Source organism: Lepisosteus oculatus, chromosome 14 (assembly GCF_040954835.1).
Source record: "Lepisosteus oculatus isolate fLepOcu1 chromosome 14, fLepOcu1.hap2, whole genome shotgun sequence".
Taxonomy (NCBI): domain Eukaryota; kingdom Metazoa; phylum Chordata; class Actinopteri; order Semionotiformes; family Lepisosteidae; genus Lepisosteus; species Lepisosteus oculatus.
The window spans coordinates 48987430-49058251 of record NC_090709.1 but is presented as its reverse complement, the minus strand read 5'-3'; the positions used below and the strand labels follow the sequence as shown (position 1 = coordinate 49058251).

The window sequence follows — 70822 nt, the reverse complement described above, 5'->3', positions numbered from 1 at the left end:
TTAGTATAAATTACACTTTTATAAAATGTATTTAAAAAATAAAAACGATTACAATCTAATCTTTCCACGTTTGATCCCAAGATCCCAAGAAAAATAAATCTAAACGGGGAAATCTAAGCGTTTGCGATTTAATTCAAAACGAGATTTAAATCAATATAAATGTTGATATTGTAACGCATAGGTGACTATTCATTGTTATTAAAATAACTTAATTCAATCATGTTGTGATATTTAGAAATATAAATTTGTTTGCAAGTGAAGTTTTTTTTATTTATCTGACCCAGGGAAACGTTTTATTTTTTCAAAGAAATGTTTGTTAAAAAATAAAGTTATGGCTCCGGCTGGATTCCGGCTTGTGTTGCGATACATGAATATAATTATATCGTTATTAATTTCTTTAGATACGTGATTCTATATTATATTCCCTTTTAATCAAATTCTAAAAGTATGCTTGTTGACTCCGGTATCACGTTAGTTAAAGACTTCGATGCTTAAAATGTTTAGGGAGAAATGGAATACTGGTGTGTATTTTTTCATTAAAGTAATGAGACCAGCCATATAAATATTCAATACTAAAACGGGCACAGTAAAGACATTTAAATCTTTCTACAACCTACCAACGCACCACGAGTGCCCTGTCTGTCAACCAATCACGTACCGCGGTATTTTGCGTCATCGCGCGTCACAATGCGCGAGGCCGTAGCCAATAACCTCCAGTACGTGTCTGTGCCGCGCACTTTGAATGGCTGCATCTGTATGTATTGTACTATTTTTATTGTATCATTCGTTACACTGTGGCTGTGTTGTCTGTGTTAAGCTGCGGTTGCACTGCAATTTCCCTCATGGGATCCATAAAGTATCTATCCAAAAAAATGTATATGCATTAGTTCATCAGATTGTGATATTGTTTGATGCTGTTTGTAGGCTTTAAATTCTTTTACAAGACATAATGACACAGGCTTCCTGTTTGACATGTCTACAGAGGCTTGAGACCTGATACACATGGACCCTAACAGAATAATACTTCACAGTGCAGAGTGATACCACATCCATACAAATAAAGAGAATCACACCAGCATGACAGTATGAATAGAGGAGCAATGGATTATCACTCATACCCATACAAAATGTACAATTCTACTCTGGGCAGTAGAAACACAAAAAAGTGAGTGATTCTAAAACAATATTTCCCAGAAGAGTATGGTATTGCATGGGGTCTATTTAGGGTTGAATCAGTGCACAGCTAAACATGAATTCTACAGTATGTGTACATTATATTAGTAATAGAACATAAATCTTACTTCACACTGTCAGTAACAGGCCCTACAAGTTGTGTGTCAGTGCCTGTGGGATAATACTCCTGTCCTGTTTTCCAGGAGACAATTTCCCTGCTCCTCTGGATGGATGGTGGCTCTCTTCCTAACAGCAGCTGTTACTGTAGCAGCATCAGTACTTCTGGTGATCCAGTGGAGAATAATGGACAGTATGTGCTCATTTATATAGACACGTGTGTGTGTTTGAATGTCTGTGTCAGGAAGGATTTAAAATTCCTCTGTGTATGAGCAGATCAGGACATTCCTCTTGATAACAACTGACTGCCAGTGGGAACTGAAAAACTAAAACATTTAGCTCAAGAGCCAGAGCATGTTCTAGTCTTTATAGAGAACTACACCCCAGCAGAGCTACTGATGCAGCTATCTATAATACAAACATCTATAATACACATCAAACCCTGAGATAAACTCAATGCATTATACCAGTGAGCCACAATCAGCCCTTTGTTGCTCAAAACAGATCAACAGGTGACACTTGTGAAAGAAGATTCATTTAATCTGTTCTTTCTCCTTAGCCTAATGATCACATGTCTTGAAAAAAAAAATGTTGTAGCGATTCTCTGTAGTTTCCCTCTGCACAGGAGGACGAGAGAGGCAAGAGACTGGGAGTGCAGTGAACTGGCCTCTTGTCCTTGTTTGGGACACAGGCGTGCTGGTCACTCAGAGAGGACAGGAAGGAAGAAGGTAGAGGGAGAGAGTGATGGCCAGAGAGACAGAGAAAGGAAACTGGACTCTGTTTATAGAGAGAGGAGAGGGCAAGCTGGATGATGAAGGTCAGGTGTTCAGGCTTCAGGATTGTTACAATTGATATAAATTACAGTACAATATGTTCTTAAAGCCTCTGAGTATAGTATATTTTTAATAAGCAAAAGTAAAATAAAATTAACTTTTCTCTAATTATTATTTATACACAATTTCTAATATTTCTGTGTACTATATGAAATAAAAATATTTCTGTTTGTGTTACACAATATTGTACAATACAATATTTGTGCAGAGTTGTGTGTAATCATTGTATTTCATTAGATTGTTTATCGCTACTGTACAGTATGATTAATGCAGAAAGGCACAAACAGGTATATACATTTTTACATTTCAATATTAGAATAAGATTTGACAACCACACACAGCTGCAGTAGTTTAAGGATTCACTTCAGAGTAGTGCAGTCCTCTGATTCCGGAGTATCTATCTTTGTCACCATAGTCAAGCCCATTCAAAGACCCCCTAACCCTTCCTGTCTATTTCAGCCCCTGATGGCAGTGAATTTCCCTCAGTCTGGAACAGTGTATTCATGAGCTCTGTGTTCATTGGTCAAACATGATCACGTGACAGGAGGGGGTGGGGACCTTTAAAGGGGAAACCACAGATGAATGGTAGAGAGTGTCAGACCTGCTAATCTCTCACAGAAATCACAGATGACCTGGAGAGAGACAGACCTTCTCATCTATCAGAGAGAACAGGGATAAGAGGGGTCAGTTCTTTGGAAGTTCACAGCAGAAAGGGTTGAATAAGATCTGTGGATCAATTACTGTCAAACGTATGGCTAGAGGAGCAGAACGACCTGCAAGGATTCTCTCTCTTATGTTATTTTGTGCAGTGAAATATAGAATATTTGTAACAGAAAACATGGCTGATGTATTTTTTCAGCTTCTGCAGCCCTGATGCTGTGTCACTCACTGTTCTGTCTGTGTTTCTTTACAGGGCAGGAGAAACTCAATGGTGAGTAAATCAGTCAGACTCTCTGTGCTGTGTCCTGTAGTGATTTCAGCAGGAGCTCCTCTGTAAATGATCCTGCACCAGTTTTCTAACTGAATTGTCTGTTATTATGATAAAAGGTCCACGTAGAACAACTTGTTTATTAACACTTTTCTTATAATTGACAGTTTATTTATGGAAGGAGCTATTAACTGCCAATTTGAAATTGAAAACTTAAACCAAGTTGAGTGTCATCAGACACCGGAGCTCTGATGGTCTAAATCATGTCTTATTATTTCCAGCCATCCCTGTCATCCTCACAGAACTGGCTAAGTGATCTTCTGTGTCTCTGAGATCACAGATCCACCAATACAAACACTAATGAATTATATTTGAGTGCACTGTTGTTCTGCAGTTTACTGTACTCTACTGTAATGAACTATATTGCACTGAAGTGTATCCTTCTTGTGTATTATCCGTCAGTAATACTGTTACGTCCCAGTGTGTGTGTTTTTTCTGTTATGTCCACACTGCTGACCCTTGATTGTTCTCCCTTCCCCATTGGCCCACCATCACACCACATTTTCAGTATGATGTCATCATTAATTAACTCTCAGCCAATCAGAACACATTTTATTCACTATATAACATGGAGGCTTTCAGGAAAAAGAGGCCTTTTGTTTGACTTCGGTCCCGTTTGGTTTTGGTTATCGCTTCGCTTCGCTTCTGGTTATTGCTTCGGCTTCGTTTGTTGGTTTGTTTTGCTTTGTATGTGTGTGTATTTTCATATAGCTTTGGCTTTGTTGTTTTGTTGGTTTGTTGTTAGTTTCTTTGTACTTTCGTTTGTTTGTGTGTTCATCCTTGTTTTGTCATTACCTTGCCCCAGTGGTACATGTTCAACTTGTGTTCTTTTGTACCCTGCTCCTGTTGATTACTCTTGTTTTCCCTTATTTGTATTCCTGGTTCACTTGTGTTTTTGTGTGAACTTTTGTATATAAGGTTAGTTTAGGTTGTTGGGTACACTTACACACTTAGTTGATTTTGTATTAGTACACTAGTTTAGTACGGGTGAGTGCCGTTTGTCTTGTATGGTTTTGGGTAGTCAGTGCAGGTTAGTTAGGGTGTTGAAGACGCCGAAGACCGTGTGTTTCGGGTTTTCTTTTGTAGTCAGATTAGCTTTCCCTCACTGTCCTAGCCAGCTCTATTTTGTTTTTTTGTTTTTTTCTTTGGCACCACTCTAGTTCCTTAACCTTATCACGCTTCCTAGTCCCTCACCAAAACACCCCCTGCTTTCAAAAGAATTATCCTAAATGTTACACCCCTTTTCCCCTAGACACTTGGGGTCGTTACAAATACACACAGGTGTTTGATCAGTTGTGAAGATTTAAAAAAGCAATAGAAGCTACAGAGAAATAGAGACATTCCTGTACCACAATGTAAATAAGGAGATCTTACTCAGTTTTGACTCTGTTTGGTCCCAATGCACATTTTCAAAGTTAATATTTTAATGAAAACTTTAGTTTTAGACCATTTGCATGGGTGAAGAAACTAACTGGCAGCACAAACTATAAAGTAAGAAATGCTGCTTGTATGAATATCAGTACTCTTTGCTCTCTTCTAATGTGTCAAAGACACATTTTCTTCACTCTTGTCTGAAAAGACAAAGACTGACAACAGCCCATCAGCCCCCTGTCCTGAGTGAACAGTCTGTATCTTGACACTGTGGGGGTCCTGCCTGTGTCTTGCTGTCACACACAGTGTCTGTAGTGCTGGAACAACACAGCTGCTCTGACTGCTTGTGTTCAGCCAGCTGGGCCCCTGTCTGTGTCAGACTGATACTGTCTCTGTCAGTCTTCCTGGATCAGGCCTGGTGTGGAGATGTGCTCACCATGGTGTGTGACTGGTCATCTCTCACTGTCCAGCTGATGTCCAGAGATCAGGCAGTGTGACCAGTGAGAAGGACATCTCTGTATCTCAGTCAGTGATACTGGTCACTCTTGGTACCGGACCCTTAGTCTGTGTGAGAGCAGCCCACACTTTCACTCATCTGACTGAACAGTGAACAGAATTCAGTATTAATGGATGGTTATTTAAATATGAAATATCCCTCAGTGCTGGAGACTGCAGACTGTATTTATTTCTTATCTCTCTCAGTGGTTCAAGCACCAGACTCCAGGGTGTCCTGTGATGTGTCTGTGTGTCTTATTGCATTATGCTGCTCAGTCTTATTGAGTGAGACTCCAGTCTTACAGCCACTGCTGCTCACACTCACTGACACTCTGATCCACACTGCAGTGGAGACTGGGGATCCTGAAATGAACTGACTGCAGACTGTAGTATAAACTCTGGTATAATAACAGGTAAGAAGCAATAAAGGTCTTTAATACAATAAAGACTTATTCTCTTTCTGCAGATGCTGTATGTACAATGTGTGAAACTCTGCTGACTGACAGCACTGACTGTACTGACATTTTCTTACCAGTGTGTGACTGTGATTCACAGTGTCTGTATCTCTGTGGTCCAGTGGGTGACTGGGATTAACAGTGTCCGCATCTCTGTGTTTCAAAATGGCAGTGGCTGTGCAGTGCTGCAGGTAGGTCTGTTTCCTGTTGAAGATTCAGACACAGTACTGCTATTGAGCACCAATATTAAAGAGTATTGATTCCTGGTGAGAAATGCACTGATAAAAGGTTAAGGAGAATGAGAATCAGTGTAAAGTGAGATTCCCTGCAGGTTCACATCATATTCCTTTGGAAAACCTCATCTCCTTTCACAGTGATCATGTTGTCATTCAGCCAGTAGAGTCATGTCTGTGCTGGACTGACTGAGCTATAAAATCACACAACCTAAATCAAAACCTTTTTACTATGAAAAGTTCACAGCCTGTAGCAGACTACATGTCATGGGTACAAATCATGAATCCTACACAGTGGAGCATTTTAATAAACATAGTGGAGATGACAAAATCCATTATTACAATATTTACACAACTGACGGTAAGAACACTATTTCACTGCTGACCTCGTGATCCTACATAATAAGGATATGTGTCCCCGTCACTGTACTGGAGCATTCAGGGTGAGCGCCCCCTACTGGCCCCACTAACACCTCTTCCTGCAGCAGCCTCAGCTCTCCCAAGAGTCTCCCCTCCAGGTACTGGCCAGGCCCACACTGCTGGGTCTCAGTGGGCAGCTGGTTGTGAGCAGTTTTCACGCTGGTGCTTGATCTCCTTCAGAGATATTAGACATAAAGCCAGCGAGCAGCACAGCCTGATAACCCACACACTGTCACACTATAAACTATATCTTTACATTACCTTTGCCCCGTTCACCTGTCTGGGGTATAACCTCAGTATTGTCTGTGCTGGACACAGACACTACAGCTCAGTACTGACCATCTCCTTTCTTCTGTACAGGTGAAGGCACCCCATCCCTGACCTGCGTAAGTCCACTGTGTGTAAAATCACAGCTCCTGCTGGGCTCAAGTTCTCTCCCTGTCAGTGTGCTGCGGAAGAGTGTGTGTGGAGGACAGAGCGGTATTTAAACTGGGGGGCAGAGAGCTCCCAAAAGGGCAATTCTGTTGGATTTTTCAATTCTTAGAACATGAGCAATAAAGAGGAGGTTTCACACCGGTTTCAGTGTGAATGAAGCTGAGCTCCAGATTTTTTTTTAATACTGATACTGTATGTCTGAAGTTGTCTTGTAATTTTAACGTTTAGTCTCTTGAAAGAAACCAGTTCAAGAAAGCATTACTGGTCTCCAGTGAATTTCATTACCCCTGACCCCTTACTTTTTGTACTATGAGATTTATAATGAAAACTGTTGTGACATCTTTGTTTCAATATGGAGCCCAGTGTGTGTCTGTGATTAACAGTGTCTGTGTCTCTGTGATCCAGTGTGTGACTGTGATTAACAGTGTCTGTATCTCTGTGTTCCAGTGTGTGACTGTGATTAACAGTGTCTGTATCTCTGTGTTCCAGTGTGTGACTGTGATTAACAGTGTCTGTATCTCTGTGTTCCAGTGTGTGACTGTGATTAACAGTGTCTGTATCTCTGTGTTCCAGTGTGTGACTGTGATTAACAGTGTCCGTATCTCTGTGTTCCAGTGTGTGACTGTGATTAACAGTGTCCGTATCTCTGTGTTCCAGTGTGTGTCTGTGATTAACCGTATCTGTATCTCTGTGTTCCAGTGTGTGTCTGTGATTAACAGTGTCTCTTTATCGCTGTGTTTCTGAATGGCAGTGGCTGTGCAGTGCTGCAGGTAGGTCTGTCTCTTCTTGATGGTAGAGATTCTGTTTTAAGCCCTAGTGTCTGGGGTTATTGTGTTCTTGAGTCCAGAAGGTCTCTTTAGTGTGAGATGGTCAGTATGTAAACTGTGAGAGGCAGCAGTGGGACTCTGGTACAGGGGCTCCTCTGGAGCCTGTAGGCCTCTCTCTTGTCTGGGAAATGGCTGCTTCTCTTCACATGTCAACCAGGCTGATGGGTCAGCAGGAAGAAACATTATAAAATCACCTTTTCTTCTTCTGTTTCCCTCTTTCCTCTGTCTGTGTTAATATTCCAGTTTTCAGAGCTGAACCTCTCTCTCAGCCCCTCAAAGGTCATTTCCACCTGGAGTGTTTGTGTCCTGAACATCTTGCAATATCTTGGACGGGATAGAGAGTACAGGCCTAGTTCGTGGTCTGAATTCAAGGAACCACCTGGACATCAAGTCTAAAACATCAGATTTATATATATATATTACTCAGTACACACACTAGGAAGAAATATCCACCCCCCCGAAAAAAAAAAATCTTCGAAAGTGATTTTTCAAAATGTAGCACATGTAGATACCTATTTTTCCAGGCTATGTCCAATATATTTCTACTATTTGTACTGGATAGGCTTTTTTTTACAGCCTTTATATTCTCCAGGAATAAAACAATAAGAACTGAAAAGAATCTCTTTGATCTTCACTAGATTGTGTCACGATATTAGTTCCCCCTCCTTAAGGGTGCTCCAGCCCTTTCACTCAAGACTTTATTCTGTTCACCTGTTTCCCATTCCCAGCCCACCTTAAAAGCCAGGCGCTGACGCTCATCCGGGCTCTGCATCTGATTTCCATATCGTGCCAGTCCGGGACCTGGAAGCGCCTGGTCCCGTTAAGGCTTTAACCTCCGTTCCCGTTCCCGTTCCCCGTCCGCCGGTTCCGACCCGGCCTTCGTGGTTTTAATTCCGAGTTCTGATGGATCTTCTGGTTTTGGACTAACTCGTGTGTTTTGGATATTCCCTAAGGACTACTCTCTCGGATTGTTCGCCTCGGCCACACCTCCCCCGTGCACCAGCGCACCGTGGACACGCCCCCCTGTCTTCTGCCCCGTATTCCTGCATGACGTTTCCCCACTCCGTCGGACTATGTCGTCCGCATAGGGTCCGGAAAGAACTGTTTGTTACAGATTGACCTGCAGACGAAAGAAGGGTAGTATTTATTAAGTATTGAGAGTTCATACTTAAGTATTTAGTATCAGGAGAGTATTAAGTCAGTATTCACTGGTCATGCGAATAAAGCTTCTTGAATTTAATTGATTAAAACCTCCATTCACTCTGATCATGTATGAGCCCCGCCCCTGTCTCTCAATGGATAGAGATCACTGATTGACAGCTGGTGTCTCCTGTCAGAGATGCGGACAGCTAAGCGCGAGCAGTCTGAAGTCAGTATGAGCGCCTCTGTTTCTCTCAGGGTTTTATGGATGTGTTATTTCTGGTTTAAATTGAATACTTTGGATATTTCCTCACATTTTCAAAGTGTGAAAGCTTTCTTATATTTTTTTCTGTAACAAACGGGCATTATGCAGTCTTTGAATTCTGCACTTTTTTATTTTGCATCATCAGGAAAATGGTCTTAGAGAAGATGAACGACCTGCTGAACTGAGATTTGAAATAAACTGGTTTAACAGACAGGCTGTCCAGTTTCTTACAGTATACAGGTCGTTGTGGTGAGTTTTGAAGTGTATGAAAGCGAGTGGTCGAGCTGTAGTTTCTCTTGCAGTCTGGTTGGTCCTGTGTTCATTAATAATGTCGTTTAAAAAAATAAAGTTTCATCGCTGTGAAAACTAATGTTTAATGTTTGTATTTAGAGGACATTGGGGATCACTTCCATGTGTAATACTCAGTGAAACAATGACAGAAGATGTTGTTTCTCTGGAAGGGAAGAGAAGTCATTAGTAATTGACTTGTGTTTCTCTCTCAGTGTGTTTGGGGACAAAGACATTTCACAGTCTAATGGAGTTGAATTGGACTGTAATCGGCAGAAGCCTGTTGTGATGTTTGCTGTTTTATTCCCCAGCTGCTGTGACTCTGGACCCTGATACAGCTCACTGTGGGCTCAGCCTGTCTGAGGATGGGAAGAGAGTGAAACTGGGACAGAGGAAGAGTCTCTCTGACAATCCTCACAGATTTGATTACATTAAATGTGTCGTGAGCAGGGAGGCCTTCACCTCAGGGAGACACTACTGGGAGGTGGAGGTGAATGAGTGGTGGAGAACAGGAGTGACCAGAGAGTCTGCAGAGAGGAAAGGAGATTTCAGCTTCTCTCCCCAGCAGGGTTACTGGTGTCTGGAGTCTTACCCTGGTTTCTGTGCTCTCACTGACCCTGAGACTGATCTCCCCAGCCGTCTGTGGCCCAGGAAGCTGGGGGTGTGTGTGGATATTGAGGAGAGGAAGGTCTCCTTTTACACAGTGGAGTCCAGAGCTCATCTCTACACTTTCACTGACATGGTCTTAACTCAGGGGGAGAAGATCTATCCTGACTTCTGGACTGTTGATTCAGTTAAGGACCTTGAGCTGCTGCCTGCTGTCAGTGTGGAGATTAACCCCATCACTGACTTATGAACACAGGCTGACTCTCTTCCAGCTCTCTGTCCTCTGAGATGATGTCATAAATATAATAGTAATTTTAGAAATGATGATGTTGTGTCGTGTTTATACTAAATAAAAAAAAATAAACAGGGAAAAATAACATGTACCAGAGAGGGCGAGATAACTCGCTACCAGCCTGCTGTACTCCTGACTTGTAAATATCTCTGGAAACCCTCCCATGTTTTTTTTTTCTAATTTTAAGAAAATAAACTTTTAAAAATGAAATCCTGTATGAGTCTCTCCTGCGCATACCGGAGGTTGTGAAGCTGCCAGAACGGGAAGGGACCCACTGATGTCACCACAGCCAGGAGGAATAGGGACTGTGATGCAGACAGGAAGTGGCTCAGGGTGTTTATGGGAGTTGTAGTTTGTAGCCAGCACTGTGTCTGTGAGCAGCTACAGCCAGTCTAATCCTTAGACAGGGTCACATCAGCATATTCTGTATTGTGTATTTTATTTCTTATTGGGTTTATTTTTCCTATGGTGGTTTTGTTAGTGTGAGAGCAGTTTTTTTATCTCTGTCTCAGGGGGAAGTACGGTGTGGACGCGCTGTGTCTGTTACTCTTTTCTTTTTTCTTTATTTCAGTTCCCAATCAAGTGTGATAATCAGCCAGTGAAAGCTCTGTTTTTCTTCATATGAAAGCCCAAAACCCTAAACCCAGCCCAGGGTTTTACATCTGTTTGGTGGCTGCGGCTTGCTAGGTCTTCATTGACAGAAACGTGGACTTGTAAAAAGCAATGAAGAAGTATGAAGAAATGTCGACCCACATCCAGTTCTTTCTGAAAAGAAGTCTGTATATCAGCTTCAAGAACATGGCCGGGCTGCTTGCTACACACTCCCACCACCCTCTGTGTAAGGATGTGCTCCTGTTCTCAGTTTTAGATGCACTTCCAGCTAGTTTCCACTCTTGTGCTCCAGATGAAAGCCCTGAATCTAAAGGCTGTGGATGAAGTCACGAGGAAGACTCCCTGTCAGAGGCACTAGGATGAACCCAGTAATGGCTGGACAGTGACACCGAGGAGGTGGAAATTTCATCTGCGTGACAGGTGAGGTTGTCATCAGTAGGTGAGAATGAGACAGGGCCAGTCCTGGGGAGAGATCTGGGGGTCCTGGCAGCCTCTAAACGGGGATTGTCGGGTCTCTGCACAAGCAGGTAGCTGAACTGTAACTTCAGCTTGAGGCAGTGACTCGCGTGCTAATGTGTTGAAGTCCTGTCGCAGGACAGGGGAGGGTGAGTGTGAGCTTGGGTTCGATGCAGAGAGAAGGTGCTGGCGTCTCTTCTCAGGCAGGACTGCCCAGCATTTATTAAATATTTCAAACAGATTCTCAAGCAGTAATAATTATTAAAACACAGAATAAGCAGGATGTGATACAGACAGAGCAGTGCCACCATGACATCACAAAGTCCTGATATGATTTCATGTGCTTCCAATATTACATCACATTTTCCAGAATTGACATCATACAATCCCCAAATGTCTTCACAGCCCTTGTAACTTACTGCGGGGATGTTATGTTTATGAGTAGGAGCCATGCAGCTGCACCCAAAGGAGAGAGCGATGAGTGGTCCTGACTCAGGAAGAGAGAGAGGAAAGATGTCTCAAATGCAGATGTAGAGTGAAAACAATGACTTTCTCAAAAAGGGCCCCCTGTTCCCTTAGCCAGACAGAACGTTCAGCTCCTCTTCAGCTCCAGTGAGGAGCTGGTCAGGGCTGCTTCCATCCCTGGCACCCAGGGCCAGCCTGACAGCAGGGGAGGAGAAGATACTGCGGCCATTCAGAGGCAAGACAGGGCGATAAACATCAGCCAAGTGCAGGACTGTAGTGAACTGGTCAATCTGGAGAGAGAGAGGGGTTAATACAGACACACTGACTGGACATTCCAGGACATTAACACTGCACTGAGAGAGAGGGGTTCATACAGACACACTGACTGGACACTCCAGTACATGAACACTGCACTGAGAGAGAGAGGGGTTCATACAGACACACTGACTGGACACTCCAGTACATGAACACTGCACTGAGAGAGAGAGGGGGGTTCAGACAGACACACTGACTGGACACTCCAATACATTAACACTGCACTGAAAGAGAGGGGTTCATACAGACACACTGACTGGACACTCCAGTACATTAACACTGCACTGAGAGAGAGAGGTTAATACAGACACACTGACTGGACACTAACAGCTCAATACAAACATGTTTAAGACAAACACACACGTCCGCCTGTCTCTCACCAGATCTCTGCTGACCCTCACAGGCTCCTGGAACACGGTCCATACCACAGCCTCATTACAGTCAGGGGTGGTCAAGGACCCCCTGTAGCGAAAGAACTTGGAGTGGTCCACCCCCCTCAGCAGCTCGTCCAGGGAGAGGGATAGAGCCAGAGTCTTAGTGGAGCCTATGGGGGAACGAGAGAGAGATGCATCCTTAACCGAGAGCGCTCGCTGATGGACCCTCACTGGCTGGACACTCCTCTCCTGTCACCTCACCTGTCCCAGCGACCTCCTTCAGGAGTGACGTCAGTGTCTTCCAGCCCTCAGGAGTGCCACCTGCCTCTGTCGCCTAGCAACCCAAAGAGAGGCTGTCTGTGTCCCAGTCTGTGGTCTTCATCTCCACATGTCTGAGATCAGCTGGTCTCTGGACTGGACAGCGCCACTGGACACACACAGTGACCCCAGGGGACCGCAGGAGCTGAGAGCCTGCACACTCATCTTCCTGCAGGAACACTGCCCTCTGCTGGACACTGGGGCTCAACCAGACAGCTTTGCTGGCGCGACAGATGAACCCCATGTCATTTCAGACGTTCACTATCACATATCACTTCTCTGTTATCATGCCTGTCCTCTCTCTGTCCTCTCTCACTTTGTTCTGTCTTTCTGTGTCTCTCAGTGTTCTCCTTCTTTCTGTGTCCTGTCTCTCTCTCTGTGTGTCATTTCTCTCTCTGTGTATTCTCTCTCTCTGTGTGTCCTGTCTCTCTGTGTGTGTGTCCTGTCTCTCTCTCTCTGTGTCCTGTCTCTCTCTCAGTGTCCTGTCTCTCTCTCTCTCTCTCAGTACTGACCTCTATGAAGAAGCCCAGGACAGCAATGCCCTCAGGATCAGCCAGAGCTGCAGGCAAACTCTTCCCCTTCTTCACATGGACGATGTGCAGCTGATAACACAACAGTAACACAACACAGCAGTTACACAACACTGTGACACAGCATTGAAAACACTGTCACACAGCCCTGGAAACAGTGACACAAGCCTGGAAACAGTAACACAGCCCTGGACACAGTCGCACAACCCTGGACACAGTCACACAGCCCTGGACACAGTCACACAGCCCCGCACTGTCCCCTCACCTCCATGGGGAAGCGCTGTCCGTCCAGCAGGTGCTCGGAGCCGGGGAAGTCTGCGGAGTTTCCCCAGTGGAAGTGGAACTGGACAGCGGAGTACCAGCCAGAGAGCCCCCCGCCACTGACCCCTGCCCCTGGCCTTAGGGTCACCTGCACTGAGACACACAGCCAGAGAGAGCCAGGGTGTCTCCCATCACTGCTCCCGTCACTGTGCCAGTCACACACTGCTCCCATTACTGTCCCAGTCACTGTCCCAGTCACACACTGCTCCCGTCACCCAGTCACACCCTGCTCCTGCCACTGTCCCAGTCACTTACTGCTCCTGCCACTGTCCCAATCACTCACTGATCCCGTCACTGTCCCAGTAACACACTGCTCCTCTAACTGTCCCAGTCACACACTGCTCCCAACACTGAAACCGTCACTCACTACTTCTGTCACTGTCCCAATCACTCACTGATCCCGTCACTATCCCAGTCACACACTGCTCCTGTCACTGTCCCAGTAACACACTGCTCCCATCACTGTCCCAGTCACACACTGCTCCTGTCACTGTCCCAGTCACACCCTGCTCCTGTCATTGTCCTAATCACACACTGATCCTCTAACTGTCCCAGTCACTCACTGCTCCCGTCACTGTCCCAGTCACTCACTACTCCTGTCAATGTCCCAGTCACACACTGCTCCCATCACTGTCCCAGTCACACTGCTCTCGTCACTGTCCCAGTCACACACTGCTCCCGTCACTGTCCCAGTCACTCACTGCTCCCGTCACTGTCCCAGTCTCTCACTGCTCCCGTCACTGTCCCAGTCACTGTCCCAGTGACTCAGTGCTCCCGTCACTGTCCCAGTCACACACTGCTCCTGTCACTGTCCCAGTCACACATTGCTCCCATCACTCTCCCATCACTCACTGCTTATGTCACTGTCCTAGTCACACACTGTCTCGGTCAGTCTCTGTCTCAGTCAGTCTCTGTCTCAGTCAGTCTCTGTCTCGGTCAGTCTCTTACTGTCTCAGCCAGTCTCTGTCTCAGTCAGTCTTTGTCCCAGTCACACATTGTTTCGGTCAGTCTCTAACTGTCTCGGTCAGTCACTGTCTCAGTCAGTCAGTCTCTGTTTCAGGCAGTCACTGTCGTAGTCAGTCTCTGTCTAAGTCAGTCTCTGTCTCAGCCAGTCTCTGTCTCAGTCACACACTGTCTCAGTCAGTCTCTGTCTCGGTCAGTATCTTACTGTCTCGGTCAGTCTCTGTCTCAGTCACACACTGTCTCAGTCACACACTGTCTCAGTCAGTCTCTGTCTCAGCCAGTCTCTGTCTCAGTCACACACTGTCTCAGTCAGTCTCTGTCTCGGTCAGTCTCTCGCTGTCTCAGCCAGTCTCTGTCTCAGTCAGTCTCTGTCTCGGTCAGTCTCTTACTTTCTCGGTCAGTCTCTGTCTCAGTCAGTCTCTGTCCCAGTCACACACTGTCTCGGTCAGTCACTGTCTCAGTCAGTCAGTCTCTGTCTCAGTCAGTCTCTGTCCCAGTCACACACTGTCTCGGTCAGTCTCTCGGTCAGTGTCTCGGTCAGTCAAGGTCTCGCTCAGTCACTGTCTCAGTCAGTCTCTGTCTCAGTCAGTCTCTGTCTCGGACAGTCTCTGTCTCGGTCAGTCTCTGTCTTGGTCAGTCTCTCACTGTGTCGGTCAGTCACTGTCTCAGTCAGTCAGTCTCTGTCTCGGTCAGTTACTCTTCCGGTCAGTTACTGTTTCGGTCAGTCTCTGTCTCGGTCAGTCTCTCACTGTCTCAGTCAGTCACTGTTTCGGTCAGTCTCTGTCTCGGTCAGTCTCTCACTGTCTCAGTCGGTCTCTGTCTTGGTCAGTCTCTCACTGTCTCTGTCAGTCACTGTCTCAGTCAGTCAGTCCCTGTCTCAGTCAGTCAGTGTCTCGGTCAGTCACTGTCTCAGTCAGTCCACATCTGTCTCAGTCAGTCAGTGTCTCGGTCAGTCTCTCACTGTCTCGATCAGTCTCTCGCTGTCTCAGTCAGTCAATGTGTGTGTCAGTGTTACCTGTGTGTCCGTTGTTGGCCAGCTCTCTCATGATGTTCTTCTCTCTGTACCCAGTGAAGGTCAGCTCAGTCAGATTGGGGTCAGTGGTCACTCCGGAGGTCCTGATGTCCACAGGAGACTGACGTTGCCCATTGCAGTGACCAAAAGGCCTGGATACCCAGGCAGAAGGGCCTGTAACAGAGACACAGTGCCTGTGTACACTGATCGGTTGTGTAGACAAGAGACTGGACCTCAGTCAGGCCATTCCTTAACCAATCATCATTCAGGGTCATTAATCAGAGCATTCCTTAATCAATCACTGATCAGGATTTTATTGATTAGATGATTCACTCCGGTGTCTTACCACACTGCCCGCGATGGTAGCACCAGTCACACTGATGAGACTCTGAAAGACAGAGTGTTACAAGAGGCAAATTCTCAGGACAACTGGTTTCCTGCTTTCTTACGACACTCAGAATTACACCTCCCATCCTGTTACTGAGGTTTGTAGTGATCGCCTCTCTCACTGTGTCTCCTGTCCTGTTGTGTGTGTTTATCACTGAGGGATTCTCTGTGATCTCCTCTCTCTCACTGTGTCTCCTGTTCTGTTGTACTATATGTGTTTATTACTGAGGGATTCTCTGTGATCTCCTCTCTCTCACTGTGTCTCCTGTCCTGTTGTGTGTGTTTATCACTGAGAGATTCTCTGTGATCTCCTCTCTTATTGTGTCTCCTGTCCTGTTGTGTGTGTTTATCACTGAGGGATTCTCAGTGATCTCCTCTCTCTCACCGTGTCTCCTGTCCTGTTGTGTATTACTGAGAGATTCTCTGTGATCTCTCTGTCTTCAGGTATTCTTACTCCAGTCTGCAGGTGCTCTGTTGAGAGTGTGGTATCACCTGTGGGATCACAGTGTGGTTTGGCAGCAGCTCGATGTCTGACTGGAATGTGTCACAAGGTTGATCAGTTTGGCCCAGTCCATTACCCTCTGGTAAGCATTATAGGAGCACAAAAACACAGATCTCCAGACTCAGAGACAGCTTCTTCCCTCATGATGTCAGCTTGTCTAATTCTACAGTGACTCTACAACTGCACACTGCTTCTGCTGCCTTTTATCTGTGTGTTATTCAGCTTCGTTGTTGCTGCTGCTGTTGTTGTGTGTTGAAGGTGATGTTTCCTCAATGTCTTTGTATTGGAGCCTACATGCAAATAAGCATCTCATTGCGCTTGCCCCTGTGGCAAATAAATTAAACTGAAACTGCTCTGAGATTGTGTCTAATTAGATTGCTGATTGAATACTCAATAGAAATGTATATCACTCTGAACCACAGCAGAGCTTCATTTCCAGCTCAGGATCTAAGGAGCAGGAGGAGTGAGAATAATACTCACTGGCTCTCACTGAGGACAGCAGCCCCAGACACAGCAGGAGGAGAAACACATCCATCTGTTAGAGAAAACCAGACAGAGATGAGTCTGTATCCCTGAGCACACCTGCGTCTTTAACACACAGCTGGTCACTGAACACAGACGAACCCCAGTCCAATCAGGGCAATACAGCAACCTACACAGCCACACACAGCACTGAGACTTTCTGTCAAGTACTGTAGTAAGATATACTTTGTTATTGTGTGGTGAAAGCACAGTACAGTGCAGTAAAACCCAGTGAGATTGTAAAAGAGTTGATTACAGGTAAAGTCCAGTGAGATTGTGGTAAAACAGTCCATTACAGGTAAAGTTCAGTGAGATTGTGGTAAAAACATAGTACAGTGCAATACACCCCAGTATGTTTGTGGTAAAACACAGAACAGTGGAGTACATCCCAGTGAGATCGAGGTAAAAACACAGTACAGTGTAGTAAAGCCCAGTGAGATCAAGGTAAAAATACACTACAGTGCAGTAAAGCCCTGTGAGATTGTGGTAAAAATACAGTACAGTGCAGACAAGCCCAGTGAGATTGTTGTAAAAACACAGTACAGTGCAGTAAAGCCCAGTGAAATCAGGGTAGAAACACAGTACAGTGCAGTACAGCCCAGTGAGATTGTGGTAAAAGCACAGTAGAGTGCAGTAAAGCCCAGTGAGAGTGTGGTAGATGAGACAGCAGATCAAAGGAGACACACTTACTCTGGGAGTCACTGTGGTGTCGATGTGCCCACTCACTCAGCTCTCGGTGTGAGCCCATCTGTGGGCTGTGCTGCTCTTAAACCCTGCAGACAGCCAATCACACACAGAGCTGTTCAGCCCCTCTCGCCCGCTTGATTTTACATAACTGATCTGAAAGTGCCGCCCAGCTTCAGTAGCATGGCTGGGCAGCTTGTTCCACACTCCCACCAGAAGATCCTCCTGTCCCAAGGTTTGTCAGGGATCGGTCTCCTGTCTTTTCTGATTCCATCTCTGCAGCTGTGTGTTGTTCTCATCTTGATGAGCTGCTGCACTGGCGCTTGTGTGATTCGACCCTCATAAGCGCTCCCAGACTTTCCAGATAACTCAGGCGCACCTGATAGCTCTGCAGATTCCCCGAATCTGATTTCCAATCACCCTGGGGGGGAGACAGCAGGACAAAGCTGGAATTGAACAGACGAAAGAGCAGCTAGACCTCAGGCACTGAGCAGGGGTGAGCATGTGCGCCTTGTAGCACTGAGGTCCTGGGGTTTAGCTCCTGGGGTGCTGTGTGTGTGTGGAGTTTGCATGGTCTCCCCATGTTCATATGGGTTTCCTCCCACAGTTCAAAGACACACTGGTAGGATCTGGGAATATTGGCCCTGGTGTCAGCGTGTGTGTGTGCCTTGTGATGGACTGGCGTCCTGTCAAGGGTGTACCTTGCCCTGGGCCCATTGCTTGCTGGAATAGACTCCTGCTCCCTCACGACCCTGAGCTGGAAGAAGTGGTGCGACAACGGAAGGATGAATAAAATTGTGAGCCTTGAGTTGACAATCCTCCCCAGCTGTAGAACAAGGACAAAGTCCTGTTTTAGAGTATAGTGTACTGTTGTGGTCAGCATGTTACAAAACAAAAGATGCTGCTGCACTGGAATAATTCCAGAGATGTATACCATACTGACAAGCTGAAGGAACTGAGTCTCTTAAGTCTGAAGGGAGTGTCCCACACTGACAGGCTGTAGGAACTGAGTCTCTTTAGTCTGAAGGGAGTGTCCCACACTGACAGGCTGAAGGAACTGAGCATCTTTAGTCTGAAGGGAGTGTCCCACATTGACAGGCTGAAGGAACTGAGTCTCCTTAGTCTGAAGGAAGTGTCCCACACTGAGAGGCTGGAGGAACTGAGTCTCTTCAGTCTGAAGGGAGTGTCCCACACTGACAGGCTGAAGGAACAGAGTCTCTTTAGTCTGAAGGGAGTGTCCCACACTGATCAACACAGCTGAATTCTTCATAATAAACAGTAAGACACAAGCCAGAGGACAGCAGAGGAAACGTTGGGGAAGAGCAGTTCAAACTGTGCCCAGAGGGCTCCCCCTGTGGTATTATGATGAAAGGGTATGAGTGACCATGGCATGTGCTTCAGAACTATAGAACGCTTCCACACGTGGCACAGTGGCTATTTCTGATTAGGTGAACCTCCTCTTTCAGGAATTCTGAAAAGACAATTAATCAGCCCAGATCAGAAGTGGACCTAGGTCAAGTCATGTCAGGTTTGAAATTCTCTCACCCCTCAGAACGGTGTCTGTACTGACACATGAGACAGACTGAGGCTTTACTGGGAGTATGAAAGCCCCTGGAGAAGGTGTGAATGCAGAGATTAACAGGGAAGATGCTCCTCTGTGTTCCTGTTGTTTCATGAACGACCATCTGAGACTCAAACTGTCTTTAATCCTTTCTGGTTTAAAGACACTGCAGCTCCCAGAAGTTTTCTGAAACTTTAGTCATTTCTGGTTCACTGCTGGAACTCCCAAAAGTCCTCAAAGTGGAAGAGTATCCAAGCAATGCAGATGTTCAAGAGAGTTTCTGGTTTTAATGACCTCTTGTCACTACAGTAAAGTTCTTACACACTAGATGTAAAGTAAGTAACTGCGGTTTTATTCCATGTTCAAACAATTAACTTGAACCTCATTACTTTCTTAAAGAACATATTATTCTCTGACCCTTGAACTACAAAACCTCACCTACAGAATTCTTTTTAAGCCCCCAAAAGTCCCTTCCCTTTCAACTTACTTCCTTCAATGTATCCCAAATTCCAATCTCCAAACAAAGGCACTAGAGCTGTCTTTGCCAAGCCCTGTGTACTGTACTGTAGAAACCAGCTCTAGGGCCAATGGAACCCCGTGAAACTGTCAGTTGGCTCTCTGGTGTCACACAGCTTCCTGGTATTTGTAGTCCTGGCTTGTAGTCTTCAGCTCTAGCTGCCCGTCCAGGAATTCAGTCTCTGTGAATCAACAGCTGTAGGAAACACAGCGAGAAGCAGGTGGAGAGGAATCCTGCTGAATCAGGGCTGAGGTCTTCTTTCTCAACCGCGGGCCGTTAGCAGGCTCGCACCCTTGCGAAACACCACATGATTCGGGGTTAATAACGGCTTGGTTTCTTCAGCACAGCTTGTGCAAACCTCTTGCAACTTCCAAGAATAACAAAATCTTAAATTTGTGAAATCATGAGTCAGGATGCACTTCTTTTAAATATCGCTACTGCTGTTGATACTAACAATCCCAATGATAATACTGAAACACCAATAAATAATATTGATGCTCATTAAGGGTAAAGGTGTTGGTATAGGATTTCACTATAGATGCAAGAATCTACAGCTGGTAACACTATAGAAACATAGATGGATGACAATACTAATGCTAATCTTGACACAAATACTGATATTAATAATGATACTGAAATTAGTACTAATGATGATACTAATACTGATATTAACACTAATAGAGAAAATAATACTGAAACTGATACTACTGATACTAACACTGATGATACCTTTCATACTGACAATACTAATGATCTCCCTTCTTGTATGAATTGGCTGCCCAAAAGATAATGGAAATCAATCTCCCTACTCTACAAGTACATCAAGTGTCAGGATTCCAGAAATAATGGGAATTATCCATCCATCTACTCTCTAACCTCTGCATCTGCTTCAGGGTTGCGGGAGGGCAGAGCCTATCCCATCAGGCAGTGGGCTCAGGGCAGGGTCCAGCCTCGAGGAGAGTCCAGTCCATCACGGGGCAGCACACAGACACAGACACGAGAACAGGGGGCTAGTTTGCTCAGCTTTGCTAAGTCACTTAGTCTCCCGGGATATCTCTGGGCTGCTGGAGGAAAGTGGAACTCCAGGAGATAACTCAAGCAAACACAAGAAGACCTCCACACACACAGCACCCCAGAACCTGAGTCCACAACCCCAGCTCTGTGAGGAAGACATTCAGCACCACCACCACCCCCAGTCTTCCCATTTCTGATTTATGAAGAGAAGGGGCTGCTGCAGAGCGGCTTGTGCAAGATGACCAGACGTGTGGTTTCAGGTTTAAGGACGGAAACGAGCCCAGTCACTAACGAACTCACTCCCCCAGCGGGCAGTGAGGCCACACCAGAGGGCTGGAGAGGGGAATTCTTCTTAATCACGCCTGAGTTGTACGAGTTGTTCACAAACCCCGCACTCCACCTTCAACTAGATGTTCGGTTAGAGGATTGATTTGATCATCATTGAATCAGTGATGAACTTGTAAATGTTAACAATAGCAATAAGCAGCAGAAACTGTACAAAGGTCTGTGCTTCTCCAGCGCAAGTCGACCATGTCTGATCGCTGCTCCAAAGATATTTACTGTCCTTTCGCTTCCAGCCTCTGTTGGGATTTTTCTAATTAAAGAGAAATTTATCAATTTTAAATTCGATACCTTCACAGTGTGAAGTGACCCAGGCTGTGATCATGGGGAGGCCGAGAAGAAAGCTGTTGAGTATACTCCTATACTCTGGAAATGCCATACTCTGATACTCTCAGACTCCAATACTCTCATATTCCTACAATATGAAAGGAATATGAGAGTATAGGCACATGGGAGTGTGCCTATACTCTCATACTCCTGAATTCCCATACTATCAGACTCCCATACTGCTTTAATCCCAAACTCTCATACTCTCATTCTCCAGTACTCCTATATTCCCAAACTCCTATAATTGTGTACTTCCACACTCCCCTACACCTATACTCCCATATTCCTGTCCTCCAATTACTCCATTACTTCTATACTCCTATAATTCTTTAGAATTAATAATAATTAATAATTGCTTGCATTTATATAGGGTTTTTCTGGACACTCAAAGTGCTTTACAGGTAATGGGGACTCTCCTCCACCACCAGTGTGCAGCCCCACCTGGATGATACGACAGCAACCATAGTGCGCCAGTACACTCTCAACACATCAGCTATCAGTGGGGAGGAGAGCAGAGTAATGAAGCCCATTCATAGAGGGGGATTGTTAGGAGGCCATGACTGGTAAGAGCCAATGGAAAATTTGGCCAGGATGGCGGGGTAACACCCCTACTCTTTTCAAGAAACAGCCTGGGATTTTTAATGACCACAGAGAGTCAGGACCTCTCATCCTTTTATGTCTCATCCGAAGGACGGCGCCTGTTTACAGTATAGTGTCCCCGTCACTGTACTGGGGCATTAGGACCCACATAGACCGCAGGGTGAGCGCCCCCTGCTCGTCCCACTAACACCTCTTCCAGCAGCAACCTAAGTTTTTCCCAGGAGGTCTCCCATCCAGGTACTGACCAGGCTCACACCTGCTGAGCTCCTGTGGGTTTATTTTTTACTCTAATTAACCTCATCATTGTCCCAGACATCTTTGCTCCTGTACTCTAACATTCCTATTCTCTTTGAATCCTAGACTCCAGTATTCCCATACTCCTATAATCCCATGTTCATATAATCTCATGCTTCTGTTCTCCCACACTCTATACTTCAATACTCCCATACTCCTGCTCTCCAATACTGCAATACTCCTGTACTTCCACTCTGCTACAGCCCCACAGTAAACACTTTATAACTGAATAAGAAACTGGGCCAGCTGGTCAGTGAGGGAGACACCAGACTGGCCTCAATCACGAGAGTAAGACAATCAGACAGCTTGCAGACACCAGGGAGCCATTTAGCCCATCTGGCCCCACTGGGCATCAGGCAGAGCGCTGGCTCTGTGGCTCAGGATCTGCGCCTATGTCTGGAAGGTTCCCGGTTGGAATCGCACAGCCGGCAGAGGAATCCTACTCCGTTGGGCCCCTGAGCAAGGCCCTTAACCCCAACTGCTCCAGGGGCGCCGTGTAAATGGCTGACCCTGCGCTCTGACCCCCAGCTTCTCTCCCTGTATGTGTGTCTCATGGCCAATAAATGATCTTATATATCTTATCTAGTACCTAATGGATTGAAAAATCGGAGACGTTGGGCTCAATGAAGTGAAAAGGCTCTTCGCTGGGATCACCCCCAGGGCTCCAGCTGTAAAGCTACGGGGCTCTGTGTCCAGTAGTAGCTGGAGAAGGTCAGTGCTCTGTGTCCAGCAGCAGTTAGGAGGGCCAGTGCTCTGTGTCCAGTAGTAGCTGGAGAAGGTCAGTGCTCTGTGTCCAGCAGTAGTTGGGGAGGGTCAGTGCTCTGTGTCCAGTAGTAGCTGGAGAGGGTCCGTCTTCTGTGTCCAGCAGTAGTTGGGGAGGGTCAGTGCTCTGTGTTCAGCAGTAGTTGGGGAGGGACAGTGCTCTGTGTTCAGCAGTAGCTGGGGGTGGGTCAGTGCTCTGTGTCCAGCAGTAGTTGGGGAGGGTCAGTGCTCTGTGTTCAGCAGTAGTTGGGGAGGGTCAGTGCTCTGTGCCAAGCAGTAGCTGGGGAGGGTCAGTGCTCTGTGTCCAGTAGTAGTTGGGGAGGGTCAGTGCTCTGTGTCCAGCTGTAGTTGGGGAGGGTCAGTGCTCTGTGTCCAGCAGTAGTTGGGGAGGGTCAGTGCTCTGTGTCCAGCAGTAGTTGGGGAGGGTCAGTGCTCTGTGTCCAGCTGTAGTTGGGGAGGGTCAGTGCTCTGTGTCCAGCAGTAGTTGGGGAGGGTCAGTGCTCTGTGTCCAGCAGTAGTTAGGAGGGTCAGTGCTCTGTGTCCAGTAGTAGCTGGAGAGTGTCCATCTTCTGTGTCCAGCAGTAGTTGGGGAGGGTAAGTGCTCTGTGTCCAGCAGTAGTTGGGGAGGGTCAGTGCTCTGTGCCAAGCAGTTTATCATGTGCTCGTCTCGGATGGATTACCTTGTTATGGATTACGGACTGTTCCCTGAGTACCAACCTGGATCTGCCTGGGCTCGGTTGCCTTTGGCTGTTCCCCTGTGAACTGGATCACAAACTGTCCTCACAAATAAACCTAGTGTGTCTTTCCCTGAAGTCTGTCTAGTGTCTTCTCCAGAAAAACCGTCAGGTTTAACTGACCTCTACATGGGAGACCAATCTGGCTCCCATAACACACCTGCTGTGGTTTGTGTTAATAGAGCTCAGATACAGAAATCAGGACTCCAGGTGGACTGATAATACAAGCTCAAACTGCTGCTAGAAGAGTTTGAACTGACTCTGGACTCAAAAGAACATGCGGACGCTGTGGCTGTGGGGCTGGATGTGCAGGGCACACCCTGCTACTGCCGCTGGCTGGAGCGGAAGGAGGTAGTGGTTTCCTTCCTCCACCTCCCTGCATATATCTCAGACGAGACTATCAAGGAGAAGCTGAGTAGCTGGGGGTTGAGAGTGATTTCGGACATCAGGATGCGCCACTACCCCGGGACCACCATTGCTGATGGCACGAGGTTTGTTCAGATTCGCTTTCCCGAGCATGTAGCCTCGTTGCCATACAGCACCCGCTTCGCCACGGCAGAGGGGGTGCAGTACTTCAGGGTCCTCCACGACCAGCAACAAAGGGTGTGTCATGTCTGCCTGGACTCGGGGCACATCGCCAAGGACTGCCCTGAGTTCCTCTGCTATGAGTGCAGACAGCCCGGCCACCGCGCCAGGAACTGCACCGCTGCCGAGTGCCCGGACTGCCTCCATGCGCTCATGAGCTGCAACTGCGAGCCGGAGCCGGAAGATCCAGCCGCCGCAGGAGCAGCTACCCGCAACGCTGAGGGGGTTGAAGATGGACTACGAGTGGCCGCTGCAGCTGAGCATGGAGAGTTGCCAGCAGCGGTGCCCCAGCGGCTCCCCCATGGGGGAGAGGCAGAGGGAGGCCCCTCCAATCTTGGGTACAGCGCAGCAGAAAGGAGCCGGGGACCAGCCAGCATCTCCACCAGCAGGGGCGCCCCGTTGCCCTAACAATCCTGCTGCATCCCACTCTGTGCCGCAAGAGAAGCAGAGGGAGGTTGCTCCACAACATGCGGCGGTGCAGCGTGGTGCAGCTGAGATCCTACGGGCACCACCACCACCAGAGGCGGCCCCTCAGCGTACCAGTGGGCTTTTGACACCCCAGCCTGTGCAGGGAGAGAGGCAGAGGGAGGAGGCGACGGCACCAGTACCACCTCCACCATCACCGTCAGCGGTTCCCCAGCTTACCAGTGAGCCAGCAGGGCCCTCTTCTGGGTCCAGGGGATGAGAAGCCTGCTGGGGTCAGCAAAGGCGCTGCTGCGAGGCGTGTGACCAAGCGGCAGCGGCAACGGCGAAAAGACCCTGGCAAGGTGGACATAGGCCCAGACGAAAAGACGCCCGAGGACCCAGAGGAGCCTGAGGGGAAGCGCCCGGTTGCCCTGCAGCGGCCACAAGACACCGGCCTGCCAGGTGAGGGAGCCTCTTCAATACTCGGTCAGGCACCGTTGGCAGAGACTGAGGAAGGGGAGTTGGATATGGTCGTGGGAGGAGAGGTAGGGGAAGTGGTGGAAGAAGGAATGGAGGATGGGTGTCTTGAGATGGATGGGGCAGGGACAGAGGAGGGGGAATTACAGGGCATGAAGATGGAGGGGGAAGGAGAGGTGGTGGAGATGGATGGGGTGGAGAGGGAGGACAGGGAGGAGGGGGAGAGGAGTGGGCGAGCCGGGGTACAACAGCCTGGGCCCTCGAAGGCCGGGATCCAGTGGCACCACGTCAGGCCTCAGCCCAACCTCAATCCCAATTCAAGAGTTGTCCGCAGACCCATCCCTGATGTCTCTGCGGTGGCGGAGACAGGAGGTGGGGAGGAAGCAGCAAGTGTTGGCAATGAGAATGTGGCAGAAAGGGCGGGGAAACTGTTGTGCGGGCCGGAGAATTAACTTCACTCTTTCCCGGCCATATACGTGATGGCATCTTTCGCCTCTTTAAATGCCAACGGGCTGAGGGACAGAGCGAAGCTGGGGGCAGTGTTGGCTCTGCTGGGGCGGACGGATGTTGTCTGCCTCCAGGAGACCTTCTGGGACGAGGAGTGTGTCCGGAAGGTGAGAGCACAGTGGGACTGGGAGCTGTTTTACAGCAACGCCTCCGGCCTGTGCAGGAGGGGGGTGGCCGTGCTGGTGAGGAGGGGAGTGTACGAGAGCGTAAGGCTCCTGCACCGCGACACGGACGGCCGGCTCCTGCAGGTCTGTCTCGGGTTTCTGGGACAGTCCGTGCTGCTGAGCAACATCTACGCCCCCAATGGGGAAGCACTTCGGGATTCGTCTCCTAACAAGAGCCCTGGGTGGGATGGGCTCTCCTCCAAGCTCTACAGACACTTTCAGCAGTCCCTGGGGCCCCTCCTTCTGGAGGTGTTCCAGGAGATTGCCAGGACCGGCGCTCTGACCCCATCTATGAGAAGGGGGGTGATCTCTCTTGTCTACAAAAAGCAGGGGGATCCCTCCCTTTTGAAAAACTTTCGCCCGATCAGTCTGTTGAACACGGACTATAAGATACTAACTCGTGTTCTCTCCCTCAGGCTCGGGAAGGTTCTGCCCAGGATCCTGTCGCCTTCGCAGACCTACTGCGTCAAGTGGAGAGACATCGCGGACACGGTGTGCTCCATCAGAGATGTTGTGGACCTTATGCGGGAGCAGCCGAGGGGTGGATACGTCCTGAAACTGGACCAGGAGAAGGCCTTCGACAGGGTGGAGCATTCCTTCCTGTTTGAGGTCTTGAAGAGCTTTGGCTTCGGCGAGGCCTTCATCTCCTGGGTGAGGCTCGTGTACAAGGGGATCGTGACCTGTGTCAAGGTGAATGGTTCCCTCACGAGCTTCTTTCCAGTGACCTTGCCTGGGGGCACCGCCACCTCGTTGATCTACCAATATGCTGACGACACCAGACTGACGTTGGCAGAGGTGGCGGAGATCTCGGCCATTTTAGAGGTGGTGCAGGCCTACTGCGCTGCCTCGGGCGCCAAGGTAAACTTGGAGAAGTCTGAGGTCACGCCGGTGGGGAGGGCAGACCTTGCCCCGCTCTTCGGTTACCCTTTCAGGGTTGAGACTGGTCACCTGAAGGTCCTTGGCGTCTACATTAACGCTGATGAGCAGGCCACTGGGCTTCTCCTGTGGAAGGAGAAGCTCATTAAGATGAGGGCCAATTAAATCGGTGGAGACACAGGTCCCTGACCCTAAAGGGAAGGGTCCTGCTCGTTAACACACTGTGCCTGTCCCTCTTGTGGTACCCACTGTCTGTGATGCCTCTTCCTGAACGGGTAGAGAATGAGATTAGGCAACTGGTGGTGGGATTCGTGTGGGAGGGGAAGCCTCCGCGGGTCACTCATGACACCCTCATTGGGGAAATCTCCAGGGGTGGGCTGAAGCTGTGTGATGTAGGCCTGAAGCTGAAAAGCTTTAGGCTGAAAGTAGTGAAGAAGTTCCTTGACCTGGATAATGTCAGCATTTGGAAGATTGGTATGGGAAGCTACCTCGAGACTTGCGGGGGCTTGGGGCAGGAGACCCTCCTGGTGAGGCTGACTCCGGGGTTGATAAAACATCTGCCCTCCTTTTACAGGGAGGTCCTGCTGGCGAGGGGGTAGTTCATGTCCCAGCATGTCTCCTACACGCCGGAGACCCGGGCCCAGATTCTGGAACAGCCTCTGTTCCTCGACCCCCTGCTGGTGTCTCGATGGAACAGGCAGCTCTACGAGGCTGGCATATCCAAGGTCAAGGATCTTCTTTATGAAGTAAAGGACGGATTTCTGCCCACCCAGGCTATTGTCGACGCTGTGCGAGAGGTCGACGACGAGCTGCCTGTCAGTAAGAACCGTCAGGATTACGAGCAGCTCAAACTCGGTCTCCCGGACAGTTGGCTGGAGAAGCTCCATCTACAAGACGGGGAAGAAGGCCCGGCCTGGCCGGAGCTGAGGGTGAAGTGGGGGGACTGTGGGGTGGACCTCCTGGGGTTCACCACCAGCATGTTCTACAGGCTGATGGTGGCGAAACGCTTCAGAGTGCCGGTCTCAGAGGTGTTCTGGGGTAAGATCTTCCCCCAGCTCGAGCCAGGGCGTACTTGACGGATCTGCTGGATGGCCTGTTTCGCTCTGTTCGAGGAGCTGTTCTTGACGGGGTGCCCTAGAAAGAGCTGTTCCTCTTTGGGTACCGCAGGTCTGAGGGGGGGTGTTAACGCCATTTTAGTGAACCTCCTCCTCAGCCTAACGAGGACAGCTGTCTGGGAGAGGAGGAACCTCATGATGTACAATGGCCTGAAGCCAGACCTTGTCAGGCTGTACATTGCCAGGGTGAAGGACTGCTTCTCTCTCAGCCTGGACTACTGCAGGGCTGAAAGGCAGATGGCCGACTTTCGCAGGATCTTCTTAAACAATAACATCTTTGTTGACCTGCGGGAGGAAGGCTTGTACTTCCGGCTCTGAGATGGGGGTGTCTTTGAACAAAAGACACACACGGCTCCACCCTTTTCCACCCCAGAATAGAATTGGACAGTTGAATAGCATTTAATTCACATCGAATAGCATTGGTCCCTGAATAGCATTGGTGAAGCTCAGCAGTGGGCCACTGGGCACAATTTCCCACCGTTTCCATAGTGTAGTGGTTATCACGTTAGCCTCACACGTGCAATGTCCCCAGTTCAAAACAGAGCAGCTTTTTTTGTTGCCACGCACACTGTTTGGGGATTCGCCTATGCGCTGTGATCGAACAGACCCACTCACCTCTTAGTGTGGCGGGATCTGCACAGTGCATGTCGCAGCGCTTTCTGCTTTCACTTCAATGTGCTTCCTGATGTCGAGTCGTGTGCTGTGCAGAGGCTCTGAAAGCGAGAGCAATGAAAAGGTGCACAGCGCTGTGAAAGAAAACACAGAGAAGTGAAAGGCAGTCCTTTCTCTAAGACCGGGGTAAAGTTAGCTTGAAGTTCGAAAACGATTTTGGCATGCCTGTAGTGCTTTCGCGAAATCTCTTAGAGTTACAAAAACACTTGCTTTGTGTATAAAATGCATTGTGAATGCTTTCTCAGCCTTCACTTTGTCATTTTTATGACTTTTTTTTACCACGCTCAAATATTGTTTTGTCCATATCTTCACAATTGAAGCACAGAACGTCTTCAAACCAAATGCATTTAAAAGACCACAACTTCTGGAAATTTCCACATTCTTTACATCAAACTTTCAGTGAGCTAATTTCGTTTTTCATTGATGCATAATTACGCACTAACTGGAACCCGGGGGACCGCTGTGTGCACATGTTCACAATGCGAGAAATACTGTTCAATACGGCTTCATGCGAAAAACCCGTATATGACCTTAGGAAGCAGAACAGTGCAGTCTCCAATTACCCAGACTGTAAGATGACAAGATGAGTTGATGGAAAGAGCACAAAAGTTCAGCTCGTACAATAGGCAACGAAGGTCCCAGCGTCGTCATCGCACTTGAAAGGACTGCCTTGCAGACCAAGGGCAGTGAGCGGTGCCCGGTAAGAGGGGCAGAGGCGGTAAGACATGATGCCGAGAAGCATGAAGCGAGGAGGATAAACTCAAATGGTAGAGCGCTCGCTTAGCATGCCAGAGGTAGCGGGATTGATGCCCGCATCCTCCAGGTCTGAGTTTAGAGCTCCAGGAGCCTGGTGCTCTCATTTAGCCTCTGTGACTTCTGACAGGTGCTCCTCCGTTGCGGAGAGAATGTCCTTCAATTGTCAAGCGTTGAAGGGCCACACCTCCTTCCCAACCTCAGTCTGCACTATGTGTGTCTCCGGCATTTTCTCGTCCAATTTGTCAGCTTAGCAAGTGAAAAGTATATCCGAGTGAAAACAGTGCTGATAATACTCTCACGAATTGTTAGAAGACGTGCTTTTGATCATCGATTGCTTAACAATCACATTCGTTCGACTTGAGCAATCAAGCTCGTAGTTTTCCTTCAAATCTTGAAAGCTCTCAGTGAGAACATCATAGGCTGCAGGACACCCCGTAACTTGATTACTTCAACAGAAAGAAGAGCAGACAGCTCCACAAATATGCGAGGCGCAGAGAGCGCAAGGCGAGCCGCACACGTTTCGGTGGCTGAGAGAGGGCAGTTTTTCCTTCTGCATTTCCCAAGTAAGGACGCATGACAACAAGCGATCGCGGTGCTCATCTACGACATAGTGGTGATGAGTTTTCAGTACGTGTTCTTTTGAACGAGCAATGAGGTTGCCGCCTCGGACAGCTGACTGCACGCTCTCATTGTGCCACGTGATGAGAATTCACCAGGCTCGTTCAGTCATTAGTCACATTCCATCGTTTGCCATAAGCAGACGCTGGGAAGTGATGTGGATATCAGTTCCCATTCTTGTGGAAGAGGAGGAAAAGAGCACACAAGGGCTCGTCCGGGAGTTGAACCCGGGACCTCTCGCACCCTAAGCGAGAATCATACCACTAGACCAACGAGCCACAGCAGCACTTTCCATTTCAATCTGTCAGCGAGCTTGAGGATGGGGGAGAGGCGTCATTCGCTCGTCCAGTCAGACCTTCATCAATAAGTCAAGAAAGCCGCAATTACACGACTGCCTTGTAGACGAAGGGCAGTGAACTGTGCCCGGTAAGAGGGGAACAAGCGGCACTAGGTGACGCCGAGGCATAAGCCCCAGCGAGGGGGGTTGGTTTGTATGGTACAGCGCTTGCTTTGCATGTGGGAGGTAGCAGGATCAATTCTCGCATCCTCCAGGTGTGTGCTTAGAGCTTGATGTGCCAAAAGGTGTTTGATCCTCACATGGGGCAGGGCTGCTTCCTCTCTTGCTCTTTTCAAACACTTGCGGCAACTGTTTGCTCATAACCACGTCTGGAATGCGTGACCTTTACACGGGCGAGAAGCAACGCCGCATCCCTTTTCTAAAGAACATTCACATTCAGAAATAAGTCAAGAAATTTGCCATTACTTTCGCTCGCACTGCTGTCAGCCTGCCCATGTTGCCAAAGAAAGATTCACTTGGCGTCAACATGACAGAACAGCGATCACTTGAAAACAATGTTCCACACTCCGTAAGCAAGAACTTCAGTGTTTGCAGTCACCCGATATGCCGATAGTCAAAGGAGCGCAAAACACGAAGCGTCAAAAGACAAGATGAGTTGATGGAAAGAGCGTTGAATTGATGAGCACAAAAGTTCAGCTCGTACAATAGGCAACGAAGGTCTAGGCGTTGTCATCGCATTTGAAAGGACTGCCTTGCAGACTAAGGGCAGTGGGAGGTTGCTGTTTTGAGACGGAGGCATTGGGATGGTGGGCTGAGATCTATTCTTCTTAAGGAATTCTTCAGCGTGAAAGATCGGTCCACAGGTCATCCAACGAACTCAGGGAATCATGTGCTACTGAAGGGAGTGAAGTGCTGAAACACATGACATTCCCCCTTGATCTCACATGCACAATTCTGCTGCAATATACACAGCTACCGTCCACACCAGGCAGTGGGGCTTCAGCAGAATCTGCTACGCCACCTGTAATTACATATCCAGCTGCACACATATACATGGCCCTTCTGTCCTTTTCAGGATCTCAAAAAAAAGCATAGCGTGGTTTTCCTGCCACATGATTGACCTCATCTCCCTCAGAATGTGCCCCGCCACATTCATTGCTGAAGCAGGACGGAGGCTAACGGACATGTTCAACGATCTCTCCAAAATATTGTGGTTGTAGTGGAAGAGATATGTTTTAAATTGTACCTTGGTATTTCAAACTCTCTCTAGAATGTTATCCATTTCTATTTTATTTTGACAGGAACTGTTAAAAGGCTAATGACACTAGATGAAAAGAGAAGAAAGAAAACACAACGTTTCAGCTGTGGAGCCTTCTTCAGGTGTGAGGGCTCCACGGCTGAAATGTTGTGTTTTCTTTCTTTTCTTTTAAGCATGGAAAAGACCTATTACTTGTTCCTTTGCAGCCTACACATGGTGATGCAGCTCCCCACCTGAACTGCTAATGATACTAGATGCCTGGTAGTTTGTGGTACTTGGTTATTGTCTTATGTTTGCTCAAACTGCATATGTGTTGTAGCAGCGAGGCTTATTAATAAGAAAGAATTAAGTGTTCTGAGCCTTCCCAAATGAGGCCCCATCTCTGTTCATCTCTGTGGTGCAGCCACAGAGAAACTACTCATGCAGGCTGATTTAAGGTTTTCTTTGATAAGGGACAGCTCCCAAAGGGGGATGCACTTAGCTAAGCCTGGCTATCATGATCAATGGTCATCCATTGACGCCTATCTGTCTAGGGAGTGCCAGATGGACATCTGGACTGCATTCCTAGGTGTCAGGAGTAAATGACTCATATCTCACCTTGATCAACCAATCAGGGACTGGTAAGGCCAAGTAACCCACGTGGGACTCTGATGCCCATGGAACTTTCACCAATCAACGAGCTGAAGTTCCTCCAGGTAAAAACAAGAAACACAGAGAGCCTGTAGTAAGATTCAGGAGAATTCTGTGGACTTTTCTAAAGGGAATTCAAAGGAGAATTCCAGGGCAGGACGGCCCAGGAGCAGAAGGCTCCCAAGGGCAGGACATTCTCGCAGAGCGCCTCCTGACCATCCTGAGACTTAGCCCAGACAACCACGGAACGGCCAGTGTGTCCGAGTGCCAGAACTTTCCTTTGTTCTAAGAGTCTAGAGCGGAGGTTGCCAGAGAGTAACCAGAGGATCCACCCGAGGTTAGCACCAGTAGCAGGCCTCGTGAATAGGTTGGAACTGTGGACAGCTGAATCACTATTCAGAACTAGCGCTTCATCAGGAACGAACCGGTCTTCTTCCTGACTTGCTGGGACCCACAGTCATCTTTTCTCCTGTGCGCAAACTTTGCTAGTTAAAGCCAACACTAACTAGCCGGTCAGTGAGCATCAACAGCGCACTGTCGCAAGCCGCACAGCACAGCCTGGCACCGAGCCAGAGAGCGCGGATTGGACAGCAACAACCTGCAACTGTTTCTTTGAGTCCGCAGGATATCTGAATCCCCAGAGATTGGATGAGTATTCAACTTCACTGCATTACTGCTCGAGAATTCAATTGTTATCCCAACCAGTTGATATCAATTTAATTCCTAAGAGTTATGTACTTGTTTTGAGTATCTAATGTAGAAGTTATAACCAAGTTCATTTACGAAACGGTCTAAATGAATGATATATTGAACGTATGTCCTTTTGATATGTGTAGCACTTTGTAACTGATTGAATATATACCTTTTGTATTCTGATAACCCTCTCGATAAGATCTGTTAGGTTTATATGCATATTCTATGTATTAATAAATGTATCCTCGTGTATTAGTACCTGTGTGTGTGCGTTGTTTGAGTTATGTCGCATGGTTGGATTCTAAAGCCATCAAAAGAATCAATTTTGTGATTTACTGCTACAATTAATAATTGTCCCAGTAAATGCCCAAACCCTACAGAACTGGTGCCTTCAGAAAGCACACTACAGTGTGATTGCATATTTTTGTGTATTTTCATATGTCAATATTTAATTCACTCACATTCCTGTATGCTTGGAAGGAAGGCAGATTGGATTTGGCACAGGATGCCTGCTCATATATGTTGATCTTTGTTGGGCTGGAAAAACAATGATAAAAAGTGAATGAAAAAAGCTCTCCCCAACATTTCCCTTCTCTTGGCCATGGTTACACTGCCCTTTTTTTCCTTCTTTTGTCCTTCTACAAAGATTCCAGGGCTCTTTATCCACCATAATATCAGAAGCCAAAAATAACCATCTAATGTGTAAACAGCATTTGTAATGTTGGTAGCTGGAAGAGGTTAAGTATGTTTGCAAGACCTAGTTGATTACACCACAGACTTACCTTGTTTTTTTTTTCTCTTTTAAAGGCTGTGCTGGACTGTACCACTATCATAGAAGATTTTTTTCAAGACACATCGCAGTTCCATAGTAGAATTTATCAATAGTAGAATTCCATAGGACATTATTTATCAACATCTAACATTACCCAGTGTGAGACTCTGCCAGTAAACCTCAGAGCATTGAGTTCTCCACTGGTGAAGATGGCTTTCTGAAGTCATGAAATCCACTGCTGGGATGCCTGAGAGACAGTGACTGAATCCTGTCTGGAATTAGGCTCTCTGTTAGTGTTGATCTGTGGGAATTATGTGGTAAAAAGGGAAAACTCCTTTACTTTAGTCACTTTGAAAGTTCAAATGTACAGATCTTCAGAAACCCCAGTCTGAAGGATGAAGCAGGTTCTGCTCAAGGAGTTGCCTACGTTTTGCTCCATTCAATCCAAGCAGATAGTCCAACATTTGCCTTCTCTTGGCCATGATTACACTGCCCTTTCTTTCATCTTTGTACTTCTACAAAGATTTCAGGACTCTTAATCCACCATAATATCAGAAGCCAAAATTAACCTTCTAACATGTACAAATCATTTGCAATGAAAGGAGGTGGAAGGGTTTAAGAATGTTTGTAAGACCTGGTTGATTACCACACATAGACATACTTTGTTGTCAGTTTTTTTTCTCTTTGAAAGGCTATAGGAGGGGTGTGATGGACTGTACCACTATCATAGAAGATGTTTTTCTTCTAAGGACACTTCTGTAGCGGCAAGGCGTATTTAAAATACAGGAATTAAGTTTGCTGCTCCCTTGCCAGTCCCTCTCTCCCTCATCTCAGTGCAGCTGGATACAGAGAGGCCATTCCATCTGGTTCACATTTAAGGTGTTTTTCTAGCTGATAGAGTTTCCTGATAAGGAACAGCTCCCAAGGCTGAGATTCACCAGCCACCCTAATAAGTGGTCATCTCTGGCGCCTTACTGTCTGGGAGATTCCATGGGAGAGGTTCATCCCAAGGTTTACAACCCTAAGGTCAGAGGTCACTGTTACTCATCCTCCACCTCAATCAGCCAATCAGGAACTGGTAGGGCAGGGTAACCCCACGTGGGTCTCGAATGCCCGCGGAACTTTAAGCCACTGAACTACCGTAGTTCCTCCAGATAAAACAGGCAGCACGATGCCCAGAAGGTGCCCCTCCAGGACGTTCTCAGACTCAGCTCGGACAATCACGTGACGGCCAGTGTGTCCGAGTGCCAGGACTTAACTTTGTTTTAAGAGTCGAGAACGGAGGTTGCCCACGCATAACCAAAGGATCCGCCCGAGGTTAGCCCAGCAGCAAGCCCCGTGAACCGCGGGTACTCCACCTTCAAAGCTCGCCTGATCAACGAGTGAACTACGGTTGGAACTGTCGACAGCTGAATCTCAGGATTCAGGACTAGCGCTACATCGGGAACGAACTAGTCTTCTTCCCATCTAAAGTGTGACTGGCTTGGACCCGTAGTCACTTTCCATGTGCACAAGCTCTGCTAGTTTCAGCCAACACTAACTAGCCGGTCTTCAAAGAGCATCAGCAGTGCATCGCAACAGGAATCTCTCCCTCCTCTTCTTCTCACCAGCCGCACCGGCCACTGCCTGGCACCGAGCCAGAGAGTGCCGATTGCACACAACAACAGCCTGCCACTGCTTCTTTATGTCCGCGGGAGATCGGAATCCACACAGATCGGATGAGTATTCAACATTCTGCATTACAGCTCGATAATTCAATTGTTACCTCAACCACAATTGATATCCATCTAATACCTATGAGTGATGTACTTGCTTTTGAGTATCTAGTGTAGAAGTTGTAATCCCAGTTCATTTACGAAACAGTCTAAATGAATGGTATACTGAATGTATATCCCTCTTGGTTTGGAACTCTTCATGATTTAATATATACCTTTTGTATTCTGCTAACCCACACTCTTAAGATATGTTATGTTTATATGCACATTTTATGTATCAATAAGTGTATTAGTATCTGTGTGTGTGCGTTAATGAGTTAACCCGCAAAGTCGGTTTTCTAATAGCCATCAAAGAATCATTTTGTGACTTACTGCTACAATTAATAATTGTCCCAGTAAATACACAAAACCCCTACACACGCATGGAAACCAATATTTACCTGCTAATCCAGAATGCAGCAGAGAACAGTTGGACAGAAGGTTAGTATCTGTCGATACTGCATCACAGAAGTCAGTCTCTTCCCCCTCATTATGCAGGCTCACTGACTCAGACATGGTGTTGATACACTGAGGGCACTTTGGCTGATTTGGTTAACATGCTTTCCTCTTAAACAGGAGATGCTTAAATCCCAGCAGTGCTTTTCTTCCTGTCTTGTCTTACAAAATGTATCACTATGGATGATTACCTACAGCTTGATTTTGTTTAACGGAAGTTTTCATTTTCTTTCTGGAACAACTTGCTTTTCATGAAATTCATACAGCTAGTTAAAGATGAAATACAAATCTTGCCTTGTATATCGCAGGCTGGTAAGAAAAAAGCATTATTTTCTTTTTTTTAAGCTTGCAAATGGAGAAAAGGGACACACGTGAGTCTCTGTTAATTTAAAGGTTAGTGGTTTGAGCCCACCCAGAAATGCACTTCTCATTATTGCAATGTAAACCTCATCTCTACTTATTCGGATTTCTTAGCAAAACCTTAACCCACTTGATATTTGCAAGAAATGTGAATGTTTTTGTTAAACAATTAAGTATGTAAGTCAATATCACTGGGAATGGCCAATAATGACCAACATTCAAGGACATCATATTCAGCCAAGGACTTTGATCTTCGAACGGCTAGCAGAAGAATTCATTTATGCTCTCGATGCATCCTTAGTTAGAATATTTAAAATTACGACAGATTTGTTGGAGAACTTGACAAGCAAAAAAGACAGTTGTACAGCATGATTATGCTAGGACTGTACATTTGTATTTTAATACTTTTGTATATTTATCTTAATTGCAATATACATATAACCATAAATGCTGTTCTATGTAAATACATTTTGTTGTATTTTATCATATTTTAGCTGAGGGCACAAGGGGGTCTATTATACCTTCTGAAACTTCCAAGACAACTATAACAGAGGCTCATATTTTAATATAATTTGCTTTAAAAGAAAACCACAATTTGTACGATATCATCCCTCAATATCGACGTTCAAATGAAGGATTTAAAGAAGCAACAGCGATAGGAGAGTACATTGATTTTGGACCAATGTTTGAATCTGAACAATCCTTCCTCCTGGAAAGAAGAAAAAACAGGTATGTTTTGAGTCTCATGATGATGCTCTTCTGGATTAAAAAAAAAAACAGTGCAAATTTGTTTCGGATGTATTTTGGATAAAATTATAACTGTCATCGAAGAGAAATTTGATCAGTTGAATGCAGTCGAAACTTTTGACATTTTATATGATGACAGGACGTACATTTAGGACTCAGTACCGATAACGCTGCTGATATTGATGGAGTAGAAATTAAGTGTATTGGCAATTTTATCTGAGGCAAGAAGTACTAGAACACCTCCTATAAAAATGTTAGGCTGCAAAGGAACAAGTAAAGGGTTATTCCATGCTGAAAAGAGAAGAAAGGAAACACGACGTGTTGGCCGTGGAGCCTTCTTCAGGTGTTAGAAAGACAGGGCAGTATGCACAGATAATTTTCTTTTTATCTTTGCTTACTGCAGTTTATCTTTGATGACAACATCAAAGACATTAAGGAATTCTTACGGCTAACAGCTCCACATCAACTTCCTTTTATAACTAACCTCATCAGATCTCTCAACTGCACTCTTCCAGTTTCTCACTTCAGAGAAGGATAAAAAACTCAATCATCCTCTACAGAGAAAAACCATCAACACCCCTACCACCTCCACCAATCCTAACCTTGTTGTTACTATACCCTCTGACCTTTCCCTTTCACCCCTTTGCATCCTCAGCTAACATATTTTAATATTACAACACAATTACAATAGATTGTACAGTATTTACAGTTTAAAATTAAGGTAAATATGTCCAAATATCAAAATCCAACTGCACAGTGCTAACAAAACAATGCTTGTCAAGTTCTCAAACAAATCTGCATTGTATTTTTAAAATATTTCAGCAGAGGATGTGACGGGAGTATAAATGACGATTCAACGATCATTTTTCTTGGGTGAATATGGTTTTCTGGGGAGTTGCGATGTTGGGCATTATTGGACATTTTGACAAGTGTTGAACAGTCACATTTCCTACAAATATGAGGTGTGAGAGACAATGGAACAGACTATCAAAATCCTGAACTTTAGGAAATTTTACAGTGCCATTTTTTCAAATATGACCCTGTGAACATGGCATGTCCCTCCTTCCTCATTACCAAAACATCTCAATGTTCCAACACTATGTACATTGGTAATTACAACACTTCAATGTTGCATTTCTGAGTTGTGACATTGTGAACATGGCATGTTAAAGTATATAGAAACTCTAGATCAGAACAGGCTAAATGCAATTCATAGTGATTTATCATTTTCTGACTTTCTAAATGAAAAAAAAAATCGGTGATTATGACACTTCGGTATGACATAAAATATGCTTCAATGATAGAATAAATAATCATGGAAAAAATACCCACAGTGGACATTCATAGTTGTGTTATAGGAATGTTAAATATCAGGTGAGTAGCTGCATCAGCATGCGTAGGCTGCAAAGGAACAAGTAAAGGGTTATTCCATGCTGAAAAGAGAAGAAAGGAAACACGACGTGTTGGCCGTGGAGCCTTCTTCAGGTGTTAGAAAGACAGGGCAGTATGCACAGATAATTTTCTTTTTATCTTTGCTTACTGCAGTTTATCTTTGATGACAACATCAAAGACATTAAGGAATTCTTACGGCTAACAGCTCCACATCAACTTCCTTTTATAACTAACCTCATCAGATCTCTCAACTGCACTCTTCCAGTTTCTCACTTCAGAGAAGGATAAAAAACTCAATCATCCTCTACAGAGAAAAACCATCAACACCCCTACCACCTCCACCAATCCTAACCTTGTTGTTACTATACCCTCTGACCTTTCCCTTTCACCCCTTTGCATCCTCAGCTAACATATTTTAATATTACAACACAATTACAATAGATTGTACAGTATTTACAGTTTAAAATTAAGGTAAATATGTCCAAATATCAAAATCCAACTGCACAGTGCTAACAAAACAATGCTTGTCAAGTTCTCAAACAAATCTGCATTGTATTTTTAAAATATTTCAGCAGAGGATGTGACGGGAGTATAAATGACGATTCAACGATCATTTTTCTTGGGTGAATATGGTTTTCTGGGGAGTTGCGATGTTGGGCATTATTGGACATTTTTGACAAGTGTTGAACAGTCACATTTCCTACAAATATTAAAATGGCTATGGTTTAGCTGAGAAATCCAATGGACCTATGTGAAAACAATGTTTACATCACAGAAGAAACCCATCCCTGGGTGGACTTGAACCACCAACCTTTCGGTTAATAGCTAAACACGCTAACCGATTGCGCCACAGAGACTGACTGGTAGAGTCTCTTCTCGAATCAAAAAAAAAAATCTCTTACCGTTTATTTTGCCAGCCGGTAATATTTCTTCTGCACTGATAACCAAGAACTGAATTTCATGTTTCGCAAGCTGTGTGAATTTCATCAAAAACAAGTTTTCCAGAAAGGAAATGAACACATGCATTTAACGAAATCAAGCCCTTTGTGAGTGCCCAAGATGGTACGTTCTGTACTACAAGATAGGAAGAAAGACACGGCTGGGATTTGAATCACAGTTCTTTTGTTCAATAAAGAGGCACTTTAACCAAATAAGCTACGGTGACAGGACCACCATCACCTTTTACAGCCTCTTGGACACACCGCTCTGAGACATCTGCGTTCAGAAAGTGCTGAACCTGCTCTCAGAGCAATTTGCCTCTTTTACATACAGTAGCAGCCCCGACACTGAGAAACGAAGAGAACTGGCTTTTATCTGGCATTTTTCATGTCCAATGCGTTTGACATCTCCCAAGGGCGACAAGGTTCTTCTGATTTTGGATCACAAGATTGTAGGTCCGACTTCTACCTGGCTCGTGTAAATTTTATTCAAGCTCCTCAGTAATAGATGTCTATTATGTAATGAACCGCACCTGAAAGCAAACATTGGGTCTGTTTCCTTTGTTTTCCAGCATGAAATAGCAAATTGTTACAAAAAGTACCTGCTAATGTCCAATAGCGTTTTTTTTTTTCAAATTACATTTTCAGGCTTCAGACACTTTTTAATAAAAAAAAATGTCCGGAAACTCCCTAACTTTCAGGTTTGCTTGAACCTGTATGAAAAGAAGTTATTTGAAACTTCCGGGATTCCATTCTCTGATGTAGCTGTCTCTAAAGACGGATGTGATGTTTCGCAGATGTGAACTGTGCCTTCTCTCTTGTGTTCAAGGGTATTCGCTGTGTGAGATCCTAACTGTATGTCCAGTAGGGCTCTATTTAGTTTAGATTATCTATGTGGTGTACAGATAGAACTCAACTGCATGGTGTGAATTCTGTGTTCAGGACGAGCAGAACCTGAAAAACTAAAAGTAGACCTCAACGTGATTTGAACACGCAGCCTTCTGATCTTTAGTCAGACACGCTACCTTTGCACCACAAGGTCACAACTTCCAGCTAATTTGAATTCCCCAAAGGAGACAAATCAGCTTCACAAAAAAAAGATTTTTTTCCCTCCTGTGAGGAGCGCCGCTCTTCTGAAGAGAGTCTCTTCATCCCAGACCACATTTTATTCTTCCTGCGCAGCTGAAGTGCAGGTGTTGTTCTCAATAACAGATCCAGGAACACTGACTGTTTTTCTATTTTTTTTAATTAAGTACCCCATGGTGCAACGGTAGCACGTCTGACTCTAAATCTCCAAGTTCATTTTCAAAGTATATCAGAGTCAACTGATACTGATCAGGTTTTGCTGCTACTGAACCCGCAGTCTTCACCTTAAAGTTAAATTCCCCAAGCCTTCTGACCTTATATGTCCATCCCTTCTCGTCAAAACTCGTATTTTCACAGAGTACCCTACAGAAATCGCAGTATAGAATTAAAAACTCCAGTAGATCTCGGCCACTGTTGGTGATTTTCCTTTAAAAACAAATTAATCTCCTGAAATTTTAGTGTATCACTTTCACTGAGACCGAGGAGTGTTAAGCTGTACATGAGTCTTTGTGGCTCGGTTGTTAACAAAAAGGGTGGTGGTTTGAGCCCTCCCAGGGACGCTATGAGCCTTTTAATGTACACACCCGTCTCACTTTATCTCCACGGCTGGTCTCCACCACAATCAAATACAGAGCCCGCAGGGGGCAGTAAGCTCGCATATATAGCTCACTGTGTATATAATGAAGAAGCAGAGCTAAGTTTCTTATCTGCGCGTTACAGGGTCTTATGCAACTCGTACCAACAGCTGGGGTTTGATCCCTGCACGGGCTATTAGTTGAAAGGCCATTGTAAATGACATGTAAGAGATTTATAGATAGATACTTTATTCATCCCGTGAGGGAAATTAATCAAGCTTATCCAGCTGGCTTTTATGTTTCACACTAAATTGCGATCTTGAAACCAAAATAGTTAGAAATATGGAACACAACCGTTGTTCCCCAAGAAGGAAAGCTGTTTAACACTGATGTCACACCTTTTTATTTAACCCAGATTGTAAAGACAACTCTGCCCTATCAAAGGAAAATGTTGCACAAAAGTTGGAAAGCACACTCTGAATCCATCTGTACTGTATATTTGATTTCCGCGAACTGTTCAAGGCTGCTTGGTGCTTCGCAAGCAAGTCATTTCAGGGAAGAAACTCAGTTTAGAGAACTACTGGTGCATTTTCACTCATTGAATTTGATCTTTGTACTCTCTTTTCATTCTCAGCTATAATATTTTAAAATTACAGTTCGGATTTGTTGGAAAACTTCAGAGGCATTATTAAGTTAGGACTGTACAATTGTATTTTAATATCTTGTTATATTTACCTTCATTTTAATATGGATGTAACCATAAATGTTGTACTTTTTAAAACATTTTAACTGAGAACGCACGACGACTATTATACCTTGTGATACATGCAAGACATCTGTAAACGAAGATGTAATTACAGTCAAATTGGCAATTAAAAGAAAACCACAATTTGTATAATATTATTTCTCTATGTCGATGATCAGTTGAAGGATTTGAAGAAACAGCAGCAATAGCAGGTGATTTTGGTTTTGAACCCTTTTTTACACCTCAATAATTCATTTGTCCTCGAAAAGAGAAAAGACAGGCATGTTTTGAGTCTCATAATGATCATCTTCTCGATCCAAAGAAACGTATAAATTTGATTCCTTCCGTAGTATTTTGAAGGATTCAGGCTCCTTCTCAGAGATCCTTGCTCGCCAAATAACTTTGCATCTGAGGAAGAGCACCACGGAAAAAACCCAACTCAACAAGAGAGCGCGTTGGTTGCTCTTGCTCTTAATGCAAGGAGCTGTTTTTTTTTCCTCACAATAATAATTATTAACCAGAAACAGCAGCACAGGTAGGTCGCATTTGTGATTATGTCACTTCTCTGCTTCAGCAAGGTCAATAAAAGACTCTGAAAGTAGTAAAGCAAAACTGAACTCAAAATCATATTAGGAATTCTGAGCGATATCTCCATACAGGTAATCCAACAGAACGTTGAAATATTTGAATATCATCTCTCTGTATATTGCGCTGCTTTTAACCCAGAGTAAAACTATTGGATTGAAGGAATGCTAACCGCTGGGTTAAAATGTATAGTTGTTATTTGGAGAAATCTGTAAACTCGTGATCTTATATGTTTTAAAAGACAGCACAGGAAAAAACAGTGCTGATTATTTTCCGGAGATGGAGCACTGATGACCTATCTGAGCTAATCGATAAAACCCACCCAGTGGATACTCTAGCAGAACGTCAAAGAACATTCACCTTTGTATCCAAAGAAACCACAGGAACAACATCAGGAAGCACAATCAATTCCCCTTTTAAATCTTTCCTGTAAGGTATGCTATGTGAATTCATGAAGTGAATCCTCTGATCTCTTTTGATCACGAACAAAGTACTTCTGATGGAGCGCTATGTTCAAAGATTTAATAAGCTTTACCCCTTCCAACGATTCGGCGTGAAGAATTAAAAGTTTCACAGACAAAAGCAGCTCACCACCACAGCCAATATTAAATGTACTTGCCGGTACACTATCATGTGCACTGCCTCAAAAGTGATCTCGGCAGATGTTGTTCCCTATATAAAGCTGAACGTGCCAAAGAGAATTTCTGTTGAGAAAACAAAATATTTTTTCTGCCTTGATGTTAAGCCTGTCTTTTAGAAAGTCTATCTCTAAACACCTCCCGCAGTCTAACAAAAAGCGCTTTTACTGATCATATTGCAGGTCTTAAAAAATTAACATTTGGCAGCAGCGGGATTCGAACCCACGCCCCCAGAGAGACTGGAGCCTAAATCCAGCACCTTAGACCGCTCGGCCACGCTACCTTCCACCAGTTCCATCTTCCTCACATTGCTGGCTTGGAAAATGCCGGAGGCTTCAACTCTTGTCGTCGGATCTAATGATATCATGACATGTGGAAGTGACTGCACCTTCATCTTCCAAGATGCTTTCAATAGCACAAACGCTACTTTCACCGGCACAAACATAGCAATAACGAAGGAGGTGGGTTTCATCCTTTGTGCTGTTCGTAGGGGCGCAACTCTACGTCGATCTACTGACTTGAAGAGCAAAAATCAAAATCCTCTGCTGCTACTATTGCTTTTTTCATAGTTTCTTCAAATCCTTCATTTGAACGTAGATTTTGAAGGATATTGATGATAATACCACATAAATTGTGGTTTTCTTGTGATCGCCAATTTTATTCAAATATCAGCCTTTTTTACAGTTCCTTGCGTGTTTCACAAGGTATAATAGCCCCCCTCGCATCCTCAGCTAACATATTTTAAAATTACAATAGATTATACAGCATGCATGTTTACATTTATATTAAAATTAAAGTAAATATACAAGAATACATACAGTGCTAACCCAATAATTCTTGTCAGGTTCTCCAACAAATCTGCGTTGTTATTTTAACATGTTTCAGCTGAGGGTGCAACAGGAGTATAAATGAATTTTCCTGCCAGCCATTCAAAGACCAAATTCCATGAGTGAACATTATTTTCGCAGACGTTGCCGGCATTGGACTTTGCCGGTGGTATTGAATTATGTCCACAACTGTTGTAGTAGTTCCTTCTTGAAATTCGACACGTGCAAAGCACTCGTAATATCATAGGTGTTAACGTTCGCTGAGACTATTCGAGTCATGGTGTGTATCCCTGCCTATCATTGGGAGACGGGTAGCTTTTTTACACTCAGATTCCAATCTTCAATGCTTTGTGGGAGAGATTACATAACTTTCATTTTCTCACATTTTCTGACGACTGTTCCAAAGGGGCACCCTGTCAATTCCGAATACTTTTCAAAAATCTGCCTGCATGTTTGATTATTGTCATTTAATTTCGAAAAAGTTCAATATTGATCATAACTAAAGAAAATAATGATCACGAACAAAAAAGGGATAAAGATGCGAGTCGATCTTGAATCACAGCTGGGTGACACAGGCTTCTGTTCTGATATGGTTGTACGAGAAACAGGAGGAATCGCCAATCTCCTACAGAACATGAGTTGAATCAGGAGTGAGACATTTCGTATACCCGTGCATATGTCAACGCCTGACCTACATCGTAAAACTAACATTAAGTTGTCAGAGACATTCATTTATATACAAACAAGAGACAGACCAAGTAATAATTCTACATTAGTTCAGGTGGGTAAACCTGAACTAACTAACTAATAAACCTATTAATAATTCTACATTAACGTGTCCTACACTGATCAGACTAATTGACATGGTCTGATTCAGAGCCTGTGCAGTTCGTGCTAATTACAACAAGGACAGTTCTGAACCCTCATCACCGAACTGAGCACAAGTTCAGCTGTTCTCCAGTTTTGTTACGCATGGTTTTTCATTGCAATTGAGTTCAGAGCTGGAGCTGATCTCCAGACAGTACAGTGTTTTGGGTAAGTTGTCAAAATTCACATGAGGCTGCAGACAACTTACCCAAAGTGTTTTCTATAGCTTTCAGGTGGAGTTCATTTATATAAAAGAATGTAAGTGGTATAAACGCAACAAGCCAGACGGCAGGCCAACCTATAATTTTCCGACGCGAGGCCTGACGCGTTATTCATTACGCCACTGACCCTGCTATTGCAGTACTAAAAAAAACACATTTTCTACTTTTATGTCTGTTTAAAAATCACTCTAAAAAAGACAAAGGGTTTGGGTGTCGCGCTAAAAATCCGCTTCATTTCGAATGCAAATAAAAACCGTTTTGTTCCAAGAAATCACAAATTTGTCACATCTTTCATACTATACTTCTCTCTTGTATCAGTAAAGCATTTTGATTTAAACTGAACAATATATGAAAGGTTTCATCTATACATTTACACATAATAAGTATACGAATAAATACTCGGAAGAAGCCGCAGCTCAGGTATTAGAGAGATTTAAAATCGGATCGGAGGATTTAGAGCCCAGACTGCAAACCAACAGCTGACACAGGTCTTTTATAGAACCGTTTTGATTTCCTCTACTTTGTCCCCATGACGTCATTGTCCTGCTCACAGCCGAGCCCGACACACGTCTGGTTTCTGTTGCTGGGCGCACACCCTGCGGTCCATGCGGGTCCTGATACCCCAGTACAATGACGGGGACACTAAACTGTAAACAGGTGCCGTCCTTCGGCTGAGACATTAAACCGAGGTCCTGAGTCTCTGTGATCATTCAGGAGAATGGTGGTGGTGGAGGGGAGTCCCCATTACCTGTAAAGCGCATTGAGTGGAGTATCCAGAACAGCGCTATATAAGTGTACGCAATAATGATGATGATGATGATTATTATTATTGTAATGTAAAATGCAATAAAAAATAAAAAAAATATCAAACTTTGATTCAAAATAGTGTAACGCTTACGGCCGACAAGCAGTGTGTGTAAGAGCCGGCGTACCAGAGTGGGTGACGTCACCGCCCTTCCCTGTGATAGCAGGACCACAGCTACTGGGCTGTAGAGAGATCTCTCTTTAGCTCACGGGGCTATGTCGCTGCAGAGAGACGCGGAAGTCCCGGGTTCGAGCCACCTATACTTTGGGCCGACCAGATGCGGCAAGGGCGCCCGCCTGAGCCCCCGTTGCGTTACAATAGATTAATGTAAAAACTGATAAAGCTAATGCTTTTTTCAGGGCTATATCTACGTTTTTTTTAAAAAGAGAAGTCTGTCGCGATTGTGAAAGTTAGAGAATGTGTTCCAGCGGGTGCCTTCATATCGCGAGCGTCAGTCTCGCCCGTAGCTGCGAGAAGGTTAAAAGCGCACAAGTGATCTGTCTTTCGTCAAAGTAATTGCCGGAGCAGTAAGACTCAGAGCACCATCCAGCAGCTGTAGACGATGTTCGGGGAAGAGCTAATTCTGTTTTTAGCACAGGGAGTGAGAATGAGCTCAGTCCGGCTCCCAGCAGAATCCATCCTGGTTTGGTTACAGTGCGTCTGAGGCTCTTTGGATCGCAACGTAAAAAAAACAATTGCTCACATCGTGTGACTTCCACGACAGGAAGGAAAGATATCACTTAAAAAAATCAGAACTGAAGATTTGGATCCTGGGCCTCATACTGCAAAATAATAATTATCAAAATATCAGATTGTGTTTCTGCAAAATTTCGTGCACAGTACGCCATTTTTATCTAAAACAGTCACAACGAGGGCTTTACACGCAGTCTGGGGTATTTTCCCCTTTTATATTTTTGCCACTTTATATCGAACCTGTTATACTCCCAGAAGTGCGCAGTAGCTTGTACTTTTCACCGCTGGTATAAACAGATGTGTGCCGTGTTTGCCTTTGTAAGCATTTGTTTAAAAAATAAGTTCACAATACGATAAAAACACAGAAAGCACAAACTTTATAATACAACGATACAAAATCAATACCAAATCATTATGCCAATTAAGTAACTATCCTTTGAAAACAGAGAACACCTTTATATCTACAAAAAACTTGACATTTGTATGTATTTTTGAATTACAAAACAGACAGTGTAGTCCCTTAATTCAAAGATCAGATCTTGGCTAAATAAAGACAATCAGACGTGGGCTGAATTCGGAACAGGAGCCTTTGCTTAGTCGATTATTGAGCTTTTGATCAATGTCTGAATAAAACTGATTCGCTTTTTTAACTCTTTGATTAAATTACACGAAAAGCACCTTCCTTCGAGCCGGAATCGAACCAGCGACCTAAGGATTCCCTGTTGACTCCACTACAGTCCTCCGCTCTACCAACTGAGCTATCGAAGAGATGCTGTGGCATTGCTTTCTGGAACATACTGCCCAATGAAGTAAAATGTGAAATGGGTGATTTAAATCCCACTTCGACATCAAGTTTCCAACTCGTTTCCTTAGTCTCATTAACTTGAATTTAAGCCACGAACCAGGATTCTACTGTATAAACTTCCAGGGATATTACAAAATGTTTGATGGGGCATCAATCATTCCAGGCGGAAATTGATTCCTTTTTTTTCTCGAGGGATCATATTAAACATTTCATTAGTCTCGAGAGGAGGATCACCATGAGACACAAAACAAACAGTTTCTTTCTGTCTTTATTAGAAAGTAGCGTTTGTGCTACATTAATAATATTTTCAAATAAATAAAGAAGTTGTAAATTTTAAAAATTTATATTTGAATCGAAATGTGGTTTTGAGTTAAATATTAGCGTGTTCATGTAATTAGTTTGTGTTTGTCATTAATATATATATATATTGCCATGTTACTAGAATTTGTAACTGAAGTTTACTAGTTGTGTTTTTTATAATGATTAGACATTTGAATACAATATTGTATATAATGTATAATTTGAACTACATATTGTTAAGGTGTGAATAATTGTATATTTTAATAATACATTTCTAAAACAAATCATTGGCTTTATTTACTAGTTTCCACACCTATAAAAATCTTTCTTTGATGTATAATAGAAATCAAAGAAAGATGTCTATTATACATCAAAGATGAGCAGTGTGTGTCGTGTTCACAGCTGATAACTAGAAGATGTCTGGAAGAGGCAAAGGCGGAAAGGGACTCGGGAAAGGAGGCGCTAAGCGTCACCATAAGGTTCTCCGTGACAACATCCAGGGAATCACCAAGCCCGCCATCCGCCGCCTGGCTCGCCGTGGGGGAGTGAAGCGGATCTCCAGGCTGAACTACGAGGAGACCCGCGGGGTGCTGAAGGTGTTCCTGGAGAACGTCACCTACACCGAGCACGCCAAGCACGCCAAGAGGAAGACCGTTACTGCCATGGACGTGGTGTACGCGCTGAAGCGCCAGGGCCGCACCCTGTACGGCTTCGGAGGCTAAACAGGAGCGGAGCTTCACTACCGGACCCCGACGTATAAACCCAAGTGACCCAGTGACATTTGTCACTGCTGAGGTTGCTTTATGGGTCTATTTTCTATACTGTGCTGATCAATTGGAAATCAAATGGCAAAAAAGACCCGTTCCCGCACCTAAGGTCAAATATTAGGAATCAAAACTGCTTGAGTGTATGGAAGCACACAGCTTTATCAAGATTTCCAAGTGCAAGATCTTTTTATTCATAAAAGACCCTATTTATGTTGTATGAGAAATATTAATATTAATACAGAATCCTTTTTCACCAAATAAATGGGCTTCCTGACTTCAGAAAGCCTTCTAGACAAATACTAAAAGAGCAAAAATTCAATTTGGTAAATGAAATGAAAACACATACCCTACCAAACCTTGAGTACAGGCCATTCAGGATGATAATACAAAACCATTTATAATTCAACAAATAAAACCTGTCAACTGGTAATCACCACTTATCATAAAAAAATAAGTAGCAATACACAGTAGGGGACTCTTGGGTGCAAGTTAAATCCATGCAAGAAGGGGGTTTAGTGTTGTATTTCCAAATCAGGTATGCAAATGAGAGATCTGGCCCAGCCAATCTCAAAGCTCCCTTGGTCTGGAATGGAGCTGCTCCCCTCTTCTAGTTATTCACACTGGAGTTAGGTTACATATTAGCACATTTCATCTAACAGTTGCTGCAGAAACAAAAACGTAAACAAATGACCTGGAATGTGACCACACCTATTAGAATGTAGTTCAACAGATAACTTGTAAACCTTGTCATAAGATTTTTTTTGTTCTACAAAATATACTTTATTCCGCAAAAAAAAAACATCTGAAAAGGAACATCTCACACATATTAACACTCCATGTAATAAAAAACAACGGCGGAACGGAGATTGATTGTCCGTTATCAATCTTTGCAAGTGGGGGCGGATTTGCGCAATTAAGAGAGTCCCTCCAAACCTACCACTTGCTATTGTCCTTTAATCTCTGTATAGGGCCCAAAGTCCATTCCAGCGCTCCCTCCCCGTGGGGAGACCCCATTTGGCGAAGTGGTTTTTCGTCCTCCTCCTGAGGTCCGCCAGGATCCTCTCCTCCAGCTCCCTCGCCCCCCACTTTATGTTGTGCTGGATGAGAGTGTTCCTCGCCTTCCACAGTCCTTGTTTTGTGAGGGACAGTAGCAGCCCCCACAGGTCCTGTGTCCCCTTGTCCAGTCCGGTGGGTGCCAGCCCCCAGCAGAATGTACTGGTAACTGAGCACCGCATCCTTTCCCAGGAGTTGCATAATGTTGTCCATTCTGCCCCACACCACCTTGGCGAAGAGGCAGCTCCAGAACACGTGCTCCTGAGTCTCCTCGACAAAACACGTGTCCCGGGGGCAATGCGGATTCCTGGTTAGCGAGTGTCTGTAGAGGACCTCTCTGGTAGCCAGTCTCTTGTGCACAGCCATCCAGTTGAGGTCCTTCAGTTGGTTGTCAAGTTCTTTGGGCTGTGTTCTTTCCCAGACTTGTCTGGGAACCTGCAGCCTTTCGTCAGCGACCAAATGCCCCCTCACCTCTTTGTACAGGGCTCTGTGGTTGGTGCAGAGCTCTGGCTGTCTCGTGGCCTCGTACCTCCTGCTCCACTTGACAGCGTGGGTGTAGAACTTCGGTTGCCTCTCTGCCTTGGGCCCAGTGTTTGACCACTGGACCAAGTGCCTCATCGGGACGGAGAGCCACAGCCTGACAAAGTACTGGTACTTGTGGCCAATGAGCTCCTGCAGCGCCCGACAGAGGTTGCAGTAGAAGATGCAGTCGAGTTTCAGGGGGAAATGTGGGACATCTCGAACCCCTTCTTCGACCGGCTGAAACATCCGGTTTTCGAGTGATGTACTCATACTTGCCGCCCCAGACGAAGCCGAAGATCATCCCTTGCAGCGCTCGTCTGAGTCTGGCCGGCAGCGGGTACACCACCACCAGGTAAACCAAAGCCGGCAGGATGTCTGCTTTCAACACCATCACTTTCCCTGTGTAGGACAGCGACCGCGTTTTCCACAGACCCAGCTTCGCATTCACCTTGGCGATCCTCTTGGTCCAGTTGTTGGTCTCGTTGTCCTGGCTCTGGAAGGAAACCCCCAGTATTTTGAGGGGCTCCGTGCAGAGCTTGAGACCCTCCGGCGCTGTCGTCCTGTGCTTCCAGGGCCCGAAGAACTTCAGTTTTCTCTTTCGGCGGTTGAGTTTCGACCCCGAGGCTCTGGAGTATTGCTCCATGACCTGCAGGGCCCTCCTCAACCCCCTGTCCGACCTCAGGAACAGCGTTGTGTCGTCGGCGTACTGGGAGATCTTCAGGGTTTCCCCCGCGCCTCCCGGTATCTCCAGGCCGTCGATGACAGGGTCCCGTCTCACCGTCTCTGCTAAGGGCTCTTGAAGAGGAGATGATGCCCTCCCTCATGGTGTCTCCGAGTTTCCCCCAGCGGAAGATCTCCTGCGCCACTTCCACCAGATCTGCCGCCAGGGTGTCCCAGAAGCGGGTGTAGAATTCCTTGGGGAGTCCGTACGGCCCTGGCACCTTGCCATTCTCCGTGGACAAGAGATGACCTTCAGCTTCAGCTCCTCGGCCGCGATCGGACCCTCCAAGTCCTCCCTCACCTCCTCCGGTACTCGTGCCTTCAGCTCTTCAGCTCTTCCAGAAAAGCATCGCCTGCCTCCACCTCCGTCTGCTTTTCTGAAAAGAGCTCTGTGTAGAAAGCGGTGGCCGCTTCTACCTTGTCGCTCTCGTCCAGCACTTCCTCTCCATCTCCCCGTCTCAAGCCGTGGATCACCCTCTTTTTCTGAGCTCCTCGGACCTGATTGAGTTTGCGGAGCCTCTCCTTCAGGTCCCGTGCCCGGGCTGAATTGAAGGCTCCTCCCCCGTTAGCCGAGCTGTACTCCTCCTCTAGTTGTCTCTGGAGTCGTGCAGCTTCCTTCCTCTCCCTGGCCGCCTTCCGTCTGCAGTACGTCTGCGCCAGGGTTCGGGTCCTGTCTTTCACCGACTCCCACCATTCCACCATGGAGCTGTAGCTGTCTCTCAGATCGACCCAGCTCGCGTAGTCTTTACGGAACAGTGCCTTGAAGTCGTCTTCCTCCAGTATCTCCCGGTTCAGCTTCCAGTACCCACGACCGAATTCCGGCAGGTTGGTGTTAGCCACCACCGTCAAGCGCTCGTGGCTGGAATACCACTCCGGGGACACCGTCGCCGACTCCAGGGAGCAGGTCGTGTGCAGAAAGATGTAGTCCAGGCGGCTGCACACTCCCCGGGAGTTTTTCCATGTCGTTCCGGCGTCGTTAGGGCGGCACCGTCTGAAACCGTCTACCAGGGAGAACTGCTTGAGTAGCGACTCCAGCTCTGCCGAGCTAGCGTCGCTCCCCTTCTCCCAGTCGACGTTGAAGTCCCCGCCAAGCACCACCTGTCTGTTGGTGGTGCAGCAGCTGGCCAGGTCAGCAAACACTTCCTTCCGGATAGAGGGTTCCGTCGGAGCATAGACGTTAATTGCTCTCAACTTCTGCCCCCTCCAGTCGATGTCTGCGACCAGGATCCGGCCCTGCACCACCGAGAAGGAGGAAACCAGCGTCATCTCTGGATTTCCGAGGAGGATTCCCACTCGGGAAGAGTGGACCCCTCCTACGCTCCAGCATGATTCTCCCTTCGTCCATTCCCTGGTAAATGTCAGCTTGTCGCTTTCATCCTTCAGGTGGACCTCCTGTAAGAAACAAACTGAGAAAGACTTTGAGGACAGATCATGAAAGACTCCCCGTCTTTTCACTGGGTCTCTCAGCCCTCTCACGTTAGTTGTTAGAAAGGTTAGTTGCACAATCATGATTAAACAAGTGAAAGTTGAACCTCCTCTCTTTGTGCTTACAGTGGAAAACTTGGGAGTCTACATCTGGGCACTGTTTAGCCTAGATGTAACTCCTCTCGTTCGGGTCCTGGGGGGAATATGCTGGGCTCCCTCCAGGTCTCGCTGGGGACTGAAAGGTAAACATGCTGGACAGGTCCAGCCCTACCATCAGTCCCGGCTCCAGGGCGGCTTCAAAGTAATCCTCGTCTTCCTCGAGGATACTCTCCGCCACCGCTTCGGGAAGGCTTTTTTCTTCCCTTTCTCCAGGAGTTTCGGGGACCTCCAGTTGCTCCTGGGCCTTCGGGGAGGGGGGCTCCACTTCCTGGGCTGCCTCTTCCTGTTGTTCCTGGGTCTCAGGGGAGGGGGTTCTGACTTCCTGGACTGCCTCTACCTGTTGTTCCTGGGCCTCGGGGGAGGGGGTTACCTCTTCCTGGGCTGCCTCCTCCAGTTGTTCCTGGGCCTCGGGGGAAGAAAGTTCTGTTTCCTCTAGGACGAGGAAACGGTTCTCCCTTACCACTGTCATGGAAATATAACTATCAAGGAAGCCACAAGAGAGAGTTCTCACCTGAGTAAGGTCTTTATTTCAATATTGCAATATTGGGAGCCCTGCTGCCACTTCGCCAAGTGCAACCAGAGACTCAATTTGTTACAAGCAGTACAGGGTTTTTATAAGACGTTGCGCTGTAAAAAAGTTCAGCACTTGGTCCCTTCTAAAACTTCCCCTTTCTCTAAGAGAAAACAGATTACATCATAGAGCGAGAGAAGAAAAACTAGATTTGTTATTCAAAGCTTATCAGTTACTTTCAGCTAATTCTAATGACCCAGACAGCATATATTATTTTGGTGCATTGTCTTCTAAACTAACCTAAACAGTGTACTTTGTTGACGAACTGTTTTCTAAAATTCTGCACGTACTGTAGCATAGCAGTTATATCCTTGAAATATTATCTAAAAGCACCAATATATTTTTTGTAAAGCTCTCTACATTTTTAAGAATCAATTAACTCATTAGATTTCCACTACAATTCCCTCCTTTTTATTCTTGAAAATGATTAAAAGTTTGATTCTTCATATGGACTCCCAGGAGGCTCCCATACTTCGGGTTCTTGCGTTCTTACCAGAACATACTGATGCGCAAACATATTCATTACCATATTTTGAAGCATTGGAATAATACAAGTCGAACAGCAACACAAAAACAGGAAGACAAGTATCACAGCTACTATAATCGGTGTTAGTTACTTAAAGAAAAACATTCCCCCTGGCCCAAACAGTGATGTGATTCTAACCAGGAGAGAAATGGGTGAGGCTGTAGAATGAGGCATTAAAGCACATACATAACAAGATGCATTAAATTTCTTTAACTTTACAGTATGATTTATAAATTTGTACCACAAATTACTCATATCCCCCTCATTATCAGTTTCATTCAGCCAGTTTGTATACAAAGAGGCTTCGCGTTTAGATTCTTCCTCTTTCTGGGCTTCTGGGTGACAGGCTTCCACATAAAAAGGAAAAAGGCTGGGCACATCAGTCCCAAGCATGTGATCCCCATCTATCCCTGTGGAGACATCACTCCTGCTCTTTGCTCAGTTCGTTTGTGACCTTTTTACAGTGGGAAGCATGAATTCAGGGCACCTGGCACGGCCCCCTCCACCTGAGCGAACACCACCTCTTTTTCCTGTCTTTCACCAGAATCCAGTCTACTTATTCACGCATTAGTTCTTACAGCACAGGTAAATCCCTGTGGGCTGGAGCCCAGCATTTTTCTTAGGGGTTTTTTACAAGATTGGTCAACAGCTGGGTAATAACTCTTAGAAAAATCTACACATTGTTCCACTGCCTCAGCTGTGCCGTTTTGCAGAACAATTCTAGCTGAAGTTGTAAAATTTCTCTTTGGTCCGTTCCTGCAAAACATCTTATTATAAACAAACAAACCATAATAATAATGTGCATCTATGGGAATCACTCCCAAGGGTAACTCCCCTTAAAACTATATTGTTCTACCCATCAGGTTCTGCCACTAGATAGGAGAACCTTTCTCTACATTTTTTTTTACCTTCATGATCCCTTCAGGGCGTACAATTAGCACAGAAGCAGCAGCTTTAGTCCACATGTTTTTCAAGCAGGATATTAACAGTATGATCATAACGAATAATACCAGACACACAAATATGTATTGAACCAGAGACCCTCTCCAGGTTCCTAGCACAGACTGTAGCCATGCACCAATGCCCCAATCATCTGGATTATAATTGTGATATATATTTTTCTTCATCATAGATGTGATTTGCTAAGTCATTCATTTGCTAATAATTGTCTAGAATACAAGTACTGTTTAGTCTTTGCTCACCTAAACAGCTGTCTATCACCCTAATAGAGAATGGCCTAAAACTGTGATTATAGCGAGGAGCATAGTTATTTCCATTTTAATAGATCTGAGTTACACTCAGACTAAAAGCAGGGCTATTTACCCATGCCAATAAACCTAAATAATCACCTCTATCAAAGGGGATTACTCCCATGAGCATCTTTTATAGCAATACAATCCCAACATGAGCTCTGATTATTATTTGTGGCTGACTGATAAAGTATTGATTCCATATCCCCATTTTATCAAAGTAAAACTCATTACACTTAACAGGTACACTGTCGCCCCCCCTCAGGAAGCTCAACAAACACAGAAACACTGACAATATAATAATTAATGTTCACTCAGTCTCTGGTGCAGTGGTTCGGTGTCGGCGCAATGCGTAGATCCAGCGATCTCATCCTGTCACTCAGATGGCAGAGTCGGTAGTCAGTTGCACTTGATATGGTCCTTCCCAGCAGGGTTGCAACATCTGGCAGGGTATATCTTCCTCACCACACCCACTCGCCAGGTATCAGGTCGTGTCTTCCCTCTACTGGAGGTCTCCAAGTGTCCAGCATCTGTTCACCAGCCCCGTGCACCACTTCAATTAACAACCTACAATACTACAATAGAGAATTAGCAAATTCAACAATCCATTAGCCAAATTCATCCCTCCAGGAAGTTTCGTTGATTGGCCTGTGATGATATCAAACAGGCTCTATTACACAGTTCTGTTTGATCCAGCCCGCATTCCATGGCGTTCCTTCAGTCTGATGTCTAGTCGATCTTTTAGAGTTCTGTTCCTTCATTGCACTGTTCCAGCAGACTGAGGGTGATCTCAGTCCATCTCACCCCGAATAATGCAGCCACAGCCTGTCCCTTGATCATAATACAAGCGGTAGGGCAGTGCCCACCGAGGGCTTATCTCCATCATCAAGTGTTTGGTAGACACAGAGGCAGTGACAGCAACCCACTGGGAAAACAGATGATAAGAGCCAAGGTTTCCCTTTACAATTGTAAATTGTAAACATTTGCTACTGCGTGAAAGGTTTCTCAGGAGCAGGCCTTTTGAGCTGTAGCACCTGCACCTGAACTGTAGTTGAGTTCCTTTGATAAGCATCACATTGAGTTACCACATAAGTGGCTACTGCTTCAAACACGGTCCCCACCCAGGTGTCCGACAGAGTGCATTAGTCGAGCTACAAAGGGCATTAGGCTGTGAGGGCATGCAGAGCGTCCAGTGTGCTGGCAGCACCACACTCTTTTCTAACCATGTCCTTTTCTCTGCTTTAGAGGCCTCAGCCTGAATATCCTGTAGCTGTCCCCTTTTCACCAACAGAGGTCTCACAGGGGTCTCAGACTCCTGTTCTACCTGGACTGTGCACCTGACAGCTACATCTGCAAAGTTGTTCCCTCGAGTTACTGGAAACATTTCTTTATTATGTGATTTATACTTTACCACAGCTACTTCAGCCAGTAGCTGCAAAGCTTCTAACAGTTCAGAGACAAACCCAGCATTCTTGACTGGAGTCCCTTCCATGTTGGGGAAATCCCTATTCCTTCACTGCCATCCAAAATTGTAGCATACACCAAATGTATATATACAGTCTATATAAATTGCTACAATTTTCCATTTAGCATATTTACAAGTTTCAATTAAATATTTTCATTCGGTCTGCTAGTTCTACACCAGATTATTCACAGTTTATACAGCCAGGCAGGTAGCCTGCACAACACATAAACACGGCCCCTTGGCCACCGCATCAAGGGGTCCTGAATAATAATAACCCACCAGACGATGCCTATCTCCATGTTCCTGCACCAGCACAACGGCTCACAACCCATTTCTTTCACTTACAGACAGATTACATACAGATGATCCGTCTGAGGGAATCCAGTCCAGGGCCAGTGCCTGCAAAAAAGCTTGTCTCAAAACATCAAAACCGGTTTCTGCTGCAGGGGTCAAGGCAATCTTGTCTTTAGACTGCACTACCCCCCTTAAACCAATACATCACTGGACAAGCTCGTTCTGAGAAGGCATTCACCCTGGCTTTATCATGTAGTTGGTTTTATACTCCTTTTTTTTTCAAGATCCAGTACTTGGAGTAGCCCGGCCTTATGGATTCCCTCATTAGGTAAAACAATCACAATATCACATAACTCTATTGAGTTAGGTTTACATAAATGCTATTTCATGCAGTAATTCCTTATGAAATGCTACAGTCTGGGCCTAAAATAGGTCTGGGGTGTCCCCCACCCACATCAGTAGTTGAAACTGTACATCTTTACCCAAGCAGACTCTGACAGCTTATATTTGCTTTAAACACAACCCTTGCACTCCTTCTCCTGTAGCCTCCTGTTACCTATTAGAAAACTTTATATCACATTTTTATGCTGTTTTAGTCTAAAAACGGAACAGCTGTGCTCCTGTGTCCCCCAGTTACTGCACACTGTAAGATTATTTCACTTTTATTTCAATCCTGAGATAAATTTAGGAAGGCTAAAGAGGGGTTTACTAGATTAAAGCTGTTAGTTCACGCACGGCTCTCGTTTCAGCTTCTGACATGTTCTTTAATTGTGAAATCAAGCCTCTTTCTTCCAATTTCTCCAAAAAACACATTTTTTTTAGTAACTGCACACCAGCTTATTGGTAGTTTTGTCTTTGGGGTTTTATATCTCGGTATAACATGAAAGTCGCACAATAGTTTCGACAAACTGGCGGCTCCCTTTTCTCCTCCTTGGGAGTCTTTTTACCTCCCATTTGCAGCGCTCGCACTTCTGCATGCATGCTTCGCGAGTTATTAAATCAAATCTGTCTCCACTGTCCGTAATATCAGGAAAGCATAGTTGTACATTCTTGGCAACATCAGGTTTTAACACACTCAAGTAAATTTGGTTTATTACTGTGGAAGTATCTTCATTCACTTCCTTTTCATCGGCTAACCCCGAGTATACTATCCATAAAGCTATAAACCTTTCTGTAAAATCTGAAAACATCCTCACTTCCTTCTGCTGACATGCTGTTACTTTTCTCTAATCAGTTTTCGGTGGGTAATGCTCTTTCAAAAATCTCCACACTAATTCCCACCCTTCTCCCAGATTCTCTCTTAAGGCGTTCTATTTCTTCTTTTGCTGTTTCTTTTTCTGCATATATAACTTCGTTTCGTTCAGCCATTGCTTTTAGCTTTTCCATCAGGGATTTTTGCGTCTCATCTATGATATTCTGTTGAATTCTCAAATATTCCTCTAAATATTGTTTATTTTTATCCAAATGTTCATACACTTTTCTACATTCCTGTTCAGCCTAAATTCCGTCTGACATATTTCTTTTAAGTTTCACTTTGGATTAATCAAACTTTTTTTTTTCTTCACACCAAACCATTTACATGTCTCCCACGCGCCCCGCGGAACCCCCCAGTCGAGACAAACTGACGAACTATCACAATTCGGGAACACGGACCAGGTTCCAAATCCTGGCTTTAAACACACAGTTGAATCGAGTTACCATTTTCGGCTCTTCTGCGAGTACAGTTCTAGTTACTACCTTCAGCCGTACTGCAGTCGTGTACCAGGATGCAACACCTGGATTGTTTCGCACGGGCAGGGCGAGACGCTATTCCTTCAGCTATCTCTTTTTTTCTACCCCACCTTCACAATACAGGCATCTAAAAACACATACACCATTAACTCATTTTTCTGTTGTACTTGCTTCAGCACCACAGCAACATGGAGAGGACAAGGGACTTTTTAGAAAAGAGGAGTCCTTACCTCTTTTTAGAAGCGGCCGCCTAACTTTTCCTCTCCATGTCCGTGTGGTTTAATTTAGATGGATACTTCTTCATCATTTGGGTCACGTATCCGCCAATCTGCCTCCTCCTTTTTAGACGACGTTGTAAACCTTTAGGAACAATATAATCTAGCAACAAGGTTATGTCACTGTAATTAGGCTTAAGACAATCAAGAACAAGGCTTGCCTTTCTTCGAAATTCTTTACGGTCATCAGGCAATTTAGGAAAAGACTTAATTAATGCAAATAATTCACTAGGAGACCAATGTCAATGTACATATGCTGGAGTTCCTTCTGGACCTGTAAAAGTGCACATTAGCATTTCACGAACAAGTGAAAAGGCTTTGGCTCCGGACCGCTTTCTAGTTTCGGTGGAGACTTTTTCTTTTTAGAAGGCATGGCCATGACTTTAGCTGCAGCTTGCTGTTCTTTAGTTTCAAGACTAGTCTTTTTTGAAGCTTCCCATTATTTCTGTGATTCCTCTTTCCATTACATAAGTTTTCCAATTCACTTTATTTCCTTTCTTCTCCTTCTCTTCTAAGTTTCCCCTTCTTCAGGAAACTTCTTTTTCCTAATTCAACTTTCCTCTGTCCATTCTGATTCACTTACAAAGATCCTTCATAGTTATGGGCCCCTAATTATCATATATAAATTATGTGCAAGTTCCCTTACACCTATTACCCTAGCTTTACAGTTCATGAACATAAAACATTTTTTTTACTCTAACCCAGGCTATAATTGTTTCTCTGAATTTGTCGTACATGTACTTTTGCTGGACTGCTCGGTCCCTTTTTCATCTTTGAATTTTAATTTCCCATTTTTACCGATCGGTGCCTTACTTAGAACCTTATCACATCAACTACTCCGCAGAGCAAAAACCACACGTCTGTGTTAAGATAAGTTCTTTATATGAGTCCCAGACTCATCAAACCCGCGTGAGATCACCCCTGTGGCTCGCTTCTCAAACTATTAATTTTTAAGGATCACTTACTGGCGTCAGACAGCTGCCAATTCTCCAGACGCGTCTCTGGAAGGATAAACAATTTATCCTTCGAGGTTTGTCCAATTTTGCTAAAATTGTCAGGGTCCGGATGGAGTTTCAGCAGCCGTTCGCGTTCAGGTTTCTGATCCCGGACAAGCCCCCAAATTGTCATGGAACTATCAAGGAAGCCACAAGAGAGAGTTCTCACCTGAGTAAGGTCTTTATTTCAATATTGCAAGCCCTGCTGCCACTTCGCAAAGTGCAACCAGAGACTCAATTTGTTACAAGCAGTACAGGGTTTTTAAAAGACGTTGCGCTGTAAAAAAGCTCAGCGCTTTGTCCCTTCTAAAAGTTCCCCTTTCCCTAAGAGAAAACAGATTACATCAAAAAGCGAAAGAAGAAGCACTAGATTTGTTATTCAAAGCTAATCAGTTACTTTCAGCTAATTCTAACGACCCAGACAGCATATATTGTTTTGGTACATTGTCTTCTAAAGTAACCTAAACAGTGTACTTTGTTGATGCACTGTTTCCTAAAATTCTGCACGTACTGTAGCACAGCATTTACATCCTTGAAATATATTATATTAAAGCACCAATATATTTTTTGCAAAGCTCTCTACATTTTAAGAAACAATTTACTTATTAGATTTCCACTTCAAGACTTGTTCGGCTGGCGTTCGGGGAGTCGCGTTTTTCAGAATTGTATTGAGATTGTTTTCCACCGAGCTCAGATGTCAAAGCACAGCAGCAGCTCTCCACAGCGATCCTCTATAGCGCCCTTTCTCTCGCAGCTCCGTCCTCATTGGAAGGAAGCAAGAGTGAAAGGCTGAAGTGAAATAGATCGGGGACGAAGGCAGTGAAGAGAGAGAACGTGGGAAGAAGAGAAAAACGCAAGGGAAAAAAAGCAGCGTCATAAAAGAGGTGACGGAGCTGTCCTCTCAATAAGAAGGGTGCAAGCGAGCCTTGCTCTCGCTTACGGCCACACCCCCTTGAGCACACCTGATCTTGTCTGATTTCGGAAGCTAAACAGGGATGGGCCTGGTTAGTACTTGGATGAGAGACGTCCTTGGAATACCAGGTGCTGTAAGCTTTTAAGCGTAGGAGGCGCCCTATCCCCGCTCGCTCGCTCGCTCATTCCCTTGTTCACACGTGCAGTGCGGCTTGTCCGTCTGTTTATTTGTCAGCTTTGGCGAGACACGGGTGCTTGTGTATTAGCGTGAGCATTTTTTATTCTATTCTCAGTGAAGAGAGAGAACGTGGAAGAAGAGAAAAACGCAAGGGAAAAAAAGCAGCGTCGTAAAAGAGGTGACGGAGTTGTCCTCTCTATAAGAAGGAGAAGAAGAAGAGGAACAGAGGATTTGTTTGTCTTAAGTAAGACTTTGATTTTTGTGGTTTTTTGGTGTTTTTGGTTGATTTTTGAAGCCCTCCCCTTCAGCCTAGCTCTGTTTGGGGAGGGGAGAGACTTTTGGGTTTTTTTTGTTGCTTTTTTGTTGCTTTCTGAGTCCTGTTTGTGTTTTAATGGAAGGAAAAAACATGGAGGCAGAGAATGTTATTGTAGTGGAGGAGGAGAGTGGTGTAGGAAAGAGAAGGATTAGGAATTCGGACCGACTCCCCCGGCGGGTTTTTGCAAGGGTGCATACTTTTGTGGTGGATGTGAGCGGTGTGGAGAAACCGTGGCGTGGAGATAATAGCGGGTGCTATTATCGCAGCGGTGCACGGCGTCTGTGGGGAGGGCTCTCTTTTTGCCTGCCGCCCCCAGACGCCAAAAGAGTTTGAACTGACTCTGGACTCAAAGGAACATGCAGACACGGTGACTGTGGGGCTGGATGTGCAGGCCACACCCTGCTACTGCCACTGGCTGGAGCGGAAGGAGGTAGTGGTGTCCTTCCTCCACCTCCCGGCATATATCTCAGATTAGACTATCAAGGAGAAGCTGAGTAGCTGGGGGGTGAGAGTGATTTCGGACATCAGGATGCGCCACTACCCCGGGACCACCATTGCTGATGGCACGAGATTTGTTCAGATTCGCTTTCCTGATCATGTAGCCTCGTTGCCATACAGCACCCGCTTCGCAACGGCAGAGGGGGGGCAGTACTTCAGGGTCCTCCATGACCAGCAACAAAGGGTGTGTCATGTCTGCCTGGACTTGGGGCACATCGCCAAGGACTGCCCTGAGTTCCTCTTCTATGAGTGCAGACAGCCCGGCCATCGCGCCAGGAACTGCACCGCTGCCAAGTGCCCAGACTGCCTCCATGCGCTCATGAGCTGCAACTGCGAGCCAGAGCCGGAAGATCCAGCCGCCGCAGGAGCAGCTGCCCGCAACGCTGAAGGGGTTGAAGATGGACTACGGGTGGCCGCTGCAGCTGAGCATGGAGAGTTGCCAGCAGCGGCGCCCCAGGACCCCAGTGAGCCAGCAACGCCCCAGCCGGTGATGGGGGAGAGGCAGAGGGAGGCCCCTCCAATCTTGGGTACAGTGCAGCAGAAAGGAGCCGGGGACCAGCCAGCATCTCCACCAGCAGGGGCGCCCCGTTGCCCTAACAATCCTGCTGCATCCCACTCTGTGCCGCAAGAGAAGCAGAGGGAGGTTGCTCCACAACATGCGGCGGTGCAGCGTGGTGCAGCTGAGATCCTACGGGCACCACCACCACCAGAGGCGGCCCCTCAGCGTACCAGTGGGCTTATGACACCCCAGCCTGTGCAGGGAGAGAGGCAGAGGGAGGAGGCGACGGCACCAGCACCACCACCACCATCACCGTCAGCGGTTCCCCAGCTTACCGGTGAGCCAGCAGGGCCCTCTTCTGGGCCAGGGGATGAGAAGCCTGCTGGGGTCAGCAAAGGCACTGCTGCGAGGCGTGTGACCAAGCAGCAGCGGCAACGGCGACAAGACCCTGGCAAGGTGGACATAGGCCCAAACGAAGAGATGCCCGAGGACCCAGAGGAGCCTGAGGGGAAGCGCCCAGTTGCCCTGCAGTGGCCACAAGACACCCTGCCAGGTGAGGGAGCCTCTTCAATACTCTGGCAGGCACTGTTGGCAGAGACTGAGGAAGGGGAGTTGGATATGGTCGTGGGAGGAGAGGTAGGGGAAGTGGTGGAAGTAGGAATGGAGGATGGGTGTCTGGAGATGGATGGGGCAGGGACAGAGGAGGGGGAATTACTGAGCATGGAGATGGAGGGGGAAGGGGAGGTGGTGGAGATGGATGGGGTGGAGAGGGAGGACAGGGAGGAGGGGGAGGGGAGTGGGCAAGCCGGGGTACAACCGCCTGGGCCCTCGAAGGCTGGGATCCAGTGGCACCACGTCAGGCCTCAGCCCAACCTCAAGCCCAGTTCAAGAGTTGTCCTCAGACCATCCCTGATGTCTCTGCGGTGGCGGAGACAGGAGGTGCGGAGGAAGCGGCAAGTGTTGGCAATGAGAATGTGGCAGAAAGGGCGGGGAAACTGTTGTGCGGGCCGGAGAATTAACTTCACTCTTTCCCGGCCATATACGTGATGGCATCTTTCGCCTCTTTAAACGCCAACGGGCTGAGGGACTGAGCAAAGCTGGGGGCAGTGTTAGCTCTGCTGGGGCGGACGGATGTTGTCTGCCTCCAGGAGACCTTCTGGGACGAGGAGTGTGTCCGGAAGGTGCGAGCACAGTGGGACGGGGAGGTGTTTTACAGCAACGCCTCCGGCCTGTGCAGGAGGGGGGTGGCTGTGCTGGTGAGGAGGGGAGTGTACGAGACCGTAAGGCTCCTGCACCGCGACACGGACGGCCGGCTCCTGCAGGTCTGTCTCGGGTTTCTGGGACAGTCCGTGCTGCTGAGCAACATCTACGCCCCCAATGGGGAAGCTGAGCGGCTCGCCTTCTTCAAGCAGCCAGGGCTGGTCGTCGGAGATTTTAACTGTGCACTGAGTGCGCTCAATGTCGCGGTTGGGATGACCTTTAAGAGCAGCGCTGCTCGCAGCTTCCTGGAGCACAGTGCGGAGGCTCACGGGTTCGTGGATGCGTGGTGTCAGGCTTATGGTGCGCGGAGGGACTTTTTTCGGCGGCAGGTCGTTGAAGGTGTCTTGAGACAGAGCCGGATCGACCTGTTGCTGGGGCACATGAGTCTCTTCCCGTGCCTGAGCCATATGCGCTATGTGTTCACGACCCTGAGCGACCATGCTGTGCTTCACTTCTCTGTAGCAGGGGCACAGGAGGACCGGGGCCCCTGCCCCTGGTGCTTTAATAACGCGCTCCTGGGGGAGGCTTCATTCTGTCAGGGCATAGAAGACCTAATCCGGCAGCAGCTGCAGTGTCCCCTGTATAGGTCAGAAAAGCTGGTCAGGTGGGATAATCTCAAGTACGCCATCAAAGAGTTCAGTATCTCGTATGGCCTGTCCCAGGGGCGGGAGAAGGCCAGGCGGGAGAGAGAGCTTCGGGCTCGGATCACCTCAGAGCTCGGGCTCCTGGCAGATCACGGCGGGGGCTGCGAGCTCTTGCTGGAGCTGAGGGGTGAGCTGCAAGCCCTGGAGGAGGAGAAGTGGAGAGGAGCCAGGGTGCGCAGCAGAGCCCAGTATCTGGCCGAGGGCGAGAAGAGCACGAGGTTCTTTTTCGGCCTGGAGCAGGAGAGGCAGCGCAGCTCCTTCATTGAGGAGCTGGTGGGAGAGGACGGTGTGCGGCTCCCTGCCCCCGAGGCCGTTAGGAATGAGGTGTTTTCTTTTTATAGTGCCTTGTTCTGGTCCGAAGGGGTGGATGAGCAGCAGACCCGGGCCATGCTGGCTGAGGTGAGTACCCGCCTGTCACAGAGCGATCGTGAGCTCTGTGACAGTGCACTGAGCTTGGAGGAAGTGCTTGAAGCACTTCGGGGCTCGTCTCCTAACAAGAGCCCTGGGTGGGACGGGCTCTCCTCCAAGCTCTACAGACACTTCCAGCAGTCCCTGGGGCCCCTCCTTCTGGAGGTGTTCCAGGAGATTGCCAGGACCGGCGCTCTGACCCCATCTATGAGAAGGGGGGTGATCTCTCTTGTCTACAAAAAGCAGGGGGATCCCTCCCTTTTGAAAAACTTTCGCCCGATCAGCCTGTTGAACACGGACTATAAGATCCTAACTCGTGTTCTCTCCCTCAGGCTCGGGAAGGTTCTGCCCAGGATCCTGTCGCCTTCGCAGACCTACAGCCTCAAGTGGAGAGACATTGCGGACACGGTGTGCTCCATCAGAGATGTTGTGGACCTTATGCGGGAGCAGCCGAGGGGTGGATACGTCCTGAAACTGGACCAGGAGAAGGCCTTCGACAGGGTGGAGCATTCCTTCCTGTTTGAGGTCTTGAAGAGCTTTGGCTTTGGCGAGGCCTTCATCTCCTGGGTGAGGCTCGTGTACAAGGGGATCGTGAGCTGTGTCAAGGTGAATGGTTCCCTCACGAGCTTCTTTCCAGTGACCTTGCCTGGGGGCACCGCCACCTCGTTGATCTACCAATATGCTGACGACACCAGACTGACGTTGGCAGAGGTGGCGGAGATCTCGGCCATTTTAGAGGTGGTGCAGGCCTACTGCGCTGCCTCGGGCGCCAAGGTAAACTTGGAGAAGTCTGAGGTCATGCCGGTGGGGAGGGCAGACCTTGCCCCGCTCCTCGGCTACCCTTTCAGGGTGGAGACGGGTCACCTGAAGGTCCTTGGCGTCTACATTAACGCTGATGAGCAGGCCACTGGGCTTCTCCTGTGGAAGGAGAAGCTCATTAAGATGAGGGCCAATTAAATCGGTGGAGACACAGGTCCCTGACCCTAAAGGGAAGGGTCCTGCTCGTTAACACACTGTGCCTGTCCCTCTTGTGGTACCCACTGTCTGTGATGCCTCTTCCTGAACGGGTAGAGAATGAGATTAGGCAACTGGTGGTGGGATTCGTGTGGGAGGGGAAGCCTCCGCGGGTCACTCATGACACCCTCATTGGGGAAATCTCCAGGGGTGGGCTGAAGCTGTGTGATGTAGGCCTGAAGCTGAAAAGCTTTAGGCTGAAAGTAGTGAAGAAATTCCTTGACCTGGATAATGTCGGCATTTGGAAGATTTTTAATGGTACGCTACCTCGATGACTTGTGGGGGCTTGGGGCAGGAGACCCTCCTGATGAGGCTGACTCCGGGGCTGGTAAAACATCTGCCCCCCTTTTACAGGGAGGTCCTGCTGGCGTGGGGGGAGTTCATGTCCCAGCATGTCTCCTACACGCCGGAGACCCGGGCCCAGCTTCTGGAGCAGCCTCTGTTCCTCAACCCCCTGCTGGGGTCTCGATGGAACAGGCAGCTCTACGAGGCTGGCATATCCAAGGTCAAGGATCTTCTTTATGAAGTAAAGGACAGTTTTCTGCCCACCCAGGCTATTGTCGACGCTGTCCGAGAGGTCGACAACAAGCTGCCTGTCAGTAAGATCCATCAGGATTATGAGCAGCTCAAACTCGGTCTCCCGGACAGTTGGCTGGAGAAGCTCCGTCCACAAGACGGGGCAGCAGGCCCAGCCTGGCTGGAGCTGAGGGTGAAGTGGGGGAACCATGGGGTGGACCTCCTGGAGTGCACCACCAGCATGTTCTACAGGCTGATGGTGGCGAAACGGTTCAGTGTGCCAATCTCTGAGGAGTTCTGTGGTAATAGCTGTTCTTGACGGCGTGCCCTGGAAAGAGCTGTTCCTCTTTGGATACCGTGGGTCTACATCCCATAACCTTTAACGGCAGATGCCTGGGTGAGGATTTATTTTAAAAGTAAACATTTTAGTAAAGTCCGTTATATTGTTAAAATCTTCAAGCATTATAAATATCATTTTTTTTATTGTGCTTAAAAGTTATCGCTGCTAAATGTGTCATATTCAATTATGTTAACACTTTTATGACCTATCCACTAAAATATAAAGACCAGCCCCACAATACTCTTCTCAAAAAATAAAATAAGTTACATTTTTTGATTCAATGTAATTTCTTTTCTAGGCAAACACACATCATTTGAGGTTTGGGTTGCATGTGAATATTTTTAAGGTTTAAAGACTTTACATTCACGGTATGTGGAAAAGTATTTCAAACTTTTGTAAAGCTGTTGAGAATTTCTCATTAAAAATAAGCTTACGTATTTTAATTCAACGTGATTACTTTTCGCTCTCGATAAAACACGTGTGATTTTGGGGCAGGGGGATATGGTGGGGCATTCTAAAACATCACAACCATTTGAAAACTGTCTTGAGCTATGTAGGCATGGTTACGGATTTGGAGTTTATGCTTAAATGAGCCGACTTGCCGGTTTTGAAGTGTGACACCTTAGCTGTCAGGCCCCGATATTGACTGCTGCGAAGATGGCTTCTTTGAGTAGTGAATCATCGGATTCCTCTGCTATGCAAACTGAAGAGGTAAGTTGCTAAAATATTTTTTCTGATAATGGAATTGTTGTTTCAATCTGCGCTTAGCGTATATCATTTTCAACACTTCGTCTTCTTTTTAGCAAAAGCTGACCCCGCACTCAGTGGTGTGTGACAGTGGCTGTCATGTGAGCACGTACGGGGAATCTGGTGTTGGTGAACCGTCAACGACTGATGATAAAGAGTCGCTACAAATAGTCAATATTAAACCGCGGCGAGTTTGGAGGAGACTTTGTGTGTGTATGTGTGTGTGTGTTTACACGCCCTTGCTGTATTTTGAGACTTGCTGTCAGGGTCAACCACACTGTCACCGGACCCTGGCTGCAACAGCCCACACCCCGGGATCTCGCGGCCCACTTTACTCAGTGTGTGTGTGTGTGTGTGTGTGTGTGTGTGTGTGTGTGTGTGTGTGTGTGTGTGTGTGTGTGTGTGTGTGTGCGCGCGTGCGCTTGATGTTTTTTGAGACATGCTATCAGGGTCAACCAGTCTGACACCTGGCTGCGGCTGGTGCCGCTTACACCCCGGGAACTCGCGGCCCTCACCAGACTCCCCACACACCGCCGTAACGCCCCGATTCCTTAGGGTTATAATAGAGCGCGCTGAAACCTACGGCAGACTTGATCACCTTCCAACCCTCGTCGCTAATACGTGCTTTCATACACTTATTTATAAATTGAGGGGGATGCGATGGTGGGTATTTGGACCCTGAGGCCCAGGGAGTGGAAGGCGGGACAACAACACTCATAATGACACACCATTGGCTCTGGAGGGGGCGGGACATCCACTCGTAATGATGCACCATTAGCCAAAAAGGGGGCAGGACATCTGCCCATGGCGGCCTCCCATTGCCTGAAAAAGGGGGCGTGGTACCTGTCAAAAAGTTTGACGAAAGGTGTCACTTTATTCTACTCCCAGGCCAAAAACAGCCCTCGGCTCATCAACTCAATCCGGAACTCCTGGTCTCACAACCGCATTCCCTCGGTGCTTTCCTACCACCCTAACCCAATTTCTATCCCCAGGACCATCATTAACAATGACTCCATTTTACAGGACGATCCCTCCATCGGTACTCTTTTTCCCGACCGCCCAATCATCTCTTATCGCTGACCACCACATAAGCTTCTTGTTCACAGCTCCCTCGCACTTGGCACCTTCCCCTGCAACAGCACTCGCTGCATCACTTGCAAATACATATCTAACAACATTCAGGGCATCACAGGACAATTCCGGATAACCCTGACAACATCCTGTATCTCATTTACTGTATCGCTTGCAAAAAATGCCCAGCTATCTACATTTGGGAAACCGAAAGGAGTCTAGGAGAACGATTCAGAGAACATATTAGGGCTGGGAAGGTTAAAGATTTCTGCAAGCCCATAGTTTTTCTTTTCACCTCAAATGGCCAGGATCTCTCAATGACTGACTTATTTTAATGTAATCTTCTCTATTCTCTTGCAGGTCTTGACTTCATACCTTTCTTCACCTCTCTCCACTTTGCACTTCCTGAGTGGCCTCTCTGCCGCTCCTGCCTCCTCCCCTATCCCAGCTTTTGTTCTTCTGTGCTATTTAACCTTTGTAACCTGCCCTGTCTTTCTCACACCTGAAGGCTTCACAGACGAAACGTTGAGTTTTCTCTCTTCTCTTTTCAGTATGGAATAAACCTATTACTTGTTCCTTTGCAGACTACACATGCTGACATAGTTTAGTTCAGGTGGGTAGCTGCTTTAATATACATTTGTAAATGTCAATTTAAAACTGTAAAAATAGTAAGATTATAACTCCACTTTAAAATGTGGCAAGAAATAGACACATGGCAGGCTACACCCTGGAAAGGACACCAGTCCATCACAGGGCAAAGATATAAAAAATAAACATATAGGCAGCACATATCAAGCCTTACAAGAAATCATTAACACCCTCAACACACACCACAGGTCCATTAAACTCAAATACACCAAGCATGGTAGCCTGATAGACTTCCTAGACACCACCACATACAAAGTTTCTTCCTTCAACAACACAGACAAACTGGACATCAAGGTATTTTTCAAAGACACATTCACACGGCTTACTGCACAAGGATAGCTTCCACCCAAAACATACTTTCAAAGGACTGGTAAAATCACAACTCCTACACTTCCACAAAATCTGTACACAACAACAAGACTTTGAGGAAGCGAAATAAACACTCTTCCAAGCTTTATGCCAGAGAAGATACACACAAAGTTTCCTCAAAAATGTGGCACAAACATTTCTAAATAGAAAAACTCCAGATGACAGAAAAATACCCCTCAACACATCATATTTTCAACTCAGCATAAAAACCAACCAAAAACCATGATATTAGAAAACACAAACATACTGAGGGAGCACAAAATCATATCTGCACACAGAAAAAAACAAAAACCTTTAGCATTAATTAGACCAAAGCAAGCTAAAACCTGTACACAACAGATCATATACACCAAGAGCCAAACATTTCATAACAGAAAACAACTATCCAAAACAAAGAAACTAAAGAAATCTTCCAGTTGCAAAGGGCACTCTCAGAAAACATCAATAACGCCATCTACAGCATCCAGTGCAAAAAGTGCGGGGTGACCTATGTGGGGGGAACGGGTAACTCCATCCGAACCCAGCTGACACAACACAGGTACATCAGGAACCACGGGACTGGAAAGCAACCCCAACTGGACAGAGACAGAAAGAAAGAAAAAGGAAAGGGAGTGGATCAAAAGACTTAATACTATCTTTACACAAGACCTGTATATCAGAAAAACTGGGAGGGTTTTAGTCGTTGGAAGGAGAGTCCTCTCCTTGTCCCAGATGGTCCCCTCTCGGATAAAGTCTGGGAGAAGGAGCTTCGTTCCCCTCTCCTAACTAGCCAGATCCTACAGGGACTGGAACTCTTCACCATACTAACACGCAACAAACAGAAGAATAACTGAAACCAATCAGCTATGGAAACTCACACAGCTTGCACAGTCCTACTAGGGAGGAAAACAAAAGACCCTGATTGCCTATTGAGATGTTAATGGTCCATGCATAATCCCCACCAGGAAAAGCAGAAACCCATTCACCAACTGAAACTGCACCTACTCATACAGAAACGTACAGAAGGAACACAGACCATAGGATACAAACTAGCCCCCTAGGAGGAACTACAACACACTGCCCCTTACAAAACAGGATAAAAACAAGCCAGCATGGACACAGTGTTCCAGAACAATGCCTGAAGAAGACCCAGGCAGAAACATAGCGACACACAGAAAGGCAAGATAGTCTTCCTATGGAGCCACAGATTCTACAGAGTTAAAGCTGCCTAACAGTGGAAACCTAACGGTGTCAACAAAGCTTTAGGCATTTAAATGGTAAGTATGGATCAATCCAGAGTTGACAATGCACGCAACCATATGGTCACCCTCCACACTGCCTACACAGCAAACATGTCAGACAGGATACCTTCCACCAAGGAACCAGGATCATCTACAAAATGATCCAAACAGTCCACCATTTACAAAACACAGCAGTTTTATTGGACGGGAGAACCGAGCACCCGCCAGCCTACGACGGAAGACCGAGGAACTCATAAAACCTGCCAAGCCACCTAAACTCACATATCTGAAGCTGGTAAGCAATGCCAAAAATTGGCTTCACACCTCACTGCAGATCCTCGAAGAGCACTACGACGAAAATCTGTCATACAACTAGAGGATCTTGAGCTTCCCCACTGGGAGGAAGCTTTCACACTTACTTCCAACTGATCAAAGAAACATTATGGGAGGAAATTGCAGAACACCACCTTTGGACCCTACAGTACACAAACTATCAATACTGGGTTAGGGAAGGACACTCGGGCAGATCAAATTATCACAGCAGTTTTTAGATTCTACAACGACTTCTACTGGAAAGACTGCGAACAAGACCAAGTAAGAGTTAAGTTGTTTTATAAAGTCATTATTTTAGAGCAAGGTATAATTCTGATAAAAATACAATAAACAATATGGTGAAGCTATTGGAGAGAAAATTAAGGCTCGGTTAAGAAACTGAAACAGTCTTGACTTGTTCCTTTACACAAAAGTTATTTATTTTCAAAAGAGACCCATGAGGATTCCTCTGGTGTGCAAGACCTGCCTGAAGACATTTGACCAGTTTCCTCTTCACCTAAAGAGGGTGTGTATGAAATGAGCCTCAGCAGAGGAGATCAGCAAGGTCCTTCTCCAGGCCAGGAAGGACTTGTTGAATCACTTGAGGAATCGGCAGGTCAGGGATTGCAAGAGCATAGGGCTCATGTGTGGTGAGAATGTGAGACTGGCGGAGTCCATGGACTGTTTTATGTGGAATCTTGAAGACACATCAGCAAGGTAAGATATTTAGAATTTATAAGGGTTCTTCTGTTTCATTTCTAACCTTTACCTTTATGTAAGGGTATGTTAAAATGATATACCAGTGGTCCAGATGCCCTGAGCCAGAGGCTGCTGTCCAGGAGGAAGAGATGCCAGAGACTGAAGTGGAAGAGGAAGGGGAAGATGTGAGTTCTGGAGAACTTTCTATTTTTTCCAAATGTATCTTTTGTTTTATACTTGTATTCTAG

The 70822-nt window shown here is 46.1% G+C and overlaps 2 protein-coding genes, 6 non-coding genes and 1 pseudogene across 9 annotated transcripts; 2 read left to right on the top strand and 7 right to left on the bottom strand.

The window, feature by feature from the left end:
- Positions 1 to 11199: 11199 nt before the first annotated feature.
- LOC138243207 (carbonic anhydrase 4-like) lies at positions 11200 to 17465 on the bottom strand. Of its 2 annotated transcripts, XM_069198727.1 has the most exons (9): positions 17406 to 17465; positions 16674 to 16728; positions 15651 to 15692; positions 15308 to 15478; positions 13274 to 13422; positions 12991 to 13080; positions 12422 to 12494; positions 12167 to 12330; positions 11200 to 11761 (listed from the first exon to the last, which is right to left on the bottom strand). In XM_069198727.1, exons 2-9 carry the CDS (start codon positions 16726 to 16728, stop codon positions 11582 to 11584), a joined length of 924 nt encoding a protein of 307 aa, XP_069054828.1. In that variant the 5' UTR covers positions 17406 to 17465; the 3' UTR covers positions 11200 to 11581. The 2 variants fall into 2 exon arrangements, with proteins under 2 accessions (XP_069054828.1, XP_069054829.1); XM_069198728.1 differs by lacking the exon at positions 15651 to 15692.
- A 12466-nt stretch (positions 17466 to 29931) lies between these two features.
- Positions 29932 to 30003, bottom strand: trnap-agg (transfer RNA proline (anticodon AGG)). Its single transcript has one exon. It is a non-coding gene; the product is annotated as a tRNA-Pro (tRNA).
- An 8865-nt stretch (positions 30004 to 38868) lies between these two features.
- Positions 38869 to 38942, bottom strand: trnan-auu (transfer RNA asparagine (anticodon AUU)). Its single transcript has one exon. It is a non-coding gene; the product is annotated as a tRNA-Asn (tRNA).
- A 1051-nt stretch (positions 38943 to 39993) lies between these two features.
- trnaf-aaa (transfer RNA phenylalanine (anticodon AAA)) lies at positions 39994 to 40065 on the bottom strand. Its single transcript has one exon. It is a non-coding gene; the product is annotated as a tRNA-Phe (tRNA).
- A 2788-nt stretch (positions 40066 to 42853) lies between these two features.
- trnal-uag (transfer RNA leucine (anticodon UAG)) lies at positions 42854 to 42935 on the bottom strand. The gene has a single exon. It is a non-coding gene; the product is annotated as a tRNA-Leu (tRNA).
- Positions 42936 to 46744: 3809 nt separating this feature from the next.
- Positions 46745 to 46833, bottom strand: trnay-gua (transfer RNA tyrosine (anticodon GUA)). Its single transcript is given in 2 exon segments — positions 46745 to 46781; positions 46797 to 46833. It is a non-coding gene; the product is annotated as a tRNA-Tyr (tRNA).
- Positions 46834 to 47586: 753 nt separating this feature from the next.
- On the top strand, positions 47587 to 47892 carry LOC138243428 (histone H4-like). Its single transcript, XM_069199029.1, has one exon. The coding sequence runs from the start codon at positions 47587 to 47589 to the stop codon at positions 47890 to 47892; it is 306 nt and encodes a 101-aa protein (XP_069055130.1).
- Positions 47893 to 48198: 306 nt separating this feature from the next.
- LOC138243797 (U7 small nuclear RNA) lies at positions 48199 to 48254 on the bottom strand. Its single transcript, XR_011192415.1, has one exon. It is a non-coding gene; the product is annotated as a U7 small nuclear RNA (small nuclear RNA).
- Positions 48255 to 59857: 11603 nt separating this feature from the next.
- On the top strand, positions 59858 to 59976 carry LOC138219028 (5S ribosomal RNA; annotated as a pseudogene).
- The last annotated feature ends 10846 nt before the right edge of the window (positions 59977 to 70822 follow it).

What these genes read in the sequence shown, in the direction of transcription:
- LOC138243207 (XM_069198727.1), bottom strand. Translation starts at nt 16,728, where the DNA reads ATGGATGTGTTTCTCCTCCTGCTGTGTCTGGGGCTGCTGTCCTCAGTG. An exon ending in GCTGTCCTCAGTGAGAGCCA is followed by an intron (nt 15,693 to 16,673) that starts GTGAGTATTATT and finishes TCTGTCTTTCAG; the next exon opens with AGTCTCATCAGTGTGACTGG. An exon ending in TCCTGGGCTTCTTCATAGAG is followed by an intron (nt 12,495 to 12,990) that starts GTCAGTACTGAG and finishes TTGGGTTGCTAG; the next exon opens with GCGACAGAGGCAGGTGGCAC.
- LOC138243428 (XM_069199029.1), top strand. Translation starts at nt 47,587, where the DNA reads ATGTCTGGAAGAGGCAAAGGCGGAAAGGGACTCGGGAAAGGAGGCGCT.